The 66,765-nt window shown below is 41.9% G+C and overlaps 4 protein-coding genes across 6 annotated transcripts; 1 reads left to right on the forward strand and 3 right to left on the reverse strand.

Annotated features, from left to right (window-relative positions):
* Positions 1–7,264: 7,264 nt before the first annotated feature.
* On the reverse strand, positions 7,265–19,136 carry LOC106590265 (solute carrier family 22 member 17). The gene is made up of 10 exons (XM_014181088.3): positions 18,620–19,136; positions 17,190–17,711; positions 14,955–15,058; positions 14,338–14,492; positions 12,214–12,379; positions 11,443–11,558; positions 11,210–11,315; positions 10,361–10,584; positions 9,554–9,665; positions 7,265–9,348 (listed from the first exon to the last, which is right to left on the reverse strand). Exons 2-10 carry the CDS (start codon positions 17,649–17,651, stop codon positions 9,072–9,074), a joined length of 1,722 nt encoding a protein of 573 aa, XP_014036563.3. The 5' UTR covers positions 17,652–17,711; positions 18,620–19,136; the 3' UTR covers positions 7,265–9,071.
* A 7,028-nt stretch (positions 19,137–26,164) lies between these two features.
* cebp1 (CCAAT/enhancer binding protein (C/EBP) 1) lies at positions 26,165–27,813 on the reverse strand. 2 transcript variants are annotated; one of them, XM_014181042.3, is made up of 3 exons: positions 27,680–27,813; positions 27,118–27,435; positions 26,165–26,952 (listed from the first exon to the last, which is right to left on the reverse strand). In XM_014181042.3, the coding sequence occupies exons 2-3, from the start codon at positions 27,433–27,435 to the stop codon at positions 26,635–26,637; spliced, it is 636 nt and encodes a 211-aa protein (XP_014036517.2). In that variant the 5' UTR covers positions 27,680–27,813; the 3' UTR covers positions 26,165–26,634. The 2 variants fall into 2 exon arrangements, with proteins under 2 accessions (XP_014036517.2, XP_014036518.1); XM_014181043.3 differs by having other exon boundaries at positions 27,118–27,410; positions 27,680–27,807.
* A 5,782-nt stretch (positions 27,814–33,595) lies between these two features.
* On the forward strand, positions 33,596–39,361 carry ngdn (neuroguidin, EIF4E binding protein). Its single transcript, XM_014181085.3, has 11 exons — positions 33,596–33,683; positions 33,969–34,028; positions 34,723–34,794; positions 34,918–35,055; positions 35,251–35,335; positions 35,462–35,514; positions 36,014–36,134; positions 36,311–36,485; positions 36,632–36,782; positions 37,045–37,111; positions 38,747–39,361. The coding sequence occupies exons 1-11, from the start codon at positions 33,660–33,662 to the stop codon at positions 38,758–38,760; spliced, it is 960 nt and encodes a 319-aa protein (XP_014036560.1). The 5' UTR covers positions 33,596–33,659; the 3' UTR covers positions 38,761–39,361.
* Positions 39,362–43,201: 3,840 nt separating this feature from the next.
* Positions 43,202–59,972, reverse strand: pabpn1 (poly(A) binding protein, nuclear 1). Of its 2 annotated transcripts, none has more exons than XM_014181037.3 (7): positions 59,503–59,972; positions 57,707–57,815; positions 55,847–55,914; positions 55,486–55,592; positions 54,497–54,584; positions 53,708–53,862; positions 43,202–43,757 (listed from the first exon to the last, which is right to left on the reverse strand). In XM_014181037.3, the coding sequence occupies exons 1-7, from the start codon at positions 59,647–59,649 to the stop codon at positions 43,571–43,573; spliced, it is 861 nt and encodes a 286-aa protein (XP_014036512.1). In that variant the 5' UTR covers positions 59,650–59,972; the 3' UTR covers positions 43,202–43,570.
* Positions 59,973–66,765: the final 6,793 nt, after the last annotated feature.

A 66,765-nucleotide genomic window follows, 5' to 3' on the forward strand; every position in this document is an offset into this window, starting at 1 on the left:
TACTTGTCCTCTTGCTCAGTTGTGCACCGTGGCCTCCCACTCCTCTTTCTATTCTGGTTATAGCCAGTTTGCACTGTTCTGTGAAGGGAGTAGTACACAGTGTTGTACGAGATATTCAGTTTCTTTGCAATTTCTTGCATGTAATAGCCTTAATTTCTCAGAACAAGAGTAGACTGACGAGTTTCAGAAGAACGTTCTTTGTTTTTGGCCATTTTGAGCCTGTAATCGAACCCACAAATGTTTAAAAAAATATATTTCACCTTTATTTAACCAGGTAGGCTAGTTGAGAACAAGTTCTCATTTACAACTGCGACCTGGCCAAGATAAAACAAAGCAGTGCGACACAAACAACAACACAGAGTTACACATGGAGTAAACAAACATACAGTCAAAAACACAATAGAGAAAAAGTCTATATACAGTGGTTGCAAATGAGGCAAGATAAGGGAGGTAAGGCAATAAATAGGCCATAGTGGCGAAATAATTACAATTTAGCAATTAAACACTGGAGTGATAGATGTGCAGAAGATGAATGTGCAAGTAGTGATGCTGGGGTGCAAAGGAGCAACTAAAAAGGAATAACAGTATGGGGATGAGGTAGTTGGATGGGCTATTTACGGATGGGCTATGTACAGGTGCAGTGATCTGTGAGCTGCTCTGACAGCTGGTGCTTAAAGTTAGTGAGGGAGATATGGGTCTCCAGCTTCAGTGATTTTTGCAATTCGTTCCAGTCATTGGCAGCAGAGAACTGGAAGGAAAGGCGGCCAAAGGAGGAATTGGCTTTGGGGGTGACCAGTGAAATATACCTGCTGGAGCGCGAGCTACGGGTGGGTGTTGCTATGGTGACAAGTGAGCTGAGATAAGGCGGGGCTTCACCTAGCAAAGTCTTATAGATGACCTGGAGCCAGTGGGTTTGGCGACGAATATGAAGCGAGGGCCAGCCAACGAGAGCATACAGGTCGCAGTGGTGGGTAGTATATGGGGCTTTGGTGACAAAACGGAAGGCACTGTGGTAGACTGCATCCAATTTGCTGAGTAGAGTGTTGGAGGCTATTTTGTAAATGACATCGCCGAAGTCAAGGATCGGCAGGATAGTCAGTTTTACGGGGGTAAGTTTGGCAGCATGAGTGAAGGATGCTTTGTTACAAAATAGGAAGCTGATTCTAGATTTAATTTTGGATTGGAGATGCTTAATGTGAGTCTAGAAGGAGAGTTTACAGTCTAACCAGACCTAGGTATTTGTAGTTGTCCACATATTCTAAGTCAGAACCGTCCATAGTAGTGATGCTGGACGGGCGGGCAGGTGCGGGCAGCGATCGGTTGAAGAGCATGCGTTTAGTTTTACTTGCATTTAAGAGCAGTTGGAGGCCACGGAAGGAGAGTTGTATGGCATTGAAGCTCGTCTGGAGGTTAGTTAACACAGTGTCCAAAGAAGGGCCAGAAGTACACAGAATGGTGTCATCTGCGTAGAGGTGTATCAGAGAATCACCAGCAGCAAGAGCGACATCATTGATGTATACAGAGAAAAGAGTCGGCCCAAGAATTGAATCCTGTGGCACCCCCATAGAGACTGCCAGAGGTCCGGACAACAGGACCTCCGATTTGACACACTAAACTGTCTGAGAAGTAGTTGGTGAACCAGGCGAGGCAGTCATTTGAGAAACCAAGGCTGTTGAGTCTGCCGATAAGAATGTGGTGATTGACAGAGTCGAAAGCCTTGGCCAGGTTGATGAAAACAGCTGCACAGTATTGTCTCTTATCGATGGCGGTTATGATATCCTTTAGGACCTTGAGAGTGGCTGAGGTGCACCCATGACCAGCTCAGAAACCAGATTGCATAGCGGAGAAGGTACGGTGGGATTCGAAATGGTCGGTGATCTGCCTTAGAAAGGCAGGGTAGGATAGATATAGGTCTGTAGCAGTTTGGGTCTAGAGTGTCTCCCCCTTTGAAGAGGGGGGTGACCCCGGCAGCTTTCCAATCTTTGGGGATCTCAGACGATACGAAAGAGAGGTTGAACAGGCTAGTAATAGGGTTTGCAACAATTTGGGCTGATAATTTTAGAAAGAGAGGGTCCAGATTGTCTAGCTCTGCTGATTTGTAGGGGTCCAGATTTTGCAGCTCTTTTAGAACATCAGCTATCTAGATTTGGGTAAAGGAGAAATGGGGGAGGCTTGGGCAAGTTTCTGTGGGGGGTGGAGGGCTGTTGACCAGGGTAGGGGTGGCCAGGTGGAAACCATGGCCAGCCGTAGAGAAATGCTTATTGAAATTCTCAATTATAGTGGATTTATCGGTGGTGACAGTGTTTCCTAGCCTCAATGCAGTGGGCAGCTGAGAGGAGGTGCTCTTATTCTCCATGGACTTTACAGTGTCCCAGAACTTTTTGGAGTTTGTGCTGCAGGATGCAAATTTCTGTTTGAAAAAGCTAGACTTTTCTTTCCTAACTGCCTGTGTATATTTGTTCCTAACTTCCCTGAAAAGTTGCATATCGCAGGGGCTATTTGATGCTAATGCCATACGCCACAGGATGATTTTGTGCTGGTCAAAGGCAGTCAGGTCTGGAGTGAACCACGGGCTATATCTGTTCCTGGTTCTACATATTTTGAATGAGGCATGCTTATTTAAGATTGTGAGGAAAGCACTTTTAAAGAATAACCAAGCATCTTCTACTGACGGAATGAGGTCAATATCCTTCCAGGATACCTGGGCCAGGTCGATTAGAAAGGCCTGCTCGCTGAAGTGTTTTAGGGAGCATTTGACAGTGATGAGGGGTGGTCGTTTGACCTGAAGACCATTACGTACGCAAGTAATGAGGCAGTGATCACTGAGATCCTGGTTGAAGACAGCAGAGGTGTATTTGGAGGGCAGGTTGGTTAGGATGATATCTATGAGGGTGCCTGAGTTTATGGATTTGGGGTTGTACCTGGTAGGTTCATTAATAATTTGTGTGAGATTGAGGGCATCAAGCTTAGGTCACCTAACAGCACGAGCTCTGAAGACAGATGGGGGGCAATCAATTCACATATTGTGTTCAGGGCACAGCTGGGGGCAGAAGGTGACGGTAAGAGACTTGTTTCTGGAAAGGTGGATTTTTAAAAGTAGAAGCTCAAATTGTTTGGGCACAAATACTCATGCTCCAGATACTCAACTAGTCTAAAGAAGGCCAGTTTTATTGCTTCTTTAATCAATACAACAGTTTCAGCTGTGCTAACATAATTGCAAAAGGGTTTTCTAATGAACAATTAGCCTTTTAAAATGATAAACTTGGATTAGCTAACACAACGTGCCATTGGAACACAGGAGTGATGGTTACTGATAATGGGTCTCTGTTCGCCTATGTAGATATTCCATAAAAAAATCTGCCGTTTCCTGCTTCAATAGTCATTTACAACATTAACAATGTCTACACTGTATTTCTGATCAATTTTATGTTATATTAATGGGCAAAAAAATTGCTTTTCTTTCAAAAACAAGGAAATGTCTAAGTGACCCCAAACTTTAAAACGGTAGTGTACATACAACATTCCTTACCCCCAGACACCCAGTAACAGTTAACAATGCAATTACAACACAATATGAGCCCCATACACTCTTAGAAAATAAGGTGCTAACTAGAACCATAAATGGTTCTTCAATTGTCCCCATAAGATAAGCCTCTGAAAATAATTACTTTTGTTCCATGTAGAATCCTTTCACTAATAAAAGGTTTAACATGGAACTGTTTCACCACTTAAGGATTTTAAGTAGAATATTGTTAAGTACCAAAGGCTTCTACCTGGAATCAAAAAGGGTTCTCCTATGGGAACAAACGAAGAACCCTTTTGTTCTAAGAGTGTGTTACAGGAATTACTCCATATGAAAGACACAGATGCTGAACCACTGACCTTTCCATTCTGTCTCTGTCCTCACAGTGTTCCCATGGTAGTAGAGCCCAGACGTACTGGAACTCCCGAGTCAGCAGGAGATCCACACAACAGGTTACGGGATGATGTTTACATTTCAGCTAGTATTACTCCAAATAAAGAAACGCTAACTGGGAAGTTCTCTTGTTGAAGTAGCTTTAGGTTACCCTGTTTAAACCATAGAGCCTGATCCATATGTTTTGTCAGGGCTTTCTCTGGAAAACACGACAGACGAAGCAATACATGCTAGATGACAGTAATGTGCCAGTGATTGACTAGTAGATGGATGGATGAAGGGAGAGTTTGACAGACATAGCATTGAGTGACCTCTGTAAAGGGAGGGAGATAAGGGCAAATAATGAGACAGTGATGAAGGTGAAAGGATAGGCACATGCAATGGAGCAGGCAAGACATGCTAACATCCAGTACTCATCCCAGATCCAGAGGAGGCTGTTAGATGTGACACATGGTAGAGGTCAGATTTATACCCCTAGCTGCCCAGCCCTACAAGGCCAAGGACACAGTAGCCATTGCCCCTGCCTAACCCCTAAATCCATTGGATTACCCTTTCATCCATCCATTCATCCATTAGCCAAAGGGGCCATTCCTGGGCCATGGACTGACTATTCCCAAAGTGTGTTGTGACTAGTATCTGGGACAGTGTCCAGGAATGCAGGATATTTTCTGTGTCATTTGCCTTATCTGGGTCGGATGTAGACCACAGAACATTGGTGGCACCTGAATTGGGGAGGACGAGCTCGTGGTAATGGCTGGAGCGGAATAGGTGGAATGGTATCAATTAAAGTCAAAGAAAAAGCAGAACATGTTTTACCCAATACTCATCATTGGGGAAGGCATTTAAGGATATTATTAGGAAGCACTGGTACATTATTGATACTGACCCACAATTGAAACCCATTTTTAAATATCCCCCATGTATGGTCTTTAAAAGACCCCCAAACAAGGGAGATATTGTGGTTAAATCTGATTACCCACCAGAGAAAAGGGAAACTTTTTTGGACAAGGTTCCGGAGGGTAATTACAAATGTGGCCAATGTGCTCAATGCAGATTCACGTACAAATGCAACTAATTTACCCACCCCCACACAGGACAAAGATTTAAGATCAAAGGCATGATTACCTGCATGTCCACCAATGTTATTTACATTTCGAAATGTCTTACATAGGGAAAACCCGTAGAAGCCTTAAGACACAGCCCAGTCAAAACTGTTCGCTGCTCTGGCACCCCTATGGTGGAACAAGCTCCCTCACGACGCCAGGACAGCGGAGTCAATCACCACCTTCCGGAGACACCTGAAACCCCACCTCTTTAAGGAATACCTAGGATAGGATAAAGTAATCCTTCTAACCCCCCCCCAAAAAAGATATAGATGTACTATTGTAAAGTGGTTGTTCCACTGGATATCATAAGGTGAATGCACCAATTTGTAAGTCGCTCTGGATAAGAGCGTCTGCTAAATGACTTAAATGTAAATGTAAATCAGTGAGCACCGCTGCAATATAAGGACAGGTGAGACAAAACATCTGGTTGTTGTTCATTTTGTACAAGCTGGACATCCCATTAGTTCTCTGAGATACATTGGAATAGAAATGGTCAAGATGTCACGCATGGGAGAGGACATTGAGAAGAAACTTCTTCAAAGGGAATCTTTCTGGATCCACAGGCTCAACACACACTCTCCTCTTGGCCTTAATGTGACGTTTGACTTGAAACCATTTTATAGTTTCAATATGTCCAAATTGTGTATTTTTTTTAATCCTAATTGAATATTGTATGTGTATGTATAATACGGTAAAGGTTGATCACATTTCCTGTGTATGATCATGTTTTTTGATACATTGAATGTTAATATTGTGAAACTACGTTATACATTTTTTACCTCCTGTTTCAAGAAGTGATGTCACTGAGTACTGCCCCTATATATAGGACCTTCCACCCCCGCCTGGGATATGGATGCCTGATGAAGACCTAAGGGTGGAAATGTTGTTGTAAATAAATATCACCTGGGAGCATGAGCAGCAGTGTGCAGCGTTTTCCTTTCTGTTTTCCATGAGTTTGCCTACAACTCCAGCACATACGGAAAGTACCTGGATGTGTGTATGTTCTTCAGCTTTTGTACACCAAATACATCAAACACATGGTTTGATTCCATTCACCCCATTCCAGCCATTATAATGAGCTGTCCTCCCCTCAGTAGCCTCCACTGATTGTAGACAAATAAAAGTCTCTACTTTTATACAATGTAAAAAAACACAATTTCAAATGTTGCTACATAAGACCGATTTGAGCTGGTCGTCACATATTTTATTTACGTTTTCCTTTTTTTGGTGCAAGAAAAAAATAAAACATGCCACCTGGTGGCAGACAAGCCACACAACATCCATAAACAACAGATTCATACAATAAGAAGTAAAACGCTAACATACAATTGACAGCTTAAGAAGGAGCAATAATAGTGATACAGTTGATTCGGGTCCTTTACGACACCAGCTAGGTTGTGATTGTGAGCTTGGGTTAGGACACAAGTGTGACGGATATGCTGTATATATTAGAAGCCTGTACACGTCCGGAACGATGCACCCATTTAATTTAGTTTTCCTAACCCAAGCTCACAATCACAACCTAGCTGGTGTCGTAAAGGACCCGAATCAACTGTATCACTATTATTGCTCCTTCTTAAGCTGTCAATTGTATGTTAGCGTTTTACTTCTTATTGTATGAATCTGTTGTTTATGGATGTTGTGTGGCTTGTCTGCCACCAGGTGGCATGTTTTATTTTTTTCTTGCACAAAAAAAGGGAAACGCCAATAAAATATGTGACGACCAGCTCAAATCGGTCTTATGTAGCAACATTTGAAATTTTGTTTTTTACATTGGATAAAAGTAGAGACTTTTATTGAGGAACAATGGGAAAGTAATTTTGCTTTGAAAGTTGATTAACTTGTAAACTCGCTTTTGAGAAAACGGCCTTTGAATTGTTTGGTACTACTATTGGAGAGCTCTTTGTCTACACTCATTCAGCATCGTTCACACCCTCTTAAGCTTTAGCCCCACGCATCTCTTTAAGGGTTGATCTAAGCGTTCTGTCCTAACAGCAGTCAAGCACCCAAGCTAACATGCTAGCTACTTCCAGACACAAATGAGAGAACAGCTCACTAAACATTACTCGCCCTTGCAGAGAAATAGAAGTAAACAGCAGCCAGCTTGTCTCTGGACAAGGGGGGGGTATACAAAACAAAAAGTCAATGATACAATGTTAAAGGCCATGTACAAGATCAATATGATGTGGGGCTGTTAGCTTTCTGACGACATCAATACACAGACAAGACACATAACAGCCCATTGTTTACTTAACATTTTATTTTCAATTAAATCAGGTTAAAGTTATTTACATAATTACATTGCTGGATTACTTAACAGATAATCTTAAGCAAACAGCATTGTCTAACATTTTATTACTATTGTCAAGTTATTAATAGTTATTTTCATCATCAATAATATCAATATTAATAATCTAATTGTCGAGTGCATTGTAAAGAAACTACCCATGACCGGCAGAGGGAGGTGTTTCGGTAGGTAAGTGTATTTTTCCCTCCCTAACTTCAAACCCCATCCTGCCTAGCCCACACCTCTGCCCTCCGCTCAGAGAAGGCTGTGGAATAGATCCAGCGAAAGTCACTATACATTATCTACCATTCATTTCTATTGGGTACAACATAATCCGAAAACACAACCAAAACAAACTGCAAATGCATCCAACAAGTTTGTATAGTTATCAGCTCGGTGTATTCATTGCGTGCTACAAATATGGGGTCAAATACTAAACCTTTGACTAAATGTAATACACTATAAGTTAATTTGTCCAAATACCTATGACACCTTCATATGGGGGGGACTAGTTTTAATTTCTAAACGGTAAAACAGACATGTATGAAAATAACCTTAAATAAAAGGTGACATTATCTACTATCGCCTCATATGAAACATTTGATCTCAAAATTCTGGAGTATAAAGCCAATTGAAAAGTTTTAGCTTCACTGTCTAAATAAAAACATATGGGAGTGTAAAGATGTGTCCATCCATTCTCTACCATACATGTCTATTTACACAAGGTTTTCAGCTCTGAATGCACAGGCACTCTTTCTATCATCTCTTCCTATGTCTTCAGAGGAGCCTACAGTAAGGTGGGTCTGAGAGCCCAGACCAGACCATCAAGATTAATGATCCATAAACAGTATTGGCTCCAGGCCACATCTGAAAATGTAATTCATATAATTGTAGCACATCCAATCAAGTTTCAGGAACTACAGTACATTAAAATGTATTTTTCTCTCTTTTTTATCAACTGATTGTAGGAGGGCAACTATTACAATTTATTTGATGCAAGCTCACAAAGTTTCCTCTAACTACCCTCAATTATAACGTTACTCAATTCATCTTCAATCAATCAATGTTATTTCCCCCATTGCCTTTAAGAGCAGTAGACAGATGTGCTCGATCATCTTGGCTAAGTGCCATGCTTTTGCACAGTACAAAAGCACTCTTCCAAGATCCAGCACTATGTAACAAAACTCCTACTGTTTTTTATCAACAGATAAGCCAGCATTCATTAAGTTAAAGAAACTAGGTTTATGGTATTTACAGGACAGTAGATCTGCCTCTGTGAGCTGTGTGTGATGCCATGCATGCTCTGTCAGATCATACACACATCAAAGGTGGGCGTTCTGGAGCATGAGCACGAAGCAGCTGATGCCCTTCCCTGACACACAGGCCTTATAGGAAAGGTGGGGGGGACAGGTCACTGCATGACGAGCACTCTCCACGCCGCCATCCGACCAGGGCCACACATACGCGTGCGCATACACACATTCACGTACACACACACACTCACTTCATTGGCAGAAATGGAGACAGACGAACAACGTATGGCCGCCCCACCCACACTCCTGTGTTAGGAATGACTAGAAAATGATATGTTAGGAAGAGTAGAGTGTGTGGTTGATTCTACCATCTCCCTTCACTGGCTCTACACAACCATCTTAACCAGACAGCACTTCTCCCTCTTCATTTTCACCCATCTTCCTTTCTGCAGCATGGACCTGGTGACACTCTGGGCTGGCGTTATGACTGATGTGTGACGTTTGGGCTGCTAGGTCTCTGGGTTGGGGGTGGCCAGCAGGGGAACGTTGTCCCTCCTCCTCCGGCCCAGCGGGGGGCGTCGGTACTGCTCCCCATCGGCCAGCGTTTGGGGCAGCGGTTTCCTCTTGCTCTCGGGCAGCAGCAGGATGGAGAGCACGGCCAGCAGGGCCAGGGAGGAGTACACCACGTGGTGCAGGAAGTAGCCGTAGTGGTTGCGCAGGTCCATGAGGGGCGAGGTGAGGCGGCCCACGCAGCCCAGGGCCAACACCATGCCCACGCCACTGCCCCTGGACAAGAGGGTAAGGTCAAAAGTCAGTGATCTCCAAAAGAGGAAGGGCCAGGGAAGAGAGATAATACGAGAACCAAGCCTGAAATGACACCCATTGACATTGAAGTCTAGCATGCCTTTAAGGCCTAATAATACGCCTAATTCAAAGAACAAGCCTAGATCAGGAAGACTCATATGACAGTCAATGAGTTGTTGGTCCTTACCTGATGATGGTGGGCATAATCTCTGCAGTGAAGAGGACACAGAGAGAGGCAGCCGCCTGGGAGGAGAAAAGTCCCATCACTGAGAACACAGTGATGGCTGCCTCACTTAGATCTAATAGAGAGACAGGAGGGAGAGTTAACTTAGCACTGAACTCCCCAGACTCTGACTGGCTTGTGATTACAGCTGAAACTGAGACATGGCTTTGACTTTACTGCCATTGCAGTGTCCTACATGAACTGATATACCACCATTCAGCCACAAGGTGACACCATGCAAAGAGGATCTGTGCTTCCAGTAATGAATTTCCATTGAAAACTTACGGAGTCGTAACTATACTGAACAAAAATATAAATGCAACATGTAAAGTGTTGGTCCCATGTTTCATGAGCTGAAATAAAAGAGCCCAGAAATATTACATATGCACAAAAAGCTTATTTCTCTCAAATTTTGTGCACAAATTTGTTTACATCCCTGTTAGTGAGCATTTTTCTTTTGCCAAGATAATCCATCCACCTGACAGGTGTGGCATATCAAGAATCTGATTAAACAGCATGATCATTACACAGGTGCACCTTGGTGCTGGGGACAATAAACGCACACTCTAAAATGTACAGTTTTGTCACACAACACAATGCCACAGAAGTCTCAAGTTTTGAGGGAGCGTGCAGTTGGCATGCTGACTGCAGGAATGTCCAACAGAGCTGTTGCCAGAGAATTGGATGTTCATTTCTCTACGCACGCAGCTTAGAGGGAACAGGGGACATTACATCTATTAAAGGCAACTTCCACCTTGAGCACCAACTTACACTCCATCAGTCCGAGGAGAATCAGAGATGCCAGCCCTGTCATTGTCATGGCGAGGAGCAGGATACCACGGCGACCACACCTGTTCACTGTTGCCCATAACAACAGCCAGGCCCCTCCTCCCGCACAGACGGACAGCAGATAGGTCCAATAGAAGCTGGGGGCAGTGCCTCTGACATCACCCCGAAATGAGCTGTAACAATGACTAATGCCATGGGAAATGAACCTGACAGACAACAGGAGAGAGATGGAGATGGAAAATCAAGGTCTGTTTGGCAACTACTATAATCCTATGTGTGCTTACCAGTACAATGTTGATAGAAGCAAGGGCAAACCTTTACATTAGGTTGTTTGTATGTAATGCATACGCTATATGTGGCATACATACTGATACTACTATGTTTGGTTACCAGAATGTTGTTACTACTTGAAATGAGTTACCGGTGCAGTTACTGAGTAGTTACATGTAATTAAACAAAGAAGTTAAACTTTCATGTAACTACTGTAGTACTACTAATACTACTATGCGTGCAACTATTTAAGGCTAAAATCATAAATTGAAACAATAACAAAGCAGCCTTTGTGTTGGTAAAAAAGCTAAGGGATGGGCCTGGGGAAATGTAACCACTCTCAAATTCATAGACGGAGCTATGGATGCAAGGACTGACCATCCATGATATCAAAATTATAGTTGTAACCATCTTTTGAGACTACACCGTGTGTGTTTACATACATTTTGTTTGCAATTAATTTATAAGTCCAAAAATGGATGTTGCAACTAAGGATTCCAGCTTTAAAGTGTGACCAAACGTGTGAGGGCTAACTTCAAACGACACAGTTAGGTGACTTACGAGGTGAAGCCGAGCACACACATGTTTTTCCAGATGTTCCTGCTGTGTACAAGCTCTGGGAAGGACAGGTGGGGGTAAGTAGAGGGAGACGGCTCCGAGTCCAACTCTGCAATAATGACAACAATGTCACACCACCATGTCACATTGGAGGCATCAGCAGAGACGTTTTCAAACAGCAGACAGCAAATCTCATGAAAAGACCGATGCAGAAAGACAAAATGGTTCCCACACACCCGTGAAGCTCTCGTCATCTCTCTCTCTATCTCTTCTTTCACTGAAGGAATTCAGATCAGCTGATCTCTCAGAGAGAAGGAGCCAGCGAGGAGACTCAGGAAATACTCCTGGAATACTGAAACAAAACAGACATATTCATGTAAATTCCTAGCTTCCATATTACTATATTCTCTCTCCTGAAACGGCAATGTTGTTATATTAGAATGAAAAAAAAGAATGTGCCACTTAAAGGACACTTTTATCTGAAAGAGACTTTTACAGTCACGCGTGCCCACTACAGAATCGAACCCACTATCCTGGCGTTGCAAGCACCATGCTCTACCAACTGACAGACTGCATTTTATGTTTTTCTCTGTGTTAAATTTGCTATTTGCAATAAAAATAAATGCTGTTAAACAAAAGGCGGCAGGTAGCCTAGTGGTTAAGAGCGTTGAGCTAGTAACTGAAAGGCTGCTGGTTTGAATCCCCGAGCCAACTAGGTGAAAAATCTGCCGAAATTCCCTTAAGCAAGGCAATTAACCCTAATTGCTCCTGTAAGTCACTCTGGATAAGAGTGTCTGCTAAAATGTAAATGTAAGGAACACTGCACCTTGAAGACAAATGCTAATGTATTCTGACTTGAGCTAATTGCTGAATGAAACATGGGGCTTTAAATCAATACAATTCTCTCAACAAGTTAGTTTGCATTTAGGTCTTTAATCAAATTACTACTATATTCCCCATTCCCTTGTGCATAGGGTTCTGTCCTCCAACACAGCAGACACACTCACCCATAGGTGAGGAACAGAGAGAGTGGTGCAGCCCCAGCTCCGAGTAAGCCCCTCCAGGACTGGCAAGACAGAGCAACACCCAGCAACAGCAGCTCCCCAGAAACCGTAGTGAGACCTGCCACCATGGTGACTAGCAGACGTAGTGAGGGATCACAGAGTTCAAGACCTGTCAATCAAACAAACAGAACAATGAATGATTACAGACACAATAATGTTGTACAATTAGTAGGTTTGAACTTTGGTCAATTCTCAAAATAGTTTTAAGGTGCAGTAGTGTTTTGATTCTATTATTCAGAGCCTTGTGTACTATGGCAGGGGTTCCCAAACATTCACTCGCGGGCCCCCCATGGGGTGCAAATACAATTTTGCAGTTTTAAAGCTATTTTTCTTGCAATTCTATACATTTCAACATGTCTAATGTGTAGTCGTGATATTTGAGTGACAAAAAAATGATCTATGGGCTAAAAAACCGAGATAAAAAAATGTTAGCTGACATGGGCTAGTTGATCTGGATATTTCTGACAAGTTATGAATAGCTCTCTAAGGTACAGTGCCTTCGGAAAGTATTCAGACCTCTTGACTTTTCCACATTTTGTTATGTAACAGTGTTATTCTAAAATGGATTAAATAAAAACCTCAGTAATCTACACACAATACCCGATAATAACAAAGCGAAAACGTATTTATTAAAAATAAAACACAGAAATACCTTATTTACATACGTTTCACCCTTTGCTATGAGACTCGAAATTGAGTTCAGGTGCATCCTGTTTCCATTGATCATACTTGAGATGTTTTTACAAATTGATTGGACATGATTTGGAAAGGCACACACCTGTCAAAATAAGGTCCCACAGTTGACAGTGCATGTCAGAGCAAAAACCAAGCCATGAGGTCGAAAGAATTTTCCGTAAAGCTCAGAGACAGGATTGTATCAAGGCACAGATCTGGGGAAGGTTACCAAAACATTTCTGCAGCATTGAAGATCCCCAAGAACACAGTGGCCTCCATCATTCTTAAATGGAAGAAGTTTGGAACCACCAAGACTCATCCTAGAGCTGGCCACCCGGCCAACCTGAGCAATCGGGGGAGAAGGGCCTTGGTCAGGGAGGTGACCAAGAACCTGATGGTCACTCTGATAGAGCTCTAGAGTTTCTTTGTGGAGATGGGAGAACCTTCCGGAAGGACAACCATCTCTGCAGCACTCCACCAATCAGGCCTTTATGGTAGAGTGGCCAGACAGAAGCCACTCCTCAGTAAAAGGCACATGACAGCCCGCTTGGAGTTTGCCAAAAGGCACCTAAAGATTCTCAGATGATGAGACGCAAAATTCTCTGGTCTGATGAAACCAAGATTGAACTCTTTGGCCTGAATGCCAAGCGTCACTTCTGGAGGAAACCTGGCACCATCCCTACGGTGAAGCATGGTGGTGGCAGCATCATGCTGTGGGGATGTTTTTCAGCGGCAGGAACTGGAAGACTAGTCAAGATCGAGGCAAAGATGAACGGAGCAAAGTACAGAGAGATCCTTGATGAAAACATGCTCCAGAGCGCTCAGGACCTCAGACTGTGGCGAAGGTTCACCTTCCAACAGGACAACAACCCTAAGCACACAGCCAAGACAACACAGGAGTGGCTTCGGGACAAGTCTCATACCCAAGAAGACTCGAGGCTGTAATCGCTGCCAAAGGTGCTTCAACAAATTACTGAGTAAAGGGTCTGAATAATTATGTAAATGTGATATTTCCTTATTTATTTATTATTATTATTTATTTTGAATTCTAAATCCTGTTTTTTCTTTGTCATTATGGAGTATGGTGTGTAGATTGATGAGGGGAAAAAAAACTATTTAATCAATTTTAGATTAAGGCTGTAACCTAATAAAATGTGGAAAAAGTCAAGGGGTCTGAATACTTTGTGAAGGCACAATGCAATGACTTACATGACAAGAAGAACTATCCAATTTTGAAATCGCACCTTGTGCATTCTACTACTCCAACTTTCAAGAGTACATTTAAAGCCGGACTGAGTTCCTTTGGGGGGGAGGCCCGCACCCCCCTCTTCCGACCCTTCGCGCAGTTTGGGAACCACTGTACTATGGCATCAGTATCTGGATAGTACTCACGTGTGATGTAAAGCGTGAGGTAGACACCAGCACTAGCGGCAGCCAGGCAAAAGCGCATGACAATAAAGATAGGGGGGGAGGTAGAGACGCACACAAGCACGCCAAATACCACCGAGAGGGTTAGCGAGGTGAGCAGTGTCTTCAACCTGCCCAGTCTGAGAAAAAAACAAAGAAGAGAAAATACAAAGATCTTAGGGGATAAGCAGAGGCCTCCGAACACCATGGGCCGGTTTCATTTAAATTAAAGCCAGGAGTAGGCCTCATAAACATTCCTGGATTAAGCTAGTAATGAACCAGGGTCATTTTAGATTAAATGTTTTGTAATGACCATGTAAATACATAGTAAAATACATATTATGGACACCTATTGTATATTCCCAGACTTTATCAGGACTGAGACTACAAATATCCTCAAACCATGTTCATTCCACCACATTTTCAGGATCATTGTCTGGATTCAAGTGCAGTCTAGGCCTGAGTCGGTGAAACTGTCGCCGAAAGCGTCATTCTTGTTTTTTTTTTATTCAATTGGCTTCATCTGACTCTCAATCCTCAAGAGGTCTCACCCCCCTAGTCTAACCCTCACCTTTTCCTCTGTATTTCTAGTATCATCTTACCTGTCAGCAGCAAAGCCCAGTCCCAGGCATCCTGTCAGAACACCCAGGATGAAGGACACCTCCTCGACTGGGACCAGCCAGTACTGACCACACACCAAATCCCACTGGGAGAGGAGAGAGAAGGAAGGAGGTGGAGAACCAACAAAAGATTACAGAAAGAGAAGAGAGGGAGGTAGACATATGTTTTGTTACGCACAATCATTCCATCAATAGGACACTGTTCCAGGTAATAGAAAACAACTAATTTCAACCAAACTACACTATATTGAAATGTTATTTCAATCATTTCCATTTTGTTAGAAATAACTTGAGCATGGCTTTGTTATTACATCTGAAGTGCTCCGTTGGTGCATTTGCTACTGTTGAAAGCTAAGTGATTACAATGAGATAGCATCATTTCTGGGCAGAGTCAGGAAGCTGCTGCTAACAATACCTTATGTAATAGGACCCAATGCAGGGACGCATGAAAAGCCTGTCACATACTATCACTCATCCTATCCCTGGTTCGGCATGGCTGAACTATATACACTGAACAAAAATATAAACGCAACATGTAAAGTTCTGGTCCCTTGTTTCAAGACCCCAGAAATGTTCCATACGCACAAAAAGCGTATTTTTCTCAAATGTTGTTGCCAAATTTATTTACATCCCTGTTAGTGAGCATTTTATCCTTTGTCAAGATAATCCATCCACCTGACAGGTGTGGTATATCAAAAAGCTGATTAAACGGCATGATCATTACACAGGTGCACTTTGTGCTGGGGACAATAAAATGCCACTCTAAAATATGCAGTATTGTCACACAACACAATTCCACAGATGTCTCAAGTTTTGAGGGAGTGTGCAATTGGCATGCTGACTGCAGGAATGTCCACCAGAGCTGTTTCCAGTTAATTTAATGTTAATTTCTCTACCATAAGCCGCCTCCAACATCGTTTTAGAGAATTTGTCAGTATGTCCAACCGGCCTCACAACCGCAGACCACGTGTAACCACGCCAGCCCAGGACTATTTCTGTCTGCAATAAAGCCCTTTTTTGGGAAAAACTCATTCTGATTGGCTGGGCCTATGCCCTCCCAGGCCCACCCATGACTGCACCCCTGCCCAGTCATGTGAAATCCATAGAGGGGCATAATGAATTTATTTAAATTGACTGATTTCCTATTATTAACTGTAATTTAGCAAAATCTTTGAAAATGTTGCATGTTGCATTTATATTTTTGTTCAGTATAGTTACCTCACAAATGAGAGCATGGTCGATAGCATTCATATGGATGACGTGCTTGGAAAAAATAAGAAATGCCAAACTTGCACACAAACAAGTTCACAAACTGCCCAAACCAGTTATGAACATGAATCAAAAGCATTATAATACCCTTGGCCCGAGACCTATGCCTTCCATTTCTTCCCTCTTATACTAAAACCTCAATGTCAAAGGAGCATATAGACGTCTGCCCTGACAATTCTACTACAAAATGGTGTTACAAGGCATTTGCTTAAAGATGTTTAGTTCAGTATTTCTACTGAAGCCTTATTGATTAATGGTGGAGACTGGTCAGGGCTGTTCTGGCTTCTGTGAGAAGTTGCTGAAGCAGCATAGTGGCGTTATACTGGTCAATCATGACTAAAGGTAAAAATACACTCTGAAATCAACCGCTGAATCGAGCCTTCTGTCTATGAACAGAGAGACTAGATGATATTCCTGCTGTCTACAAGCACATGGTGAAACCGCTGCAGTAGTCTGCCTCTTAAATTACAATGACTCCTTGAGACCGGTGTATGTCTAGCTAACCACAGAGGGAAACAGGCCGACAGAACAGCTTACAGAAGCACCAGGTTTCCCACCCGCGTCACGCATGGAATTCAAAACAAATAGAGAGAGAGTCCACAGTGAGCCAAGTGAGAGCTAAAGCCCTCCATGGACAATTGTGGGTGTGGTGGACAACAGTTCTGCTAAAGACATTAGCGTCATAAGACATTTTATAATAAGTACACACATCATTACTGCTGCAAAGCATTGGATCATGTTTTCTGACACTGAGAGTGCTGTGACTGTTTATGACATTTTTAATCAAAGCAGTGGTAATGGCGAAGGCATGTTTTACCGTGTAAGGGTAGCAGTGCTTCACTTCTTATCAGAATCTACTCAGTAATGCATTATGTCATTTGGATTCTGAGACCGGGAAATACAAACTAATCAAGAAAACAATGAGACCGACAATGTTCCCTGAGGTACCTCAGTAACAATGTTAATTCTCAATCCTTCTGTGACATTGTAGTCCCAGCCAGCCTCACAGTTCTCCACCCCGGACTGGGTACCGTTGATATACTGCTTGCACTGAGACAGCCCCCCGCTGTTCCCAACTCTGCCCCCTTTCTCCCAGGGCAGGGAGGCGTTGAGGACCTGCGGGGCAGGCGAAGGTCCCGGGAGGCGGCAGTGGTGGGGCGAGGCGAGGGTGAGCAGGGGATCCGAGGAGAGAAGGAAGGCCAGGAAGAGATTGGGCAAGAGGGAGAGACAGATGAGCATCCTCTGTTTCTTCCTCCCTAGGGCCAGGACCATCACCTCCCCCGTGGGAGGCAGGGAAGGGGGAAGCGGGAGGGAGGAGGAGGGAGCGGGAGACGAGGGAGTGGGAGAAGAGGGGAGGGGGGGAGGCGGACAGGGAGAAGGGGAGGGTAGGGGGGACTCAGGGGATGTCATGACTGAGGGTCAGAGAGGTTGTGGTCAATCCTCAGATGGAGTGGGAAATATGGGAAATATCTGTGGAGGGAAAACATTTCAAAAATAATGACACTGACCATCACTACTTTCTCCCAAATATATTATTAGCTACACTGCTGCAGAATATGATGAAATAACAACAATTGTTCAGTGAGTGAATGGATCTTCATTCTTATTTATTTACAGACTTAAACAGTCCTTTTTTTTGTTGGTTTTTTACTTTTATAGTGCATAATCATAAACCCTGGCAAATTACATCTCCAATCCCATAATAGAGGGAGCACATTAAATCATGTTAAGCTTATTATTACATTGGTGGATATACACATTCTATTGCTGGGTGAATCACACAGGTAGTGTTTATTTGTAGCATGGCTATACACGTGTAGGGAATAGTTATACAGCTGTATGCTATTGCCCAAGATCTAAACAAGGTATTTGGACATGTTGTTTGAAGCCAGCACTATCAGCCACAAGTGCACATGGTCCATTCTGTTAATGTTCTAGGCTGCTACAAGGCCAGGAAGTTCTGCTAAAGGAATTCCAGTTACATAAGAGGCTTTTCAGACAGGGAACAGTACTGCATGGAAGGAAAAGAGCAAACGCATATTTTAATAGAGGTAACATAAAGCAGCACACAAACCACCAGAAAAAGAACATTCAGGTAACAATGTACGATCCCACTGGGCAAAGACGTCAATTCAACGTCTATTACACGTTGGTTCAACGTAATTTCATTAAAATGACGTGGAAACAACGTTGATTCAACCTGTAGGATGAATAAATGACAAGCCTACACTGAAATGGTGGTGTCACATTAGGTCACTGACACAAGTGCACGCACGCACCTGCCCCGGGCAGACAGACAGCAAAACACATTATTCTGTAAATATACAATATTGTCACAGTTTGTGTGGCATGGGGACAGTAGCAGCAAAATGACTTACCCCTTTCCAGTATTATTATAGTCGTCAGATATTATAATACATCCGGTAGGTTAACGATTGCCTACTGTCACTTTCAAACGTCCGTTTTGGTAAAGCCAAAACATTGCAGGGGATAAAGGGAACAGTGTTCCGAATTGAGTTGGATTTTCACCGCATTCCCTTTACTCTTCCTATGCGTCTTCTCTCTGTCGGCTGTCGATTATTCCATCCTCCTGTGGCATAGGCTACTGTCCCAGGGTAGTATTGTATGAAGAAGCACTGGAAACTAAAGTCTTGTCAGATAAGAAAACGCAGTTTCAACATAGACACCTAATGAAGCAATTTTTGGGCTATATTGACATGCTCGACTTCTATGGTCCCTGATTTCTAATGTTGTTGCGCGACCCAAGTGTATGTCCGCCGACATGAAAGAAAGTGTTAAGTAATTAAATAATACATTATTATTCCCGACACCATCTTAAAGGGGAAGGGTGACAGCCATAGTCGAACAGATCCTCTCTGGGACAAAGGGGGTGGAAAACTGCAATGGGGGAAGGGACATTCAGACTCGTGAGAAATCGGGTGAAATCGTTGAGGAGACGTCCCCTCTTCCACTGTAAATTAAGCCATCTGCCGCATGGTGGGGCCATAAATCATAGATTATTCTCAAGGTTGAAAAAGCGCACATTATTAGTTGTACTACACTGAATAAAAATATAAACGCAACATGTAAAGTGTTGGTCCCATGTTTCATGAGCTGAAATTAAAAATCCCAGAAATGTTCCATAAACACAAAAATACTCTAAAATGTTGAGCACAAAATTGTTTCCATCCCTGTAAGTGAGCATTTCTCCTTTGCCAAGATAATCCATCCACTTGACAGGTTTGGCATATCAAGAAGCTGATTAAACAGCATGATCATTACACAGATGCTGGGGACAATAAAAAGCCACTATAAAATGTGCTGTTTTGTCACACAACACAATTCCAGAATTTAATCTTGTTTTAAAGAATTTGGCAGTACATCCCGCCGGCCTCAAAACCGCAGACCAGTGGTGTAAAGTACTTAAGGAAAAATACTTGAAAGTACTACTTAAATCGTTTTTGGGGGGTATCTGTACTTTACTTTACTATTTATATATTCGACAACTTTTACTTTTACTTTCACTTCACTACATTCCTAAAGAAAATTATGTACTTTTTACTCCATATATTTTCCCTGACACCCGAAAGTATTCGTTACATTTTGAATGCTTAGCAGGACAGGAACATTGTCTAATTCACACACTTATCAAGAGCACATTCCCGGTCATCCCTACTGCCTCTGATCTGGCGGACTCACTAAACACATGCTTCATTCGTAGATGATGTCTGAGTGTTGGAGCGTACCCATGGCTATTCATAAATTAAAAAAAATAAAAAATAAATGGTGACGTCTGGTTTGCTTAATATAAGGAATTTGAAATGATTTATACTTTTACTTTTGATACTTAAGTACATTTTAGCAATTACATTTACTTTTGATACTTAAGTATATGTAAAACAAAATCCTTTTAGACTTCTACTCAAGTAGGATTTTACTGGGCGACTTTCACTTTAGTCATTTTCTATGAAGGTATCTTTACTTTTACTTAAGTATGACACAATTGGGTACTTTTTCCACCACTGCCTCAGACCACGTGTATGGTGCCGATGTCAACATTATAAACAGAGTGCCCCATGGTGGCGGTCGGGTTATGGTATGCGCAGGCATACATTTCGAACAATGAACACAACTGTATTTTATCAATGTCAATTTGAAACCACAGAGATACCGTGCCATTCATCTGCCACAATCACCTGATGTTTCAGCATGATAATGCACGGCCCCATGTCGCAAGGATCTGTAAACAATTACTGGATGCTGAAAATATCCCAGTTCTTCCATGGCCTGCATACTCTGTAACAGGCTGCAGGGTTAAATATAACACTGGTCGTAGTCCCCTGCTCAGTCGTTTGCATGCATCAGCTAATGGTTGCGTGCCACATCATCAACTGTGCCATTGGACACCAGATTGCGGTTAGCTGATATGTAAAATACCTATCCAGGCATTTTAAGATCTGGCAGGGGTCAGCAACATCTAAGCAGAGGAACACGCCAAAAGTCTTCACTGGTAAAGATGAGGGGTAACTGAAAATGATTTGAACCTGATATTTGGATGAAAATACACTACATTAGGGCCCTCGCTAGTGGTGCAGCTGTCTAAGGCACTGCATCGCAGTGTTGCGGCATCACTACAGGCTGGGGTTCAATCTTGGGCTGTGTCACAACCGTCCGTGACCGGGAGTCCCATAGGGCGGTGCACAATTGGCCCAGCATCATCCGGGTTAGGGGAAGGTTTGGCCGGGGGGGCTTTACTTGGCTCATCGCGCTCTAGCGATTCCTTGTGGTGGGCCTGGCACCTGCAGGCTGACTCTGGTCATCAGTTGAACAGTGTTTCCTCTGACACATTGGTGAAGCTGGCTTCTGGGTTAAGCGAGTGGGTGTTAAGAAGCGCGGCTTCATGTTTCGGGAGGACACATGACTCGACCTTCGCCTCTCTCGAGCCCGTTGGGGAGTTGCAGCGATGAGACAAGATTGTAATCACGAAATTGGTGGGAAAAAGGGGTAAAATAAAATAAAAACAATACTCTAAATTGTCCAAAAATGTTTTCATTTGCATGCCCCCAAAAGTGTTGGAAAACAATTGGTGACATAAAGTGGTTTAACATTATTATTCAGAAATAAATTGATCTAATATTTCATAATTTTAAAAAAAGTGATGTATATTATAATCTAATTAAGTTAGATCTATAATTTTTTCAATATATACAATTAGGGGAGCCTAAAGAAAAATAATACACTTGTTTAGAGATAAAATTTGAAAACAGTCTTTACAGTTTTTCTAATTGCTGAGGCACTATCTTTGAAACTAGGATATTTTTGCAAAACTCTACACACCTTAACCAAACCTTAACCAAACCAGCAAAACATTATACATCTCTTGCAAAAGCAAATAATTATTGCAAAACTCTTCAAATTCTTTAAAAAAATTGTGTTTTTGTGTCAATACAGTTCACACAAACTAACATTTGAATAAGCACATGAAGCACCAACTACACACTGATCAGCATAAATGAAAAGCACTTGTGTTTTTTCTTTTTCAGTGTGCAGGGCATAGCAGTTTGCAATAAAGTTGTGTCATACATGTAGTAAACACACATACACACAGGTATCCAAATGTGTAAAGTATGGATGTGTATTCCCGAACATAACACACTATCAATACAAATAAGGGGGGGGGGGGGGGTTTTGTTTTTTCTCAAAATGTTCCAACACTCCTCAAACAACAAAAGCGCAGTAGAAGAAAATAAAAACGGTGCTAGAAAAAAAAGAACAGAATTTTTTTGGGCTACATCTCGCCTTCTTTGTGTCTATTAGACTTCATCCACATCACATGCTATGTTGTCTTGAGCTAGGCAGTGTGGAAAGTATCGCCTGGAGTGCCGTATCCAGGTCTGGCCTGACCCCTGATCGATGTCTCCACAAGCCTCATCCATTGCCTGTAGAAGGGGTATGCGTTGGTGGGGCTGGCGATCATACATCTACCAAAGCCATGCAGAGAATAATTCTTCAATAGGATTCAAGAACGGAGAGTATGAGGGAGATTGAGTACAATGAAAAGTGGGTGACCTGTGAACCAATTGCGGACCACAGCAGCCCGGTGGAAACAAACATTGTCCCAGATGATAACGTACCTGGGCTGCTCTGGCCCCTGGTCATTAGGGATTAGTCTGTTGTGGAGGATGTCCAGAAATTTGATAATGGGTGCAGTGTTGTATGGGCCTAGGATTGCATGATGGTGAAGGACGCCGTTTTCACTAATAGCCGCACACATTGTTATGTTGCCACCACGTTGTCCCGGGATGTTGATGATGGCACGGTGCCCGATGATATTTTTGCCGCGGCCCCTTGTTTTTGCAAGGTTGCAACCTGCCTCGTCCACATATATTAGCTCATGATGCACTGCATCTGCTTCTAGCTCCATGACTCTCTCAAAGAGACAAGACAAAACAATGTAGCACAGTAGGAAAAGACAGGGATCAGTCAATATGATGTAGAACCATACACTTCCAGATCCAGTACCAATGATAGGATAGTATAGCTTACCTGCACATATTCATATCGCAGTTGTTTTACACGGTCTGAGTTTCTTTTGAAAGGGACTCTGTACAGCTGCTTCATCCTAATTCTATTGTGTTTCAGTAGATGAGACAGTGCAGAGAGACTCACTCTGTTGGTGTTTTGGAATATGGTGTTATCTGCCATTATGTGGTCCTGCAGTTCTCTGAGTCTGATGCAGTTATTTGCAATCACCATATTTACAATGTAGGTCTCCTGCTCTGGGGTGAACAGTCGACCATATTTCAAAGTATCCGGATGATACCTGCAACAGTATAGCGGCTCAGATTTGGTTGAACCCGTTGCCCAGCCTCCCTCATGCTCATCCCATGGTTGACAACATGGTCAACCACAGTCGCTCTGATTTCATCAGTTATTGTGTTCCTGACTCCTCTTACTCTTCCTCTTCCCCGTCTTCTCCTTCTCCCTGTCCTACTTCACCTCTTCCTTCTCCTCCTCCTCCTTCTCCTCCTCCTCTTACTTATTCACTTCCTTGTCCTCGTCTTCCTTGTCCTCCTCGTCCTCCTCTAGCTCTCACCCCTCTTACTCTCTACAGTTTTGCTAGAAGTGTGTTATTAAATTGCAAACTGAGTGTAGAGCATTGAGTTGTGTTTACAGTTTTGCAAAAGTGTGTTATAAAATTACAACCTGAGTGTAAACCAGAGAACGTGCATTCAGTTTGGCACACTTGGTAAATGCACTGGCTACAAGTGTTAATGGTTTAGTGTTAAGATTTAAGGTGAGTGTGTTGGGGACATCGGGATATATAATAAACAGAGTAGCAGCAGTGAAATTGTGTCTATGTGTGAGTGTGTGTGTGGCATCAATATATATATGTGTGTGTGTGTGTGTGTGTGTGTGTGTGTGTGTGTGTGTGTGTGTGTGTGTGTGTGTGTGTGTGTGTGTGTGTGTGTGTGTGTGTGTGTGTGTGTGTGTGTGTGTGTGTGTGTGTGTGTGTGTGTGTGTGTTGGAGTGTCAGTGTAGTATGGGTAGAGTCTAGTGAGTGTGCATACAGCCAGTGCAAGGGAGTCAGTGCAAAATAATTAAGATAAATAAATAATTAAGGGGGTCAATGTCAATTTTACGGGTAGCCATTTGATTAACTGTTCAGCAGTCTTGTGGCTTGGGGATAGAAGCTGTTCAGGTGCCTTTTAAGTCACAGACTTGGCGCTTCGGTACCACTTGTCCTGCGGTAGCAGAGTCAGTCTATGACTTGGGTGGCTGGAGTTTTTTTCAATTTTTGGGGCCTTCCTCTGACACCGCCTGGTATAGAGGTCATGGGTGGCAGGGAGGTCGGCCCCAGTGACGTACTGGGCCGTAGTCATATGATTAGATGTGCATCTTTTAATCGTCTACACCTGTTTCAAAATGTGGGCACAATCAGAATATAGACAAGATCAGGACAAAGGATGCATGTTAGAACCGGGTATAAACAGGGCTTAAGAGGTCTGAACCTCTTGAAGATGTCGCAAGGTGTGTTCACTATGTCGCCTAATTACCCCGTTCCTTCGTGAAAGCATGTCCCCCGCTACATTCTAACAAGTGTCTTCTAACAAGTCGCTTTTGATGGATGCTCTGGGGCGCCATCCCAATTCTGACACCAATGTAGACTGTCAATACACCAAAATGTTCGAGCATCTTGACGTGGTTGCTAGGTATTGTAGGCCTACTAAGGTTGCTGCAATATATAGAAATATGGCAAATGAATTTGTGTGCCACTAATCAACCATTTTAAAACCTAATTCTGTTTTTTAAAGCCACACTAAGATGTGCATTTTACAGCAAAGAGTACTGGGACACCAATACAAATGTAATGGAGCGATGCACATCGTGAGATTTTCACATGCAAATAGCACTTGGTTTTTGTTGACAACTCATGGGTCTGAATAACTTTGTAACAACAGGCTTTTTGAATGTTAAAGGGGAAATCAGTGATTCAAAGAAAAAAAACAAGCAGGTGCTTGCTTTGGTAAACAGCTGATGGAGGGGCTGGAGAAATGTAACCACTCTCAAATTCAGACAGAGCTATGGATGCAATGACTGGCCAACAGTGTGATAAAAATCGTAGTTTAAAACTACAACGACAATGACAAACGATATTAAAACAGGCTTATGGCCGTGATTCAATCAGAAAACGCATTGTAGTGCGCTTGACATTTAGAGGTATTTTCAGAGTAAGCTGATATCTGCAGAGTTTACCGTTTATTGAGATCTCCGCGAACACGGGAATATTGCTTTTAAAAGCTGCATTGTCTGCAGCACTCTAACAATTGATTTATGGCCTTTATTTTGGGGCTTGATGTGGTACGACAGTTTAACTTAGTTCATGTGGCGATTATACGTGAAATTATTCAATAATCAATGGCTATTTCATTCATTTAAAAGTCAAGAAATGGATGTGCCAATCCCAGATTGCCCCTTTAAGCTTTGTCTATGATGTTCAATATGACAATAAGTGCTTGAAAATCGTCTGTTAATTTCCTGTTGCAAAATACCCCCTCCATTTATTTTCTAGTTGTGGGTTTATATATCTTTTTCTAACATGCTTGCTGTTGAGTAACTTGGGATGAGGTGAAATACTGTCTTTCCTCATTCTGTGGAGACATTGCAGCAGTCCTGGGACCACAGATTGCCCCACAGAGACATTGAGGGTAATTTCAACACACACATGCACTCTCATAGCCATTGCAGGCACCAGCATCAGTATACAGCTAACTATGCATTGTCTTACTCCCTCTTTAACAAACATCACATTTCCTAGAGGTAAAAAAAAGAAGCCTGTGAGCACATGTCATGGTACTTTATCAAAGATGTGTGGCCCCCCCAAAATTGTTCCTATCTATCTGTCCCTTGACTGCAATCGCTGCCACAGGAAGGCTCACTCCTGTGTGCTGATGCTATCTTTTTTGGTTTTCTGTCCTGTGCTGTGTTGAAATATTACCCGTCCCACAAAGGCCGGCCCAGCTTTCTACCCATAAAACGACCATGTCATTGTGTTTTTTTTTAACGGCCTTTGTGAACAGAGTGAAGGGGGGGCATCTCTATATGTGCCCTTACATAAAATACTACACTGGAGAAGAAAAACAGCAGGAGATAACTGGGTTTAGGCAAAGCCATTACTATAGCCATTTTAGATGCAATACAATCACTTGGAGGAGATCTGGCTATAGTGGAATTGTTATTATATTGGGATGCGTTATGTTATATTATCAGCTATTAGGAGAAATGGCATATGCCTGGATTAATTTACTCATTTTCATTTCAAGCAGTAGTGGTCACAAATGTTTAGTGTTGTTCCCAAAATACTATTTTGGTCCCTTTTTGTACCTTGATTTTACTGTAAGTCAGCTAACACAGACAGTTGAGAAAGAGCTATAAAATATTTTTTATTTAAAAAATGTTTGAATTGCACAATTACATAACTTTTGCCTGATATCTAACATTTCTTGACAACTGCCTTATTCTTAGTGGTGCTTCATTCAATGAATCTTTTTGAAACCATAAAAGGTATTGGGTAATCAGATTGGGTAATCATTCTTGCCATGTAATTTCAGAGAAAAGGTAGTGGAGGTAGAAAGTGTACTGAAATCTGTGTCATCTAACCAAAGACAAAAGGCTTTTAAAGTACTTGGAACTTTGTGTTCTTTGACTCACAGCCTTTGTTGACTAAGGCACTAACCCTGCATTATATCAACATTTGGGATACTCCCAGATGAAAGCACTTATGTGATTGTTTTATAACAATGTACAATTTCCACCAATGTAACAAAAGAGCATATTTTCATACAGAACCACACATAGTTGCTGTCATTCTCTACAACACTCCCCAACACACTCAACAGCCCTCTTCCCTGGCTGCATTCTCACCCCTGGGCTGTAGGTGACGCTGTGACAAGATGTGTTTGAGAGTGTCCAATTCATGTGTGAGTTGCCCTATGAGAATCTGCAGCCGGTGGTTCTCCTCATGCAGCTGCAGAGCCCTTTGGTGGGTGAGCTGTATGCGCCGCCTGGCCTTGTCTCGGCTCTTCCTCACGGCAATATTGTTCCTCTCCCGCCGCAGTCGATACTCCATGGTGTCCTTGGTCAGGCCCTTCTTCTGCAGGGGGCTTCGCAGGGGGCCGGGAGGAAGGGGGAGGAGGAAGGGAGAAAAATCCTGTAGGACAGGGAGGAGGGATGTAGAGGGTTTGGAAGGAAGAGATAACTTTGAAATTTAAAAAGACAAAATGGATGCAAGAAAGAAATGTAACATTGAACTACATGCTAATTGCAACATTATGCATTCTCATGAACACAGAACCCAAGCGGCATATCCATATACCTGTTGTAGCATGTGACTCTGTTGGCCGACATTTTCTGTGGAAGGTGTGTTGTGACAAGGTGCGTAGGACAGGTATGACAATCCCATCATCTGCTCTGTCATTCTGTTACTGCCCGTCCTGACCAATCCCTGAGCCCCCATCGACTGGCTGTATGGAATCCCGTCCATCTGAGTCATATCATTGGTAAAGGGTGCCGGGGTCGATGGGTCAGGGTTCAAGGCCACGGTTGTAGAAGCGTGGGTGGGAGTCTGACTGAAGGTTGTGAATGTGGCACAAACTGGAGGGCTATACTCTTGAATCACAGAACACTGAGACATCTGTTAAGGGTTCAGACACATTCATTATCACGTCCATTGTTAATTAATTACATGATAACTATAGGCCTATTGTAGTGTTTTAAATTGTATAACAACATTCTAGTACTAACATTGTCAAGATTTATTTCCATCTATGATGAAATTCTCTTTTTGCACAACACGTAGCCTACAGTACATAACTGTCGGTTTTGTACGCGCTTCAATATATTATGAGCATTTCCCACCAGGATATTGACTGACTTACCTCTGAATTTGTTTATCGTCGTACTGCCTTTTCTGTTTTGTGAGTTCCTCCCTCAATGTTCTGCTCATAAACACTGTAAAGACAGGTACTCATCTGATTATCACACCATCACTTCCTCTAAGTTAAACACCACCCTCTCTCTCTCTCTCTCTCTCTCTCTCATCACCCATGGGCTTGTTTTTTCTTATCTCCTTGTTTCTTGCCTTTAATTTACTTCTCCTTTTTTAGGATCGCATCCTGGCATTATTGGGGGTTTTTTACATTAAAAAAATGTATATGTGGCTGTACATGGTCATCTTTAAAGAAACATTCTGGGATATTTATTTACAGTTTTTTCTGAATGCTTAAACACTAACAGTGATTCTTGAAGTACTATCTCTGAAACCATTAACACTTGTAGCCAATGCATTTACCAAGTGTGCCAAACTGAATGCATGTTCTCTGGTTTACACTCATACTGCAATTTAATAACACACTTCTAGCAAAAATTGAAACATTGGTCTCTACATTGCTACACTATTTCGCCAATTGATTTTCCACATTGACACTTTTAGATAATGAGTTCACTTACAAATCAGAGCTTGAGCACTATAAATAGGCCACAGGTAAACATTTGGTTTGGACAACAATGGAGGCCAATATTGGACAGAGAATAAGAGGGGTGAGAACTAGAGGGGGACGAGGAGGAGGAAGAGGAGGACGAGGAGGTGAAGAAGTAAGAGGAGGAGGAGAAGGAAGAGGTGAAGTAGGACAGGGAGAAGGAGAAGACGGGGAAGAGGAAGAGGAAGGGGAGTCAGGAACACAATAACTGCTGAAATCAGAGCGACTGTGGTTGACCATGTTGTCAGCCATGGGATGAGCATGAGGGAGGCTGGGCAACGGGTTCAACCAAATCTGAGCCGCTATACTGTTGCAGGTATCATCCGGATATTTCAAAATGAGAAACGGTAAGTAACTGCAAGTGCTGTAGTCTTACTGGTACAGTAATATGTTCTGTACTTTCATAATGAGAAGGATCTATCACTAAAACCATTCATATGTTTTTACAGAACTGCAAGAAAACCAGTACTGTTCACCCCACAGCAGGAGACCCACATTGTAAATATAGTCACTTCAAATAACTGCATCACTCAGAACTGCAGGACCACATAATGGCAGATAACACCATATTCCAAAACGTCTACAGAGTGAGTCTCTCTGCACTGTCTCGTCTACTGAAACACTATAGAATTAGGATGAAGCAGCTGTACAGAGTCCCTTTCAAAAGAAACTCAGACCGTGTAAAACAACTGAGATATGAATATGTGCAGGTAAGCTATACTATCCTATCATTGGTACTAGATCTGGAAGTGTATGGTTCTACATCATATTGACTGATCCCTGTCTTTTCATACTGTGCTACATTGTTTTGTCTTGTCTCTTTAAGAGAGTCATGGAGCTAGAAGCAGATGCAATGCATCATGAGCTAATATATGTGGACGAGGCAGGTTTCAACCTTGCAAAAACAAGGGGGCGCGGCAAAAATATCATCGGGCACCTTGCCATCATCAACGTCCCGGGACAACGTGGTGGCAACATAACAATGTGTGCAGCTATTAGTCAAAACGGCGTCCTTCACCATCACGCAATCCTAGGCCCATACAACACTGCACCCATTATCACATTTCTGGACATCCTCCACAACAGACGAATCCCTAATGACCAGGGGCCAGAGCAGCCCAGGTACGTTATCATCTGGGACAATGTTAGTTTCCACCGGGCTGCTGTGGTCCGCAATTGGTTCACAGGTCACCCAGTTTTCATTGCGCTCAAACTCCTCCCATACTCTCCGTTCTTGAATCCTATTGAAGAATTATTCTCTGCATGGCGTTGGAAGATGTATGATCGCCAGCCCCACCAACGCATACCCCTTCTACAGGCAATAGATGAGGCTTGTGGAGACATCGATCAGGCTCCAGGCGATACTTTCCACACTGCCTAGCTCAAGACAACACCGCATGTGATGTGGATGAAGTCTTAAGGCCAGACCCACAAAGAAGGCGAGATGTAGCCTAATTTGTTTCTGTTCTTTTTTTTCTAGCACAAATGTTTTTGTTTTCTTCTACTGCGCTTTTGTTGTTTGAGGAGTGTTGGAACATTTTGAGAAAAAACACTAAAAAACTTTCCCCCCTTATTTGTATTGATAGTGTCCATACATCCATACTTTACACATTTGGATACCTGTGTGTATGTGTGTTTACTACATGTATGACACAACTTTATTGCAAACTGCTATGCCCTGCACACAGAACAAGAAAAAACACAAGTGCTTTTCATTTATACTATCAGTGCGTAGTTGGTGCTTCATGTGCTTATTCAAATGATAGTTTGTGTGAACTGTATTGACACAAAAACACAATTTTTTAAAATAGTTTGAAGAGTTTTGCAAGAATTGTTTGCTTTGCAAGAGATGTATAATGTTTTGCTGGTTTGGTGTCAGGTTTTGTGGTTAGTGTGTAGAGTTCTGCAAAAATAGCCAATAGTTTCAAAGATAGTGCCTCAGCAATCAGAAAAAAATGTAATGCTGTTCTATGGTCAATAATATATAACCATTCATTATTTAAAAATATAACCTATAAATGCCGCATGAACTTAGTACATCTCAACTGTCTTATCTATAGAAGTACTTTGCCTACAACATCATTGGTCTTGTACTACACCAGTGTACAAAATTGCAACAATTTCTAAAAACATGTTTTCACTTTGTCATTATGGGGTATTGTGTGTAGATGGGTGAGAATGTTTTTTAAATTCAGGCTGTAACACAACAAAATGTGTAATAAGTCAAGGGGTATGTATACTTTATGAAGGTACTGTATCTGTATTTGTGTGGATATACAGTATGTGTTATGCACAATGAATGTTCAAAACATTAGGAACCCTGCTCTTTCCATGACATAGACTGACCAGGTGAAAGCTATGAACCCTTGTTGATGTCACTTGTTAAATCCACTTTAATCAGTGTAGATGAAGGAGATGAGACCGGTTAAAGAAGGATTTTTAAGCTTTGATACAATTGGAAATTCATGTTGTATGTACCATTCGGAGGGTGAATGGGCAAGACAAAATATTTAAATGTTTTTGAATGGGGTATGGTAGCAAGTGCCAGGTGCACCGGTATGACTGTGTCAAGAACTGCAATGCTGCTGGGTTTTTCACGCTCAACAGTTTCCTGTGTGTATCAAGAATGATCCAACACCCAAAGGACATCCAGCCAACTAGACACAGCTGTGGGAAGCATTGGAGTCAACATGGGCCAGCATCCCTGTGGAACACTTTTGACACCTTGTAGAGTCCATGCCCAGATGAATTGAGGCTGTTCTGAGGGCAAAAGGGGGTGTAACTCAATATTAGGAAGGTGTTCTTAATCTTTGTACACTCAGTGTATAAGTATACATTATACCCTTACCAAATCAAATCAAAGTTTGTTGGTCGTGTACACATATATCAAATCAAACTTTATTTGTCACATGCGCCGAATACGACAAGTGTAGACCTTACTGTGAAATGCTTACTTACAAGCCCTTAACCAACAGTGCAGTTCAAGAAGAGTTAAGAAAATATTTACCAAATAAACTAAAGTAAAAACTTATGAAAAGTAACACAGTGTGCAGGTTAGAAGTAATTTGTACACGTAGGTGAAGTGACTATGCATAGACAGTAAACAGTGAGTAGAAGCAGAGTAGAAAAACAAATGGGGGGGGGGGGGGGGGTCAGTGTAAGTACGGTGGCCATTTGATTAGTTGTTCAGCAGTCTTATGGCTTGAGGGTAGAAGCTGTTAAGGACCCTTCTGGTCCTAGACTTGGCGCTCCGGTACCGCTTGCGGTAGCAGAGAAAACAGTCTATGTCTTGGGTGACTGGAGTCTCTGACAATTTAATGGGCTTTCCTCTGACACTGCCTATTATATAGGTCCTGGATTGCAGGAAGCTTGACCCCAGTGATGTACTGGGCCGTACGCACTACCCTCTGTAGCGGCTTACGGTCAGATGCCGAGAAGTTGCCATACCAGGCAGTGATGCAACCGGTCAGGATGCTCTCGGTGGTGCTGCTGTAGAACTTTTTGAGGTTCTGGGGACCCATTCCAAATCTTTTCAGTCTCCTGAGGATGAAAAGGTTTTGCAGTGCCCTCTTCACGACTGTCTTGATGTGTTTGGACCATGATAGATCGTTGGTGATGTGGACACCAAGGAACTTGAAACTCTCGACCCACTCCACTACAGCCCCGTTGTTGTTAATGGAGGCCTGTTCGCCTTTTCCTGTAGTCCACAATCAGTTCCTTTGTCTTGCTCACATTGAGGGTGAGGTTGTTGTCCTAGCACCACACTGCCAGTTCTCTGACCTCCTCCCTATAGGCTGTCTCATCATTGTTGTCCTAGCAAACTTAATGATGGTGTTGGAGTCGTGTTTGGCCATGCAGTCGTGAATGAACAGGGAGTACAGGAGGGGACTAAGTACACACCCCTGAGGGGCCCCAGTGTTGAGGATGAGCGTGGCAGACGTGTTGTTGCCTACCCTTCCCACCTGGGTGCGGCCCGTCATGAAGTCCAGGATCCAGTTGCAGAGGGAGGTGTTTAGTCCCAGAGTCCTCAGCTTAGTGATGAGCTTCGTGGGCACTATGGTGTTGAACGCTGAGCTGTAATCAATGAACAGCATTCTCACATAGGTGTTCCTTTTGGTGGGAAAGGGCAGTGTGGAGTGCAATTGAGATTGTGTCATCTGTGGATCTGTTGGGGCGGTATGCAAATTGGAGTGAGTCTAGGGTATCCGGGAGGATTCTGTTGATGTGAGCCATGACCAGCCTTTCAAAGCACTTCATGGCTACAGACATGAGTGCTACGGGGTGGTAATCATTTAGGCAGGTTAACTTCGCTTCCTTGGGCACAGGGACTATGGTAGTCTGCTTGAAACATGTAGGTCTTACAGACTCAGTCAAGGAGAGGTTGAAAATGTTAGTGAAGACACTTGCCAGTTGGTCCGCGCATGCTTTGAGTACACGTCCTGGTAATCCGTCTGGCCCCGTGGCTTTGTGAGTGTTGACCTGTTTAAAGGTCTTGCTCACATGTTATTGCAGGTGCAGCGAAATGCTTATGTTTCTAGCTCCAATAGTGCAGCAATATCTAGCAACACAATAATAATACACACAAAATCCAAAAAGTTTACAAATATTTGAAATATCAGAAGAGCAATATCAGAGTCCAGATATAGTTGTATAGGATGAGCCATGACTACAATACAGTATATACATATAAAGTGGGTAAAACAGTGTGTAAACATTGTTAAAGTGACCAGTGTTCAATGACTCTATATACAGTGCCTTCGAAAAATATTCAGACCCCTTGAGTTTTTCCAAATTTTGTTACGTTACAGCCTTATTCTAAACTTGATTTAATAAATAACAATCCTCAGCAATCCACACACGATACCCCATAATGACAAAGTGGAAACAGATTTTTACCCCGAGACTTGATACTGTAATTGCTGTCAAAGGTGCTTCAACAAAGTACAGAGTAAAAGGTCTGAATACTTATGTAAATGTCATATCAGTTTTTTATTTTTAATAAATTAGCCCCCCCAAAAAAGTAAAACCTGTTTTTGCTTTGTCATTATGGTGTAACGTGTGTAGACTGATGACGGGTAAAAACAATTTAATCAATTTTAGAATAAGGCTGTAATGTAACAAAATGTGGAAAAAGTCAAAGGGTCTGAATACTTCCCGAAGGCACTGTACATGGGGCAGCACTCGTCCATAACCCAAAATATGAGGTTATTATGTTGTGTTAGTTGTTTATGTTTTTTAGTTTTATTCACCATGGGCATTTTGCATAAGTGCATTTTCCATAATTCTTTGGACATGTAGTCAACGTGATACGAATTACGAAACTCTTTCTTGCGATTCCACTGTCCCTTAGCAATTTCCGTACGTGCAACTTTCAATCAAAATGGCGGCTTCTTATAGCGAAAACGTGAGTTGAGCTTTATGTTAAGATTTTGGATATTTCTTTAAACGTTTCAAGATTATTAACCTTATTGCTGCCATATCTCATGATTGAAAAGACCGCAATTATCCAGCCACTTCACACAGAGTGTTACATAGCTAACTAATTATTAGCTTAGCTAGTAACGTTAGCTAAATCCTGTAGTTAGCTAACGTTAGCTGTACTAGTTAACTATGGGACAGTGTTTGCCTGGGCTTACCAACTTTGAAAGCAGTACTTATTGTAATATTTTGATTTGCTATTTTCTTTCAGGATTTGATTGACAGTGATGGGCCCAATGCTGTGCGGCTGTTGAACAGTCTTACTGAACAGGTTAGGTTCAGAATACAGCTAGCTACAGATTTGACACCAGATAATGAGATATAACCAAAGATTTGTGGCATCCATTACTGAGCGTTAACGTTACAGGCTTGCCTATGCCAAACGACCTATACTAAACGTCTAAAATGTCTGACCAGTTGCAGATGGTTCTTTTACATTTCGAAAAGGCTCCATTATTAAAATGCAAATTTTGCTTCAAGAAATAATCCAACAATGTGTACACCGCCATCTTGTCTATTTCAAATCTTCTCCCATTGATTGAGGCAGGTGGGTCCACACCAAAGTGCTGCATGTCATGATGACACTCCCCTGTCTCGATCAATGAGAGATTTAAAATTGACAAGATGTCTGCGTACACGTTGGATTACTTCATGGAGCAAACATTTTTTTAAATTTTAAAACCACCTGCAACTGAAGATTCAGTTGAAAAATCTATGACAACGTTTTGTATAGGCAAACCTGTAACGTCCAGTAATTGATACCAAAACTCTTTGCTTATATCACATTATCTGGTGTACGATCTGTAGTTAGAATTCAGCCAGCTGTTTGTCTTCTGTAGCTTCCTTGCTAATGATGTGGCATAGCTACTGTAGTGTTGTTTATCAGTCATATCTATTACTACTTACTGAGATCTATTACCAGTCACTCAGATGTTTAAGGTCTGTCTGTACACATTCAATCCTAGGTGGCATCAGTTACAGGGCAGGTTCGAGATTTGTTAAAGAGGGTCCAAGGTGGAAAATTCCAAACATCCAAGGTAAGTACTATAATAGGATTCACACAAAGGGCTGTTGAGAGTTCACATTGGCATGGACTCAAACAGGCAGCATTGTCTCGCTCAAATGATTTATGCAAATGTACATTTCCCACTCTCTTGTAGGGTTTGTCTTTCCTTGACCTTAGATATCAGCTGCTGCTGTTTTACCTGCAAGATGTCACTCACCTGATCAGTCTTAAATCAGAGGGTGGTAGTGTGAAAGACAGTGGCGCCCTTCACAGACTGGTCACCGTCAGAACAGTAAGATGCCATTCATTGCTGGTCACTACATGTTGTACCACTCAGTGTGTGGGGCTGTACATGGTCAACCTCTCCCATTTTCATCATCCCAAATTCTAATTACTGTTGACTTCTTGCATAGTCTTCTTGGTCGGGCTCATGAATGCCATCTTGGACCTCTGTTGCTATATTCTAACTATTGTGTTGCTCTACTAGGTTCTGGAGAAGATGCGCCCTCTGGACCAGAAACTGAGATATCAGATTGATAAATTGGTGCGCACAGCAGTGACTGGGAGCTTAGGTGAGATGTGATATTGAGGAAAGGAAGCAAGTCTTTAATTGTTATGAAAAATGTATGTACTAATCAGAATGCATGTGATATACATTCCTTGATTGTATTGTAAATTGTTTATTTTATATTTTGTAGGGGAAAATGACCCATTGCAGTTCCGTCCCAATCCGGATAACCTTGTTAGCAAAGTAAGCACTTCTCATCTCTTGGCATCCCTCAATCAATGTAAGATGAATACAATTATAAACTGGGTAGTTTGACTCCTGGATGCTGATTGGCTGAAAGTCGTGGTATATCAGACATAATAAACTAGGTGGTTCGAGCCCTGAATGCTGATTGGCTGACAGCCGTGGTATATCAGACCATATACCACAGGTATGACAAAAGATGTATTGTTACTGTTCTAATTATGTTGGTAACCAGTTCATAATAGCAATAAGGCACCTTGGGGGTTTGTGATATATGGCCAATATTCCACTGCTAAGTGCTGTATCCAGGCACTCTGCATTGTGCATAAGAGCAGCCCTTAGCCATGGTATGTTGGCCATATACCACATCCCCCTCGGGCCTTATTGCTTAATTATATTATTATTATTCATTGTGTTCTTTGTTCCCTATCACAGAATGAAATCTGGTTTGCACAACAGCTTATGAATGTCTTTAAAAAATGTTTTTTAAATTCCATAGCTAAGTGAATCAGAAGACTCAGGGGATGAAGATGGTGGAGAGAAGGCTGAAGGCGCTGAAAAAAAAGTGCCATCTAGTGGCAAGAAATATGTTCCCCCCAAGATTGTCCCAATGCACTATGGTAATGTCAAATATACATATATATATATTTTTATCTTCCTCTCTGTTGAATCGTATGTACACATCCCCCCCCCCCCCCCCCCATTAAAAATGCACCCAAAGCTGTCTTATCTCTGTGATGAATGATTTTACAAAACCATGGCTGTGATATATAAGACCTCTTTACTTGATCAACAGAGGGAGACCTGACCGATGCAGACAAAAAGAAGGAGCTGGCGGACAAGCAGAGGCGTGCCGCCCTCCGCAGCTCTGTGATCCAGGAGCTCCGGCAGCAGTACAGCGACGCTCCCGAGGAGATCCGCGAGCACAGGGACTTCCAGACGGATAGACAGAGCCGAGAGCAGCTGCACAGGTCCGTGCTGTCATCATCAGACATGTTGATCACACAATCATCAATTAGATTATTGATTTGTGACTCATTTAACTGTGTATTACTACAGCAGTTTGAGCCCTCTCATTTGGAGGGAGTCCCTTCATGTATTTATTTTCATCCTTTAGGAAAAACTTTGAGGAGTCGATGATGGTGCGTCTGCAAGTCCCCAGAAATGAGAGAAGTGCTAAGAAGAGAGGAATGCTGGGAATGTCTGGTCAGCTGAGCGGCATCACACGGTTCAGTGACATCACAGCCCTGACGGGCGGAGAGGGACAGGTGAGTTGGACACATTTACCGTGACACACACCAGTCTTCTACAGGTCACACTCCTTGCTGACATGCAGTGATTGATCATATAAGATACATATGCCATTTCGCAGCTGCTTTTATCCAAAGCGACTTAGTCACGCTTGCATAATATTTTACATACAGGTGGTCCCAGGAATAATGGGCACACTTCAGATGTATTCTCCACTGCTGTGTTATGATATTAATATATGATAGTGTTGATATAAACATTCTCTGTCCCTCCCTTCAGGACACGGATAACCCGGGGCCCAAGAAGAAGAAGAAGAAACTAATGAAGAAGAAAACTAAAAGAAAAGGTGAGCCTGAGTTTTGTTGACATCATTGAATATGTTTACATGCACAGTAATAATTCAATATTAATCTGATTATGGCAGTAGGCAGATTATGCAATAGTCATGTAAACACCTTACTCTGCTTATCTTAATATGCATACGGTCAAAAACGAAATAAGCATACACCGATTGTTTTAATCTTTCGAATTATTAAGACACGTAAACACCTTAAATCGGCGGTCCAGCGGTGTATTTGATCTGCGCGTGTGCTAGCACTAGCTGAGCTAGCCTCCCTCTTTAGCGCGAGTGAAGTGTTTGGAACAATTGAATGCATGTGTTTTAGAAGTAGTTTTCACATACAAACGTTATATGTCCGAACTCAGAATCAAATATGCTTCACAAAAATAACATGGACGCGGTGGTAGAACATTTATTTTGGTTGGCTATTTTATGCATTTATCAGAGTGCCATCAAATTAAAATTGAAACATTTTTTTATTGATTGCATGCAGATATTGCGGGTGTAGTGAAATGTTCCTAGCTCCAACAGCGCAGTAGTATCTAAAAATTCACAACATTCTAAAAGTAGAAGAATGCAATTAAGAAGTATATAAATATTAGAACAAGCAATGTCAGTGGCATGGACTAGTATACAGTATATACATATGAAATGAGTAAAACAGTATGTAAACACTTTAAGTGGCCAGTGTTCCATGTCTGTGTACATAGGGCAGCAGTCTCGAAGGTGTAGAGTTGAGTAACCAGGTTGTAGCCGGCTAGTGGTCACATGGCACAGTGACTAAGTTCAGGGCAGGGTACTGGGTGGAGGCCAGCTAGTGATGGCTGTTTTTCAGTCTCTCGGTCACAGCTTTGCTGCACTGACCTCGCCCTCTGGATGATTTTTATTTAACCGTTATTTTACCAGGTAAGTTGACTGAGAACACATTCTCGTTTACAGCAACGACCTGGGGAATAGTTTCAGGGGAGAGGAGGGGGATGAATGAGCCAATTGTAGCTGGGGATGGTCGTGATGGTATGAGGGCCAGATTGGGAATTTAGCCAGGACACCGGGGTTAACACCCCTACTTTTACGATAAGTGCTATGGGATCTTTAATGACCTCAGTGAGTCAGGACACCGGTTTAACGTCCCATCCAAAAGACGGCACCCTACACAGGGCAGTGCCCTGGGGCATTAGGATATTTTTTAGACCAGAGGAAAGAGTGCCTCCTACTGGGCCTCCAACACCACTTCCAGCAGCATCTGGTCTCCCATCCAGGGACTGACCAGGACCAACCCTGCTTAGCTTCAGAAGCAAGCCAGCAGTGGGATGCAGGGTGGTATGCTGCTGGCATGATATGGGGGTGTACAGGCCATGGCTCGGGTGGTTGATGTCCTTGATGATCAGTAGCCTGATTTCAGATGTGTCCATGTAAACAGGATTATTAGGGAACTCGTTTTTCTTGCAAAGCATGTAAACGTTAATTGAACTACAACTAATCTGACAATCAAATTGTGTGCATTGCATTTAACAGTACTCATTGTCAGGCCATCTGATTAATTTTGTATTCAATTGATTCTCAATGTTAGACCATTTTACAATGACTTGGAGTGCAGTGATTATGCATTGTTAGTTAATCAACATTGTTCTTTGCCTGCAGCTTTCAGAAGATAGGATCACGAATGGAATCCTAAAACCACAAAGCAGGATGATGGGACAATTCACTTGGAATAGCTTTTCAGGATTGTTTTGTGATTGTAGGTGCTCAAACCGTGTGTGTTATAAAGGAGAATTTCACCCAATGTTTTTTTTTCTTCGATATTATCATTAGTCCTTGTTTGACAGTCAGTCCTGTGTGCATTTCAAGATGATGCTCCAAAACAATTTGAATATGCAAATTCCCCCTATTTGGAATTCACATGGCAGATATGTTTTCGTTGTTGGGCATCAATGGTGACTGGTTAAGCCACACTTTCTGGACAAGGGATTTATATTTAAAACAATGCAATTTAAGGACAATCAAACATGGTCTAATAGAATATGGTTAAACATTTATCCATACTGAAATCACTCTTGCTCAAATTCAAGTGTATTGTTGAATTACATTAACTCATTGTCTACCGCCCATATTTTGTCATGTAAGGGCCTATTGGATAGATTGTTTTATTTTTTTCAATTTAAAATTGTTCATTTATTTAACAAACATAACACAATCCACAGTCACTGATGTGGCAGACAAAATACAAATAAAAAAGTTTCATTTTTTGCAGCAGCAGCACTATCAGTAATTGCATTAAATATTTCCATTTTTAGCGGAGACAACTAGCAAATTAGTTTCACAGCACCTTACATGTATACATACACTTCCTTAGTTACCCTATTCACTCTGTCCAGTTTGAAATATAGTTGAGTAATGGAGACCATCGAACCTGGGCTTTCTGTTAAAGGTCATAGGTGCGCTTTTCACGAGGAAGAAAGTCAACCCACATTTTAAATGTAAGAGAGGAATTAAAGCCCACAGTAGGAGAATACATTTTTTGGCATAGTATGTGATAGTCAAACACTTTCTCCCACATTTTCATTAAGAAGATCGAGACACGGGATCATATCAAACTGTACATCAAAGTATTTTCTGTGCAGCAGTATGTATAGATTGCCAAAATTGGGTCATCTCTACAACTCAAATACATGCATATAAGTTCCACATTGAGGTAGGTCATTTACAATCAGGAGACATTTCGAATTTTATGGAGCCTTTACTTCCAAGTATTTCATTGTTTCTTCCTAAGCTAATAAAAACTCATTCACTGCTTTAATACATACAGCCAGGTTTATTTTACATAAACGCAATTTGCCTTGAAGTAAAATGTGTAAATTGTCATTCTAACTCTGAGGGTGTTAGGCAGCTGCATCTTAATAAGAGCGCTGGAAAAGATCAAGGCCACTGTTTCTTGTCTGTCCTATCCATGTTCACGAAGCATAGTCCTGCCTTTCAGGAAGAAGCTAGCGATTTAAAAAACGGCAGCATGCCAACTTTACCTTCTCAAAAGAACTGTAATTGTAATGTCAAAATGAAGATTTCAGCCTAAATAGACATATACAATATTATTTATCATGAGGGCCATAAACAATACCTAGTAATGCTTATTTATACTGCCAGAAATATTAAAATAAGGGCACACGTTCACAGTACAAATATAACTTTTTAAAAACATGGTTTCCCTTTTTCAACAGAAATGGTGGAATAGGGCTTGAAATGCTTTCCTAAATATAGTAAGCAAATTAAACAATTTACTATATTTAACCCTAACTGTAAAATACATCATACTGAATAACAGTACAAAATTGGCACCATTTCATAACAGAAGACTGATATTTTTTTATGGAGCTAGATAGCTGCCAAAAGGTTTAATGTACATATCGCTAGGATTGTAAGAAAAGCCATGCGTGAAACAGACGTGAAATGTAATCTGTGAACGTACAAACACCATGTTACGATTATGGACTAACAGTTTAGGCTTGAACAAATCTTGTTGCAATTCTGACATATAATAATACCTAGTTTTCTCACCAACAACGTACACCAAACGGCCCGTGATGAGTGCTACTCGAGTGAGCATAACACGGAAGTCAAGGAAACCGGAAAGAGGTATCCTGCACGTTTTCAAGTTAAAAGTCTTGTTTCTGTAATAGTCCTCAGTTGAGTTTACTCCACATTTAGGTCACTAATGTAATAGACTTGTTTGCCAGCACAAGTCCAGATAGCGCCCACAACAGTGAAGTTCCAGTCCGCTAGGTGTATCTCTACAGCATGGGCATATCTCTGGGTGACGTAGACATCCCCATGCATGCGCTTTATCAAAATATGACAAATTCAATATCCCACCATCCCATTCTCTGGGCTCTGTCTGCAATCATAACCAGTAGTATATACCAGGAATAATGAAACATTCACTAAACATCCATTATTAATCTATGAATTATGACCACTGGCATCTTTGCCACTCAAAATATTTTTTTAATAGAATATTTAAAAATGTATTTCATTGTTCAATCTTGCCAAAGCATATTAGGATAGGATTTAATATGAATTTAAAATATTTTGACTTATATGGATCAGGTCATGAACATCTGGACTTTGAAATGAGGGAGAGGTTAAATGTAGGCTAAATCTGGCATAAGCTTATTCCCACACTTTACAATACCTCTGTTGCAGTGGTTTTAGGTAGTCTCCGTATTTGCTTTTTCCTCCATCGCAACACTGCTTCCCAGTTGAAGAGCTTGTGATTTCTATGCAGCACCATGCGCCTTCCCGAAAAGCACCCCTCAGCTTCAGAAGATGCTCTTCTGGAGGCATGCAGCCAGAGTCATTATACCCTAGTTTAGGCCTATTTGTCTACTAGCCAAATAAAGTGCAGAGCATGCATGATGTGTGCAACTCATCACTCCAACATATTTGAACATTTAATTATTCCTTCATTCAAGTCAGTCAGTATGTCATCCATTCTGTCATGTGTCTGAATGGCAATAGGAACGACATCGAGAATGGAAGTTATTCATGTTTATTGAAATCCATGTATGTATTCAAAATTATCCAAAGTTCTTTAGTCTATCACTTTAATAATTCAATGTTTAATGTAGGCCTATTCAACAACAAAAAATAATTGTAGGCATTGCAATTTTGCTATCATTTTGGGTACTGGTGTCTTGCTGAATAATTTTAGAACTCCATTCATGTTTAACTTATTATAGACCCTAGCTCACAGGCCTCTAAATACTTAAAACAGTTGAAAAAGGCACATGCAGTGGCTGACAGGGAAAACAGATCTGGCAATAAGAATAGGTTATAGATCATCTTGACCATTTGTGACCGCTTGGCTATTTAGCTCAGGTCAGGTTATAGCCAAGACTTAATATTTTGACTTCTCATGTATTGATATAGCCTCTGCATGATGGGGTTGTGCAATGCAAGTGGCTATAACATGCCCACATAGTGGAATTCACAAATACAAAATGCCTAATTTAAGCCCTACAGTTTTTGCTCCCAAATACTGGAAAAAGTGAGATTCATTAGGTTACATGATCACCACAGCAATAAAATGATGCAATTATATGGCCATTAACAGCATGGCATATTTATATAGTAGAATAGGTTTAGCCTAAATCATATTTACTTTCTATTTTGCAGCTCAGGCGGTTATTCTAGACAAGGCTCTTCTGTGTCTTAATAGTATCATTCTCATAGGTAATTTGCTTAAGACCCAAGCCTATACTACGCCATCTACTGGTATAACGTCGTTATTCAATGTCGTTCTAAAACAAGCTCTAGCCTTATTTTGAAAATGACACCGGAAGCTGCAAAGCTAAAGTTTCTTGATTGACTAGCTAACTTCGCCTAGCTACGTTCGGTTCATGTCATTTGCAGATGCCACATTCCTGACACGTTTGTACGTATAATAATTCTATAAACGAGTAAAGGGAGATGTAAAGTAAAATCAAAAATGTTCATTCGTTTACAGATCCAATTTAACGGTTACGTTTCACGCATTGCTTTTCTTACGCGCCTAACAATTTCGGTATTTTCAATTTTTGGCAGCTATCTGGCACCATCATGTTCTGCCCAAAGTCCTCTGAGCGACATATACGCTATTCAAATGCCTGGCGACTCGTTACGACTTCCGTTTTATGCACGAAATGATTATAATTCTTGTGTAACCAACAAAAGGCGGTATTATTGTATTTTTTCATGTTGACAGACCTAAATCCATCCGAGAACATCACAGCGAGATTATACTACCTTTGCTACAATCGCTAGTCTCCCGTTTCATATGCGGTATTGTAAACGGAGTGGCGAGGATCACAGAGGAAATTGATCCTTTGTCTGGATACGACAAAATGTGACGTGACGCATTGCAAATGTAATTTCACATGCTGTATCTCAGATTAAAGCGGAGAACGGCATGTGAAGCGGAACAACCAGGGCCTTAACGGAGAGCACAGAAATTGATGTTGCGCCATTCAGATCGCCCTGTACACAAAAATGTTGCTCTGAACCGGTCTTGAACGCTTAAGTTTACCAAAATGCTTTGCAACTCTTGGACAAAAATCAAACATATCATTTTTTACAGTCTTTATTTTTTTTTTCTAATTACAGACTTATGGGTTAAAAATAAAAAAAGCTAAACTTTTTTTTTTTTAAACCCACTCCTGTTTCCAAAAACCAAACCCCTCCACACAAACCCACCCCCCTTAAAATAAAAGCTCCACTCTTTTTAATTAATTACTTTAGCCCCTGTGCCACTGTCTGAGACAGGGCCAGGGCCCTGGTACCCCCTCCCCCCTTCTCTGGTCCCATCTTTCTCACTCTCCCAACTAAAACAGCTGCTGCCATCTTGACATTAGCTCTCTCTATAAATGTGTGTGGTGGTTGGTTGTGTAGTGTCTGCAAAGTGTGTTGGCCTAGTGTGTGTGTGTGTAAGACAGCTCAACGCTTGTTGTAGTAAATGCCCCCTGCGGTAGCCCTGTGATCGCCCTGACCCCCTCCCCCCCACACAGACAGGATGGGGTGAGTGTGCATAGCAGGAGCAGAGAGAGAGAGAGACCCTGCCGAGACATTGGGGGGCGCCGCGGCCACCGGAGCAGGGGTTGTCAGCCTCCACTGGTCCTGAAACCTGAAACGACAAGAAGTGGTCTAATATACAGAGAGAGGAGAAAGAAGAGAGAGGGACATGGAGAGGAGGTGAAGGACATGGAGATGAGGTGACGGACAAATGGGAGGAGAAGCAGCACAGAAAGGCAGAGGGGTGCAAGGAGAAAAAAAAAAGTACCAGACCCACAAAAAAAAAGTAAAGTTGGCAGAGCTCTGGCCATGCTTTCTTGGGGTGAATGCCATGGGCTAAAAGGAGATTACATTTATTTACCCACTGAAAGGCAATCGCTGTCAGAATGACCAATGCTGGAAGATACTGAAAACAAGAGAGCATGGGATGGAACCAAAGGGAGATGGTAACAAAAGTGATGAGTTAAAGGATGGGGCAGGGTAAGTGGCAACTGGTCAGAGAACAGAGAGACAAGGGAATATGAGAACTCCAATACTACAACCTAAAACATAAACAACATTTTTGCTATTGGAAGTTTCACATGTACGGTACATAAAAAAAAGCAAAAAAGATTGACTTATCCTCGATGTTTGCTTTTCGAATGTAAGCATTTGGGGGCTGTGTTGGCTGTGACCCTCACACCCAGACAAAGGAGGCACATCTGCAGCCTGAGATAACATCTCAAAAGATATGCCACCAAATCTCCCCAACGGCCATCATATACCTTACCAGGGTGACCGCACCAACTCCGCACACGCACGCTCACACACAATCGCACACTGCGGCCAGTTTGTCTGTCCAGGATATATTTATATATTTTTTTTTTGTCTTTTTTTGTCTTTTTTCTTCTCAGGGTTCCTTCCTTTATTGGGGGACTTTTTTCATTCTTTTTTTTGGTATGGGGACAAGGAGGTGATAGTAAGGGGGTTTGGGGGTATTAGTAAGGGGAATACCACGATGTTGTTCGCCCTCGGCCCCTGGAAAAGAGAGAGAAAAAGAGGGTGAGTTTCTTGGCTTAAAAAGACAGACACCAATTTTAGGTGTGAAGTGTGTATGTGTGCAGGTAGAAAGGGGGCCTGGTGAGATCTCAATCCTTCAGGTAGACTGGGGGGGGGGGTTCATAAAGATTAATGTATACCATCTTAATGGCATTGTGCCTTTGATAAGTGTTGAATTACCACAATTTCAATTAAGAATAATTGACAGTACAGAAAGAAGCCGAAACCAGCTTTGTCAACAGTAAAATGTGTAATTCTCAGATTATACAGGACTATAAAAATAATAGTAGGGGTGTGGGGACAGTGAGGCACTCGCTCTCCCTCTTTCTCTCTCTCCTCTTTCTCTCTGTGAGAGCAGCTCCTGAGGTCGCTGTTGGGAGAGAACCTGAGAACAGCAGCCTCCAACCCACCCCACAAACCCTCCCAACAGAATGACAGACACACTAGAACAGTCATTCACATGCTATAGGACAGGACACATACATACATACATACATACATACATACATACATACAGCTCCAGCATGCAGACAGACTTGACTGACCCATTCTCCTGACAACCTGAACTGGACCATCTCAAAACAGACACACAGCCAGCATCAAAATCAAATCACACATTGCTTTTCCATTCTCACGCATCACCACCACCGTCAGACCCAGGCATCCAGTGCCCACAAACACAGGGGTCACACTAAAGCAGAAACCACTGGTTAGAATGCTGAAGTCAAAATCAGGCTGCAGGAATGAACCCTCCATTCCGGAAGTGAAGGCAGTGGGTGGGACTACCTGGCCAAGTGGCCATCTAGCCTATGTATTTGATGCACTAATGTGTAGTTAACAATCAAGTTGGTTTTAGCAACAAGACAAAGCACCTGCACTCTCCCCATAGTAGGCAAACCACTCCTTGGTTAGCCCATCTCTGGGTAATATGTATGAGCCCAACCTGGTCTCAAGAGAATTTCTTATTCTGTACATAAATTCAAGATGCTCCATTTAGTATGATATGTTTCGTATGTATTAAATTTGTGGATGTTCTTCGCCCATTTCGTATGATGTAATTCGTAACATACAGTACCAGTCGAAAGTTTGGACACCTACTCATTCCAGGGTTTTCCTTAAATTGTTTACTATTATTCTACAATGTAGAAAATAGTAAAGACATCAAAACTATGAAATAACACACATGGAATCATGTAGTAACCAAAAAAAGTGTTAAATCAAATCAAAATATATTTTATATTTGAGATTCTTCAAAGTAGACACCCTTTGCCTTGACAGCCTCTCAACCAGCAAATATATGATATTACGAATTCTAGCTAGTGGCTAACGTTAGCTAGCTGGATACTGTTAGCTAGGCTAGGGGTTAAGTTTAGGAGTTAGGTTAAAGGGTTAAGGTCAGCTAAAACAGTTAAAGTTATAGCTAACATGCTAAGTAGTTGAAAAGTTGCTAATTAGCTAAAATGATCTGTGATGAGATTTGAACTCGCAACCTATGGGTTGCTAGACTTTTGCGATTTATGTATTATGTAACCATATTAAAAATGTAACATATCATACTAATTTGAGTGTCCGGTTTTACATTTACTATATTATGTGTAGTCTATGAGACCAGGCTGATGAGCCATCCAGCAGTGTGCATGGTGCATGAGATTCTGACAAGACCAAAATAATTTCCAATCACGTCATTCTACTAATTGTCTTAAATAGGACTTTGCAGATAGCATATTTTAGCAGGGCAATTTTTTTTTATCAGTGATTGTTGATTGACAATCATATCAGCAGCTCCCACAGAGGGGCCAAATAAGGTACAACAGATGAGCAACTGATACCATTAGTCTAGGTGAATGGAAAGGTTGGTCCATTGGTCAGAATCTCATTGCATGTCAGTTGATGAGGATGCTCATTTTGATTGCTCTGCAGCCCTCAGTCTCTCAGCAATACATATCGAACAGGACATGGGCCCAGAGACAGAGCTCCACCGTGAGGCCCACTGTGAGCGCTCAATGAGTCATCATGGGAACCCCCCTCTCACCTCACACTGAGAGACACAGCAGGACACACACTCCAGGGAGACACACCAGACTCCCAGTGCACAGCGCTTTGATCCACTCCAGGTTTTACATACATAGGGGGTAGGCTTTTGTATGGATTGAAAACAAATACAGATTGCAGGGATGTTGCTTTGGAAAGGTCACAGGCAAAAGACGGCTCTGGAGCAGCTGCACCAGGTGAACACACAGGATGGATATATTATATTACTCTGAACAGCGCACCCGTCTCCTATCAGTGAATCATTAGAACAACATCTAGTTAACTGAGCGGAAGAGTACAGCAGGAAAACTAATACTATATAAATATACACGCACGCCAATGAATGTTTAAGCAACAATGCTAACGTGTCCACCTAGAGAACTTATAGAAGCCATCCACGGTACACTACAATGCTAACGTGTCCACCTAGAGAACTTATAGAAGCCATCCACGGTACACTAAAGACACCCAATTACATTTAAAACTTACATGGCATCTGAATCGTCCTTATGGAATCCAACCATTAACACTGAACAAATGAAAACTAAATCCGACAAGTCATTCTTTGCCTGTCACCTTTTTAAGCATTAATGACCAGCACTGTGGGAGAGATGCTCACTCACAGTCAGTATGTATACGTACGTAATGTCCAAAGTCGTACAAAGAGCCTGCCACTCATACATGTACAGCCTGGGAGGATCGCACTGCCGTGCACTGAGAGTTTGGCTGCCTCCTCTGAAACGGTTGTAGGTGGTGCATGCAACAAGACCGCTCCACACTGACTGACCCATCTGACTCCCTCCACCAGTCTCGCTTACCTTTCCACTCACCATAACCCCACTCTAAAAGGGAACTTCTCCTCCACTGTGCTCTGGATACACACCTTCACTGATATTGCTGGAATGTTGTTCAGCAATGCTAGCCAACGCTTCAGTCCCCTCCCACTACAGGCAGGCTAATAGACGTTCAATGCCTATAGAAAAAGTCTATACCCCCCCCTTGGATTTCTTCACATTTTATTGTGTTACAAAGTGGGATTAACATATTTTTTTTAATTATCATTTGTCAATCTACACAATATACTGTGTCAAAAAGCAAAATTCTAACTTTTAAAAGATGAAAAAATAAAACACTAATATACCTTGAAATGGACAACACCTTTGGCAGCGATTACAGCTGGGTACATTTTAGTCATTTAGCAGACACTTATCGAGAGTGACTTACAGGAGAAATTATGGTTGTGCCTTGCTCAAGGGCACAGATTTTTCACCTAGTCGGCTTGGGGATTCAAACCAGCAACCTTTCAGTTACTTGCCAACCCTCTTAATCACAAGGCTACCTGGGTAAGTCTCATAAGAGCTTTGCTGTATTGTGCAATATTTACCCATTCTTTTTTTTTTATTCTTCAAGCTCAGTCAAGGTGTTGAGGATCATGGCTGGCCATAGACTTTCACAAGCAGATTTAAGTCTAACTCAGCTACTCAGGAAGAGTCACGCTTCTTGGTAAGCAACTCCAGTGTAGATCTGGCTTTGTGTTGTAGGTTATGGTCATGCTGAAAGGTGAATTCCTCTCCCAGTGTCTGGTGTAAAACAGACCGAACCAGGTTTTCCTCTAGCATTTTGCCTGTGCTTACCTCCATTAGGTTTCTTTTCATCCTGCAAAACTCCCGTGTCTTTGCCAATGTCAAAATATCCATACCATGATGCAGCCACCACCATGTTTAAAAATAAGGCATTTACACAGTGATGTGTTGCGTTGCATTTGCAGTTAAGCCAAAAAGTATTACTTTGCTGCGTTTCTGCAGTATTACTTTAGTGCCTAGTTGCAGACATATGCATGTTTTGGAATATTTCACTCTCATTTAGGTCATTATTGTGGAGTCACTACAATGTTGTTGATTCATCCTCAGTTTTCTCCCATCACAGCCATTGAAATCTGTAACTCTTAAAAATCACCAATGGCCTCATGGTGACAACCCTAAGCAGTTTCCTTCCTATCCTGCAGCTCAGTTTAGAAGAACGACTGCGTCTGGGTGGTTTAATACAGCTTAATGATTAACTTGACCATGCTTAAAGAGATAATAAATGTCTGATTTGTTATTGTTACCCATCTACCAATCACTGCCTTTCTTTAGGAGGCTTTCGAAAAGCTCACTGCTCTTTGTAGTTAAATCTGTGCTTGAAATTCAATACTTGACATAAGCCTTACAGATTTATTGGGGACAGAGGAAGGGGTAGTCATTTAATTGTCAGCCCCTATTATTTCACAGTGAGTCCATCTAACTTATGTGATTAGTTAAAGGTGCTACATATGATCTATAATATTTTTTGTATTGTAATTTCAGAAAATTTCCATAATATACTGTATCTGCAATAATAGTGGAATGATAGACAATCACAACGCTGTGAAACACTGATGTTCTCCTATTGATTTCTCCCGCCGGAGCAGCGACAGTTGTCAAAATGTGAAAACTGATCCAACTTTATGTTATCTAGTGGAAATCGTCCTGTCATTTCCTGGTTGCAAAAATAAAATGCTCAAATTTATCCCGGCACTGAGTACATTTCAGGTCTGCTGAGCGCAAACTTGAACATTGTGAAAATTCTATGCAACTTCCGCTGTGCATTTACTGTGAAAACTTAGGCTGTACCCACTTTAAGTTACAGTTTTAACAGTGGCCAAGTAGTCTACTGGATCATAATGTAAGCCTACAAGTGGCCTACAATTTTAAAAAAGAACAGAAAATTGCATCCCATAACATTTTAACACGGAAATAGCTGTTTTATCATTCAGCCTACAGTAGCAGCCAATGTGTGGTGTTCAATGTAGGCCCACATTCCATGAGATGTGGAAAACATTTAAAAAAATGCAGGGCTTGATATTACCCTGTTTATCCACTTGTCCTTCAGACAAGGTGACTGAAAATGTGTTGTTTGAGGCAAGAAACCACTTTGCAAGGGCTCCAGTGGCGCAGCGGTCTAAGGCACTGCATCTCAGCGCAAGAGGTGTCACTACAGTCCCTGTTTCGAATCTAGGCTGAATCACATCCGGCCGTGATTGGGAGTCCCATAGGGCGGCACACAATCGGCCCGGGGTAGGCCGTGTTGTAAATAAGAATATTGTTAACTGACTTGCCTAGTTAAATAAATAAAATGCATTATTATTATTATTATTATTATTCCCATACCATTATTATGGAGAATCAGACAAACTATGCTACCTTTTGCCATTGGCTACTTCGCTTTTACAAGACAGTCTCAAAATACAACAGTGCCCCTTTAAGAGTTACAAAAAAGCTCTCTACCTGACTCACTTCTCAAAGATGGCTAGAAATGTAAAAATGTTGTGCTCTTGTAGGAAGCAACCATTCCCCATTGTTGACTAGAAATTGGCTATAACTGGGCTAATATCTCACTAACTAGTAAAGGATATGAACAAAACGTGCACAGGTGGCTACATGCAGCGCATGCTTTGATCTCAAAACAAGCGCATCAACTCATGACCGCTCATGCTGTAAACACAGTCCAGTTCAAAGTGAATGGGACAGGTCCATATATGGCACTTTGCATATAGGCCTACTGCAGGTCTGGTTATGGCGCACCGGTCTGTGTAGAGTATGGGCCTGCGTCGAGCCCGTCAATGCAATAGAATCCATATATTAATTTAAATATCTATTTTATTCACCCCAATTTTGTGATATCAAATTGGTAGTGAGTCTTGTCCCGTCGCTGCAACTCCCCTACGGACCCGGGAGAGGTGAAGGTCGAGAGCCATGTGTCCTAAAACACGACCCTGCCAAGCTGCACTGCTTCTTGACACACTGCTCGCTTAACCCGGAAGCGAGCCACACCAATGTGTCGGAGGAAACATTATCCAGCTTGCAACTTAATTCAGCTTGCAGGCGCCCGGCCCGCCACAAGGAGTCGCTAGAGTGCGATGGGACAAGTAAATCCCGGCCAGCCAAACCCTCCCCTAACCCGGACGACGCTGAGCCAATTGTGCGCCACCTCATGGGTCTCCTGGTTACAGCTGGCTGTGACACAGCCTGGGATCAAACCCAGGTCTGTAGTGACGCCTCAAGCACTGCAGTGCCTAAGACCACTGCGCCACTTGGGAGTCCCTTGCAATAGAATCCTACTCCAATACACTCTACTTACAAGAAAATCTCTTGCACAGATAGTTTTGCATACTAACTCTTGCATAGTTCGTTTTGTTTCGGTATGTTAGATCGAAAGTGGCTAATATTGGGGCCTCCCGAGTCAAGCACAACTCCCACAGAGCAAAACGTTGATAGTGTTAAGGGTTAAACTCTAAAAAGTTGAGTAGTTCAATCTCGGGCTGATTACTTCTGCGCAGCAGTCTGTGGGGAGCTGCGCACCCATGCACAGCTTAGAGGGAACATTGCTGTTTGCTCAATTTCAGTTTGTGACAAAACAAGCACTGAATAGTGTTGGGAATCATTGCACCATCTAATTCACTATGAAAAAATAAAGATATATATATTTTTAAACAGGTCTCTGAAACTAGTGGCCCAAACAGCAATTTTCAGTTTTGTTCCACCAGCTTCAAAACACTAATAACTATATTTTTTGTCATTGAAAATATATTTCACAGCCATTCAGTGCGAGTTCTCACACAATCTGAAATTGAGTGAACAGTGTAGAATTTTAGAAACCAGGAAATGACAGAGCCATTTCCTCTAAATAACACAGCCACAAAGTCAGAACATCTTGACAACACCTGCTGCTCTGGCGGGAGAAATCAATAGCCGAATATCACAGCCAGTCACAACACTGGTGGGTAAGTAACACTATGAAACACTATCCTTCCACTATTAGCAGCAGATATTATGGACATTTTCTGAAATTACAATGCAAAAATTCCAAAAGCCGTGTGGCTCAGTTGGTTGAGCATGGCGCTTGCAAAGCCAAGGTTGTGGGTTTGATTCCCACGGGGGCCAGTACAAAAAATAAATGTATGAAAAATGTATGCGCTCAATACTGAAACATGCTGACCACACCGCTCGTGTCGCGTGCGCTGCAAAATAAATGTGTTATTCAATCATTGCACCCACACTGCTCACGAGCGTCTGCATGGCCAGGTGCTAAAATACAACTATGTTCTATTTGTTGCGCTTAGCAAGTCCCGCCTCTCCCATTTCCTCATTGGTTTTTAGGAGCATATACCCACATGGGTGATTGAAAGATGGACTGAAGTCCACATTCAGTTCATCTTTGTGGTAATGCGCCGTAAAGTTGGTTGCCAACCGCCATATAAAGTCCAAAGAAGAAAAGAAGCCTGAAGGAGGAGAGATGACAAAAAACTAAATTGGGTTTACCCTTTTATCTGTGGATGAATTGTCAGAGTAGAGGACCTTGTGCATTTCAGGTATAATAAAACAACCCAATGTTTATATCCCAGGACAAATTAGCTAGTAACAGCTAGCTAAACTGCCATAAATGTTTAATGCTTTTCGACCTGTCCCCAAATGAATACAATTGGTTCAGAGTTTGCTTTTATATTTCAACATGCGTGTCCTGATTGCTTCTGGTGTAGGTTGGTTTTTACCTATTAGATTAACTTTTTGTCGTAAAAAACCTTCTAGAACCAAGCAGCGCAAAAATATTCTATATGTGTAGGGAAGTATTTAAACACTTGCTTAGGTCCAACCTCTGATCTTTCCAAGCATTTTTTATATGCTAAAACAGGATAAAAATTTTAAGAAAAATAAGAAAACATATCAAATCATACTACTCGTTAAACATTTAAGAACGCCTCGGTAAATGGTAAATACACAGATATACAGTGGGGTCTAAAATTGACAGCCTTGATAAAGGTGAGCAAAAATGACTGTATAAAATCAACAATTTGAGTACTGAGCTGTATTTTATGGTTAAAAAAATAGGGAAGTTACAGTACCGGTCAAAAGTTTTTGTTGTGCGCATTCAGGCAAACTGAATGCGCACAACAGTAAACCGATAATCTCATAGATAACCTCACCTGAATACCATATTCATAATGTATCAAATATATCATATATCGTTACTTGAACATTTTAGAGTAGTCAAGCAATCTTTTTATTTAGTCTTGTCGATGGTGCGATTGTGGAGAATGTCACTCTGTGGCATTGCCTCTTTCAGTAATTGTTTTTAACTTGGGGGGGACAAAATCACCATGCGGGTGTGCATGCGGTTTGGTCAGCATATAAGTCACTCTTGATAAGCACATCTGCTAAAGGACTAAAATATAACCATTTAAAAATGTTTATAAAAATCATGTGTAGCACCTTCAAGTAAAATTTTAATTCTGAACTAATTTAGGTTTGCCTAAACAAAGGGGGTGATTAGTTCTGCAATTACTATATTGTCATTTAATTTTTATTCCTTTGTAAAAGTGAAGAATTTTATTTTTCACTGACATTATGGACTATTGTGTAGATCAATTAAATATTTTTATTAAATCTATTTCAAACCCACTTTGTAACACAACAAAATGTGAAAAGATTAGACCGGTGTAGACTTTCTACAGGCACTGTACCTTCAATGATTCTCTATATGCCCAATTTCAACCACCAGCCCATAGACACCGGATGGCCCCACTGAGTCTTGGGCAGGAGCATGTTTAGAATTGAGCACACTCTCTCCTCAGTACTCTCTCTTCACTGCACATTCTGAAGCCAGGTCAGAAAACCAACACTAGCACCTGCCCCTTCAGTGTTTGCGCTACCAAATTGCTTACACCTATTCGGTGCTTTAAGATCTGCAAACAGTGTGTGTGTGTGTGGGGGGGGGGGGGGGGGTTGGCTTCAGGCTTTACGGTGTCCTCACTGCCCACCATCTCCCTCTCTCCTCATCCTCACTTCCTCCATAATCTCACTCAGCACTCATTCTACTGCCCTTCAACTCTCCCTCACTTTTCCATACTATTCCCCTCCCCCAGGTAATGGCCAGCTGTCTCTCAGTCTCAGGGTATGAGTGTCCCGGGGTGCTCACCTGAAGGCCCGTCCTCTGCCTCTGGGCGGTGTGTAGCCACTGTAGTAACGTGCGCGCGACGGGTTAAAGTTCCCTCCTCGTGAGCGGAAGCGGGCCCGAGGAAACCCGCGGTCTGTGGTGCTGATACCTGGCCTGTTTGTTCTCTTCACACCCACCTGGCAGGATCAAGACAGGGGAAACAGGAAACCACAGGTTAGACAATAGCACAGGGGCCACAGAGTTCAGAAGGGCACAGGGGTCAGTCCCATTTAACACCCAGTTAATGTAGGAAATGAAACTGAAATTCGGTTCATACAGATAAATTGCTCAGAATTTAGATTTTCCCCATTTCCTTCGTTTATTTGAAACGGAATTGACCGTGACAGTAGCTAGGTTTCCATCCAATTGGCGACAGATTTTCATGCAAATATTCTAAAATCTGCATAAAAACAATATACGCAAATCAGAGATTTGTTTCCATCAAACTGACTTGTTGCGTACAAAAAAGGCTGCGCGTGATGATGTCGTGCAAAGGCGCATCAAACTCCTCACCATGCACTTTCACCACCCTGGGAAGTTCATAACTTAATTCATCTGTAACCTAATAAACTGTAGTCATAGAGGGAGGACCACACAGCATATCACGTGACTCCCAAGTTTACTTCAATATGATGGTTATTATATCAGTATTTGCACATAAATATCTGTAGTTGCCATGGCAGGTGGGAATTTTTCCCCCAACATGTACTTTACTTGCATAAAAAAGGTTGGGATGGAAACCTGGTTTATGAAACAGTGTTGCGTCCTCACCTTAATCTGCCTTCCTCTGAACAGAGACTCGTCCAATGCCATGGCCGTCCTCACAGACTCCTTGTCTGAAAACTCAATATAGGCAAACCTGCAACAGCAGCAGAAATATAATTAGCGTCACGAAGCACTAAAATCACAGTGCACAATTCACTGAACAATCATGGACACCTCTTTTCAATAATTCCCTAATAATGAGAATAAAATGTTTGATGAGCAACAGTTTAGCAACCTGATCATCATCATCCTCCTAACTGGTTTCTCTCATACACAAATGAGAAGCTTCAGAAAATAACTCCAGGCTATTAGAATAAGCAGTTACTTTCAATTAACACTACTGAGACCTGAATCAAACAGAATAATATTAGCTAGTTTTATTGCATTACTTCAAGTGGAAAGGGAATGATAAAAGCTTTTATACTAGTCATGAATTGTACACCTGTGCGCTTGGCTATAAAATGGACATGGGCACTTGAGTGAGCTAGACCACCATGTCAGTGAAGAAATCCTCTGTGATGCAGTCCGAGTCATCTCTATAGAAAGTTAGGGCAATGCGGTTTCAGTCTTCCGAGAGCGCCACTTTCTCCTCCTTAGCTGTTGCTAAGTGATAGACACTTCTGCATTGTGCTGTTTATTTCTGATCGGTTTTCGAAAACCTATGAAGATGTCAAGTGAATGCAGATATGCAATTTGTTGACAACACCCCCCCTGCTGAAAGTCTTAACTCTAGATGACTAGGACAATGTATTTACGTACCTGTGAATAAAAGAGCACTACTTCTCTAACCCGCACATGGAATGTAGGCAATTACCCTCTGGGATGCCGAGAGGGTATAGCTAGTAAAATGGTGTCTACACAATCTTTAGGGTGGAGGCTGTAAACGTCTTATTTACTCTAGATGACTGATAGAAGAACGCTGCATAGTGTACTCACAGGTCTGTAAGTGAAAGAGCACTACTGCACATGGAGGGAATGAGGGTGTAGGCATTTACCCTTTGGGATGCCCTGTGAACTTGTCACACAGGATGGTGACTCTGTTGACGGAGCCGCAACCGTGGAAGTGGGCTTCTAGCTCCTCCGCCGTGGCGCCGTAATCAACCTGTCCAGAGAGGGAGAACGGTGAGATACCGCTGACACAGTGCCTAGTCAATTCCGCATACAGAATCAACTCAGAGCCAAACCCCAAATTGAGGTTTTTGCATTCAAAGTAATGTGAAATCATGCATGATGTCAATTTGAAACTCTGCTACACTCATCATATGATAGAATCACCTTGAACACCTAACCAGGTGAATTCCACATACACCCAAAATAGAAACACCATCTGAGGTTAAGGAGGGGGTGAAGCCTTACGTTTCCAACATAGATAGATCTCGCGTCGGCTTCCATTTTCTCCTCGATGGACATGATGACGGGACCGGCTAGAGAGAGCAAAATTGAGACAAATTTATATACACTACCGTTCAAAAGTTTGGGGTCACTTAGAAATGTCCTTGTTTTCCATGAAAACATACATGAAATGAGTTGCAAAATGAATAAGAAATAGTCAAGACGTTGACAAGGTTATAAATAATGATTTTGAATTGAAATAATTGTGTCCTTCAAACTTTGCTTTCGTCAAAGAATCCTGCATTTGCAGCAATTACAGCCTTGCAGACCTTTGGCATTCTAGTTGTCAATTTGTTGAGGTAATCTGAAGAGATTTCACCCCATGCTTCCTGAAGCACCTCCCACAAGTTGGATTGGCATGATGGGCACTTCTTACATACCATACGGTCAAACTGCTCCCATAACAGCTCAATAGGGTTGAGATCTGGTGACTGTGCTGGCCAGTCCATTATAGACAGAATACCAGCTGACAGCTTCTTCCCCAAATAGTTCTAACATAGTTTGGAGCTGTGCTTTGGGTCATTGTCCTGTCGTAGGAGGAAATTGTCTCCAATTAAGCACCGTCCACAGGGTATGGCATGGCGTTGCAAAATGGAGTGATAGCCTTCCTTCTTCAAGGCCCCTTTTATCCTGTACAAATCTCACACTGTACCACCACCAAAGCACCCCCAGACCATCACATTGCCTCCACCATGCTAGACAAATGGCATCAAGCACTCCTCCAGCATCTTTTCAATGTCTCACGAATGTTCTTTGTGATCTCAACACCTCAAACTTAGATTTGTCTTAGATAACACTTAGATAACACTAAGTTTGTCTCAAACTTAGATAACACTTTTTTCCCCCAATTTTCCTCTGTCCAGTGTCTGTGTTCTTTTGCCCATCTTAATATTTTCATTGGCCAGTCTGAGATATGGCTTTTTTTTGCAACTCTGCCTAGAAGGCCAGCATCCCGGAGTCTCCTCTTCACTGTTGACGTTGAAACTGGCGTTTTGCGGGTTCTATTTAATGAAGCTGCCAGTTGAGGACTTGAGGCATCTGTTTCTCAAACTACACACTAATGTACTTGTCCTCTTGCTCAGTTGTGCACCAGGGCCTCCCACTCCTCTTTCTATTCTGGTTAGAGCCAGTTTGCCCTGTTCCGTGAAGGTAGTAGTACACAGCATTGTACGAGATCTTCAGTTTCTTGGCAATTTCTCATATAGAATAGCCTTCATTTCTCAGAACAATAGACTGACGAGTTCCAGAAGAAAGTTCTTTGTTTTTGGCCATTTTGAGCCTGTAATCGAACCCACAAATGCTGATGCTCCAGATACTCGACTAGTCTATTGAAGGTCAGTTTTATTGCTTCTTTAAATCAGCACAACAGTTTTCAGCTGTGCCAACATAATTACAAAAGGGTTTTCTAATGATCAATTAGCCTTTTAAAATGATAAACTTGGATTAGCTAACACAACCATGCCATTGGAACACAGGCGTGATGGTTACATAGGCCTCTGTAGATTATCTTTTTTTATTTTAACCTGCCGTTTCCAGCTACAATAGTCATTTACAACATTTAAACTGCATTTCTGATCAATGTGATGTTATTTTAATAGGCAAAAAAAAAATGCTTTCCTTTCAAAAACAAGGACATTTCTAAGTGACCCCAAACGTTTGAACAGTAGTGTATATTTGGAAGGGTCTGATATTAAATGAATCTCTGTCTTGTAGCTGCTCTGGAAACTTCTGTCAAATACAAAAATTATTTGGTCTTCTCAAACAGTCATTTTGGGAGACATGTTCCGAGGCACCTTATCACTCTTTCTTCCCAAATAAACTCACCTGGTGGAGGGCTAAGATTCATCTGTTTCTCCACCTCGTTCTGTAACTCCTTCAGCTTTTCTGCTTCCTCCTCCATCTCTCGCACCCGAGCTTTGATCGCCTCCAGCTCCTGAAAAAATAAAAATAATCAATAATCAGCAATTGAAACACACACCACACCAGTCGGCAGCCTTGACAGACATCATGGGAATAAAACAAGAAAAATGTATCAAAGGAATGATTTCATTGTATTCATCCATGCCGTGCAAGCGCATGACACACTTGGCAGTTCAGTAGCCTAAGATGACCCTGTTCCTGCACTGGCTGCTGAGTGGAACAGGCTCGCAGCACATGACCATCGCCCCGGGGTCTTTGTATCAGGCTTCACCATTCATTTCACAGACTGCTCGCTCAGCAAGAATCCCCACCGCCCCAGTGATGGCCAATAAGATGGTGGTGCCATACATCCTGTTGGGTGGGATCCCTTATTGGGTTCTGGCCTCCTTGACATTGCTGCATTGCAGCGCAATGGGAGTTGCTCCAAATCCATCCTGGACTACTGACACTATTTGCATTGCAGGTTAATCCATTCCAGGTCTTGGGGATGTCTTACATGGCCCCATTGATCATAACCAATAGACAAATTCAACAGCTTCGACAGGCTTCAAGAAGAAACAGTGAAATCCCTGGAAACTACATGGCTTATTTGATTCGGTGATGACTGGCTGCATTTTGTCGCATATTTACTGTAGTCTCTTCCCTCCTGAAAATATCGAAGGATGCAAGCCCAGCCCTAAAAAAAATACTGCACCCCCAGTCTCGTGCTGACAGAATTGCTTTCGAACACATTCTATGCCAAAAACCACGATCACACATGCATATACAAATCAGAAACATTGTAGATAACATTTAAATGCAAGCCAACAGCTTTAATTTGAATATTTTCAATCCGCATCTTTGCACACTACCACAGTAATATCCATAACCCACTAATTTAATCAAGCGATAATACCTACTCATAATACTCAAAATTACATATTTAAAAATGCTTGCGTTTCGCAAGTCACTCAATGCCTTTAGTGGGAGAATAAACATGCGTGTCAGGTGCATGTCTGCAACTTCCCAATTATTAGCTAGCTAACTAGCCAGCCAACTACCATTAACTCGTCGGCTCCCTCCCACTAACGTTATATCCAGCCCAAATATCCATATCCATTCATCCCTACTACAACAGAGCAAGTGCCGCATACTTTTCTGCTAGCATTTTAGCTATATAACAGTTAGATAGATAGTAACTCAAAACATTAAAGCTTTTTTACTAGTCATCACTTAAATTTTCACGGAGTTGACGATCATGTTCCGTATGCGCATCAGCGCTTCCATTACAGCAGCTGTCAGCGTATGAGAAAAGAAAGGAGGCGTGTTTACCGTGAGCTCTCGCAGTGTCTACGGATGGACTCGCAATCCGGCGGCTAATGGCGGCCTGTCCTACCCTCGCCCCTGTCTACATCTCCGTCTTGCATTTTTGCGACGAATATTTTTCCCCCACTAGGTCGACAGCACTGGCGCAGAGAAACTACCAACGCTGCTGCGCCAACATGGCCGCCAAAATCACGCATGTCACCACACATTTCTACTGAGCCTCAATGTCGGATATCAACCAAGAGATAAAAAAAAGACACCACCGGGAATAAAAAAAGATATAGCTGATTGCAGCTTAAAATAACGTGTTCACACCCACAATCTCTATCGTACAATACACATGTATTGTTTCAACTTGAGTGAGGTTTTGGGCATAAACTATGCCCTTCACTTACCGGGTCCTCGATCGCGGCCTCTCCCTCCTCTAATCCAGGTTCCTCATCGCCAACACCCGGGTCTTCTAGTTCTGGGTGCCCTGGGTCTGAGTCCAGCAGGGATTCTTCCGTCATCCCGGAGTCCATTCCGTTACCGAACTCCGCCATCTCCCAATTCCGGTTTATCCGACGCGCCTCGTGGCTTAAACCAACGTTACAGGCCCCTACTCACACAGCGGGAGAGTGAGTGGGGCGAAAGAAAAAAAACGGCGGAAACCGCCGCTTAGGAAAGTTAAAACGTGAAATAAAAGGCCAGCTTCGACTCTAGCCACTGTCCGAACGGGTTCCTACTTCAATTGCAAAGGCTACTTCAGTTGTGTGTGTATCGAAGTTTCAGCGGAGAGCCTAACGTTACAGTTTATTTACATTAAGAAATATACATAACATAAAAGATTCTCTTCTCGAGTGCTGTGTCCTCAGTTCAGAAATGGAAGTCGGGGGTGGAGTTACGTACTGCGGGCGTAAACTCGCAATCTTATTACTCAATTAAGCATTGTAGACACACCTTCTACCGTCATTCGTTGTCGTCTATTGGATATATGGCAGCACATTTATGCGTTCTTACCAATTTCGCCTTACACTTCAAACTCGGATTCGATTAGAAGTATGTCAATCACAAAGCCCACCCAATTTGTCTTTCGACCTATGACTGTATTTTCATTAATTCTCCGCTACTCCACTAGCACAGATAGAACAATGAGACAGATATTTCACCGGATGTATACATGTGAAGCATCCGCTTGGCATTTGCACAAACTACCAAATCTGGTATTGAGGAAAAGCCCAGTGGCCGGCAACGGGAAAGATGGAACATTCTGCAACATTTCTCATCGATTAAACGTTTGATCTCAATACAGTTTTCTGTTCCCAAAACTATAATATGTTATGAACAAAGTGGACAAAGTCTTGTACACTTTACTCTTTGCCAATATTTTGTTTTAAATCACGTTAATTAGAAGGAGTGCAAAGGCGAATTGAGTTATTGCACACGCGCACTTCACAGAGTAGGTGTTCCCTAACGGAAATTAACCGACGCATGCTAGAACGGGCCAAAAGGCTCTCGTTTGCTCGTGCTTGGCTCTTCCCACCTCCTTGCTTGTTCTGCCCACTGTGACTAATTCTTTCCCATTGGAAACGACAGGCTGTGGTCTATCTTGGTTTAGTTATATAAATATTTGCTGCTAGCGTGACACCTTCGAGTCAGGTAAATCCACCTCAATCAATGACCTATCTTTAACAGCAATACACACTTTCAATATTAAAATAATAAAAATGACAAAGATTCTCAGAAATGGTGGGGATTGATGTTACTGCAAGAAAAGTGTAGTGAGATAAAGTGTTGTGAATAAAGCACAGCTAAATGTTTACCATGTAATTTATACAGTTTGTTTTTATTAAACTACCAGATCAGGTTGGGTTACAGATTAGGTTGTAATCTAGAAAATAAATGGCTGGATGTGTAATAACTGTAAATATCTAACTGCAGACGACCAATGTATATTGAGAGCTCCTCACAGACGCAGTAGAACTATCATCAGTTTATGCTACTGCATCCATGTGCCCAGACCCCACAGGCCTATCCAAATGAGTTTTCACAAAGGCCCTATAGGTATTTCACCTCTGCCACCAGTGTAGCTGACTGATGTACACATAAATACTGTAGTTGGGTGCTATCGTACTATCCTGCGGTCCAGAGACGAGAGCTCTACCATCCACACCAACAGCCCAGGGGCCTCATTTATCAATCATGCGTAGGCACAAATCTGTGCGTAAACCATGCGTGGGATAATTTCCAAGCAAAATGTGAGATTGATCAATATGACCGTTTGTGTATGCACAGTGCCAAGTGGTGAAACTGTTTGTCTAACATAGAATGGGGAAAAGGTGTTGAAAATGTGTGAAATTGTGAGAGTAGGCCTAATAATTAAATAATTTTTCGATTTGTGAATTCATGCAACATACTGTATCTTAACAGGCTATGTATAATTTGACCCCATCAGTACATTTGTTAAGATAATAATCCATATAAAGTAAAGTATTTTGTTCAATTAGAAAAGGTATTCCCAAACTGGGGTTCGCGTAACCAAGGGGTACGAGCAATGCCGTCAGGGGTACGCCAAATAAAAATGTGATTCAGATTTTTAAAAGAAAAAAGAAAACTTACTCTTTTTTTCACATTTTCAAACTGTCTATTTATATTTTCCAACAGGGCTATACATTTTGGTGAGGTTTTTTTCTCGCCTGAATAGCCTCGTTTCACTGCCAAAAATCAAATTAAACCATCTAGTGTTCAGCGAAATAACAACACAATGTCAAATACAGGAAGCCTAGTCAAATAATTAACATCCAATCACATTAACCGTCACTCTCTCGTGGGAATTCCACTAATGTATGTAGCCAAAAGTAGCTGCTGCTCATTCTGTTTGCTCTAAAATTGATAAATGGTTAAAAAAAAAGTAAGGCCTGCATCCATAGAGACACATACCAGCTCTACTGATAGTACTGCTACTACCAGCAGTTCTACTACACCTGCACCTGTTGACGACACAAGTTGTTCTGCTTCCATGAACACATCCAATGCTAGCATCAGTAATTCTACATTTGTTGTTAGCCCAGCTAGCATGGACACTGACAGTTCTGAATCTGATGCAGCCGAAGAGCTACTGCCCTTACCCGGGAAAGCACCGAACAACAGACAGGGACGTTGGACCATCGAAGAGGCGCAAATATGATGAGAACTACATTGATTTGGGGTTCACTTATATTGGGAGCAGTGCCTTTCCTCGGTGACAGTGTGTTATATGTGCAAAAGTACTATCTCACAACTCGATGACACCTTCACTCTTACGCAGACATTTAGAAACAAAACATGCCAATTTGAAAAATAAGTCACAGGAGTTTTTTGAGCGAGAATTAAGACGACTTTCAAGTAATTAGACAAATATAAAAGCAACAGATACCATTAATAAGAAGGGGCTAGAAGCGTCTTATATGGTGAGCTACCGAGTGGCTAGGACAGGCAAGCCCCATACTATTGTGGAGGACTTAATTCTTCCTGCTGCCACGGATATGGCTGGGACAATGCTGGGGGAAAAGGCCAAAAAAACTATACAGACAATTTCTTCATCAAACAACACTGTTTCACGATGCATCAGTGACAAGGCAGGAGATGTTTCGAAACAATTACTGCTTCACATACAAGCCAGTGAATTCTATGCATTACAGCTGGATGAGTCAACAGACGTGGCGGGCCTGGCACAGCTCCTGATATACTCTATGTCTGTTAAGTTTATGGGGGGTCAATTAAGGAAGACATCCTCTTCTGCAAACCACTGGAGAGGATATTTTTAAGGTACTGGACAGCTTTGTGACATAAAATGGACTTTGGTGGTCAAGATGTGTTGGTATCTGTACTGATGGCGCAAAAGCCATGACAGGGAGACATAGTGGAGTGGTAACACCCATGCAAGAAGTTGCTTCTGACGCCACTTGGGTACATTGCAGCATCCACCAAGAGGCTGTTGCTGCCAGGGGAATGCCTGACAGCTTGAAAGACGTTTTAGACATGACAGTGAAAATGGCAAACTTTGTTAAAGCAAGGCCCCTGAACTCTCGTGTATTTTCTGCACTATGCAATGATATGGGCAGCAACCATGTAACGCTTTTACAACATACAGAAGAAGTGCGCTGGTTATCAAGAGGCAAAGTATTGACGTTTTTTTTTAACTGAGGAACGAGCTTAAAGTTTTCTTTACTGACCATCATTTTCACTTGTCTGACTGCTTGCATGATGACGAGTTTCTCACATGACTGGCCTATCTGGGTGATTTTTTCTCTCGCCTGAATGATTTAAATCTATGATTACAGGGACTCACCACATTTATATTCAATTTGAGGGACAAAATTGAGGCTATGATTAAGAAGTTGGAGCTCTTCTCTGTTTTCACAGAGACAACACACAGGTCTTTCCATCATTTTATGATTTTTTGTGTGCAAATTAATTTACGGACAATATCAAATGTGATATAGCGAAGCACCTGAGGTACTTTCCAGAAACATATGACACAAACAACTAGATTCATTATCCCTTTCATGCACTGCCTCCAGTCCACTTGCCGATATCTGAACAAGAGAGGCTCATAGAAATTGCAACAACAGTTCTGTGAAAATGTAATTGAATCAGAAGCCACTGCCAGATTTCTGGATAGAGCTGCGCTAAGAGTATCCTGCCTTGGCAAATCGTGCTGTTAAAACACTCATGCCTTTTGCAACCACGTACCTATGTGAGAGTGGATTATCGGCCCTCACAAGCATGAAAACGAAATACAGGCACAGACTGTGTGTGGAAACTTATTTAAGACTGATACTCTCCAATACAACCCAACATTGCAGATGTATGTGCATCCTTTCAAGCACACCCTTCTCATTAACCTGTGGTGAGTAATTCACAATTTTTGATGAACAAATAAGGTTTTATATAAAAAGATGGTTAAATAAAGAGATAAAGTATTGAGTATTATTATATTGTTATTTGTGCCCTGGTCCTATAAGAGCGCTTTGTCACTTCCCACGAGCCGGGTTGTAACAAAAACTAATTCTTGTGTTTAATAAATGTATCGTATGTGGCAGGCTTACAATGATGGCAAAAAACAACATTTGAGAGTGCGCTGACCCTGGTGCTAGAGGGGGTACGCAGCTGGAGGTTGAATGTTTGAAGGGGTACGGAACTATAAAAAGTCTGGGAACCACTGAATTAGAGGCATGTGTGAAAGTGAAACCATTGTTGAAATACAATTTTTTTAAAGACTGAGATAATGGGAAATCGAATGCGAGCTGGCTGGATCTTGCTGTCTTGGAAGATTTGGCACACGCTACATTTAGCAGAGAGCGCGTTTTTGGAGACAGGTGGGGCTTTTTTTGTAGTACAGATTGGCTCATCAGATATCGTTTGCCAAACCAATCTTATGAGATATTTGCGAAGATTTAAGACCTACTATAGACAGGCAAACACATGCCATTCCGGTGCACATTAAAGTGCTATCCAGTGGTGGAAAAAGTACCCAATTGTCATACTTGAGTTAAAGTAAAGATACCTTACTAGAAAATTACTCACGTAAAAGTGAGTCACCCACTAAAAGTATTTGGTTTAAAATCTACTTAAGTATCAAAAGTAAATGTAATCGCTAAAATATACTTAAGTACCAAAAGTAAAAGTATATGTATAAATAATTTAAAATTCCTTATATTAAACAAACCAGACAGCACGATTTTCTTGTTTTTTACATTTACGGATAGCCAGGGGCACACTTCAAAACTCAGACGTCATTTACAAACGAAGAATTTGTGTTTAGTGAGTCTGTCAAATCAGAGGCAGTAAGGATGACCAGGGATGATCTCTTGATAAGTGTGTGAATTAGACAATTTTCCTGTCCTGCTAAGCATAAAAAAATGTATGTAGTACTTTTGGGAGTCAGGGAAAATGTAAGAAGTAAAAAGTACATTATTTTCATTAGGAATGTAGTGAAGTAAAAATTAAAGTTGTCAAAAATATAAGTAGTAAAGTAAAGTACAGATACCCCCCAAAACTACTTAGTACTTTAAAGTATTTTTTACTTAAGTACTTTACACCACTGGTGCTATCCATCCAAGGGCTTTTGGCAACGACACTTTTCAGCGGGAGCTGAAAAACATCCCTCGATGATCCAATGTTTCAGATGCAATCATCAGCAAAGCGAACTGTAACATACCATTTTTATACACCATAGCACAACAGGTTTAATTAAGTCAAGAGGGCATCAATGGGTTCCCAAATATGAATGGAGCAATAGACAGCACCTACATCGCCATAAAAGCACCATCCCAAAACGAGTTTAACTATGTGAATAGAAAAGGCTTCCACTCTTTATGTGCAGGTAATAGGTTATGTGATGCGCAAAAGACGCTGCTGAATGAGGTGGCAAGGTGGAACGCACGACTCGTTCATTCTGCAGAACAGCAAAGTTGACCTATACACCTACAGGAGGGAGCTGTTGGAGATGGATGCTTATTGATGAGTGGTGCCTAGTCATTTGAAGTATATTTGCCAAAGCAACTTAATTGTCCTAATGGTCCACCTGGATGTGCAGCGGAGTGGCATGTGTTTGCCTTCTTAAAGTAGGTCTACCCTATTAGATTGGTTTAGGGAAATTATATCTAATGAGCAAATCTGTACTTTCTGCAGAAAAAGTCCCATCTGTCTCTTAAAACATGCTCTCTGCGAAATGCAGCATGTGCCAAATCAAGCAAGATCTGCCATCTCTCATTCAACTTCCCATTATCTCAGTCTTTCGTAGTATTTCAACAATGGTTTCACTTTCACATGTACCTCTAATTTAACAAATGACTGTACTGTATATGGATTATCGTAACAAATGCACTGATGTGATCAAATTACACCGAACAAAAATATAAACGCAACATGTGAAGTGTTGGTCCCATGTTTCATGACCTGAAACAAAATATCCCAGAACATTTCCATACACACAAAAAGCTTATTTCTCTCAAATTCTGTGCACAAATTTGTTTACATTCTTGTTAGTGAGCATTACTCCTTTTCCAAGATAATCCATCCACCTGACAGGTGAGGCATATCAAGTAGCTGATTTAAAGTGGCCATTTATTGTCCCCAGCACAAGGTGCATCTATGTTTTGACCATGCTGTTTAAATGTGCAGTTCCGTCACACAACACAATGCCACACGTCTCAAGTTTTGAGGGAGTGTGCAATTGGCATGCTGATTACAGGAATGTCAACCAGAGATGTTGCCAGAGAATTTAATGTTCATTTCTCTACCATAAACTGTTCTTTTAGAGAATTTGGCAGTACGTCCAACCGGCCTCACAGCCTCAGACCACGTGTAATCATGCCAGCCCAGGACCTCCACATCCGGCTTCTTCACCTGCGGGATCGTCTGAAGGGGGACGGGTGCTGAGGAGTATTTAAAAAACTTATTCTGATTGGCTGGCCGTTGCTGCCAAGTAGGTGGGCCTATGCCCTCCAAGGCTCACCCATGGCAACACCACTGCCCAGTCAGTTCATCCTACACTTGGCAATGTGCTAACAAATGGTCATGGCGATGTGTAAATTTACGTACACTCAAGCCAACGTTCATATTGAGAAAACTCACTGCTTGGAAATTATCCAACGCATGGTTTATGCAGATTTGTGCCTACATATTATTGATAA

This window comes from Salmo salar, chromosome 29, assembly GCF_965601325.2.
Source record: "Salmo salar chromosome 29, fSalSal1, whole genome shotgun sequence".
NCBI lineage: Eukaryota > Metazoa > Chordata > Actinopteri > Salmoniformes > Salmonidae > Salmo > Salmo salar.

Excerpts from the sequence above, each read along its gene's own strand:
- LOC106590265 (XM_014181088.3), bottom strand. The coding sequence starts at position 17,651 with ATGACATCCCCTGAGTCCCCCCTACCCTCCCCTTCTCCCTGTCCGCCT. Across the intron at positions 15,059-17,189 it reads GAATTAACATTGTTACTGAG|TGGGATTTGGTGTGTGGTCA; the intron begins GTACCTCAGGGA and ends CTCCTCTCCCAG. Across the intron at positions 9,666-10,360 it reads TCTCCTCGGACTGATGGAGT|ATCTAAGTGAGGCAGCCATC; the intron begins GTAAGTTGGTGC and ends TCTCTCTATTAG.
- ngdn (XM_014181085.3), top strand. The coding sequence starts at position 33,660 with ATGGCGGCTTCTTATAGCGAAAAC. Across the intron at positions 35,056-35,250 it reads GACTGGTCACCGTCAGAACA|GTTCTGGAGAAGATGCGCCC; the intron begins GTAAGATGCCAT and ends TTGCTCTACTAG. Across the intron at positions 35,336-35,461 it reads AGCAGTGACTGGGAGCTTAG|GGGAAAATGACCCATTGCAG; the intron begins GTGAGATGTGAT and ends TATATTTTGTAG.
- pabpn1 (XM_014181037.3), bottom strand. The coding sequence starts at position 59,649 with ATGGCGGAGTTCGGTAACGGAATGGACTCCGGGATGACGGAAGAATCC. Across the intron at positions 55,915-57,706 it reads GAATCTTAGCCCTCCACCAG|CCGGTCCCGTCATCATGTCC; the intron begins GTGAGTTTATTT and ends TGCTCTCTCTAG. Across the intron at positions 55,593-55,846 it reads GATCTATCTATGTTGGAAAC|GTTGATTACGGCGCCACGGC; the intron begins GTAAGGCTTCAC and ends CTCTCTGGACAG.
- cebp1 (XM_014181042.3), bottom strand. The coding sequence starts at position 27,435 with ATGTCTCAGTGTTCTGTGATTCAAGAGTATAGCCCTCCAGTTTGTGCC. Across the intron at positions 26,953-27,117 it reads AGAGTCACATGCTACAACAG|GATTTTTCTCCCTTCCTCCT; the intron begins GTATATGGATAT and ends CCTGTCCTACAG.